At 46.2% G+C, this 58,353-nt stretch overlaps 3 protein-coding genes across 4 annotated transcripts; 2 read left to right on the top strand and 1 right to left on the bottom strand.

Annotated features, from left to right (window-relative positions):
- The first annotated feature begins 23,934 nt into the window (after window positions 1-23,934).
- Window positions 23,935-40,164, top strand: CLDN15 (claudin 15). The gene is made up of 5 exons (XM_079951634.1): window positions 23,935-24,245; window positions 33,970-34,134; window positions 35,797-35,878; window positions 36,590-36,700; window positions 37,881-40,164. Exons 1-5 carry the CDS (start codon window positions 24,029-24,031, stop codon window positions 38,002-38,004), a joined length of 699 nt encoding a protein of 232 aa, XP_079807760.1. The 5' UTR covers window positions 23,935-24,028; the 3' UTR covers window positions 38,005-40,164.
- Window positions 40,165-41,375: 1,211 nt separating this feature from the next.
- LOC307201987 (dnaJ homolog subfamily C member 3-like) lies at window positions 41,376-53,174 on the bottom strand. Its single transcript, XM_079951586.1, has 12 exons — window positions 52,961-53,174; window positions 51,299-51,409; window positions 50,772-50,896; window positions 49,899-49,973; window positions 49,031-49,174; window positions 47,632-47,813; window positions 47,297-47,416; window positions 46,006-46,111; window positions 45,242-45,362; window positions 44,594-44,726; window positions 43,532-43,680; window positions 41,376-42,804 (listed from the first exon to the last, which is right to left on the bottom strand). The coding sequence occupies exons 1-12, from the start codon at window positions 53,157-53,159 to the stop codon at window positions 42,662-42,664; spliced, it is 1,608 nt and encodes a 535-aa protein (XP_079807712.1). The 5' UTR covers window positions 53,160-53,174; the 3' UTR covers window positions 41,376-42,661.
- A 65-nt stretch (window positions 53,175-53,239) lies between these two features.
- On the top strand, window positions 53,240-55,286 carry ADAT3 (adenosine deaminase tRNA specific 3). Of its 2 annotated transcripts, none has more exons than XM_079951604.1 (2): window positions 53,240-53,413; window positions 54,157-55,286. In XM_079951604.1, exons 1-2 carry the CDS (start codon window positions 53,379-53,381, stop codon window positions 55,235-55,237), a joined length of 1,116 nt encoding a protein of 371 aa, XP_079807730.1. In that variant the 5' UTR covers window positions 53,240-53,378; the 3' UTR covers window positions 55,238-55,286. The 2 variants fall into 2 exon arrangements, with proteins under 2 accessions (XP_079807730.1, XP_079807731.1); XM_079951605.1 differs by having other exon boundaries at window positions 53,381-53,465.
- Window positions 55,287-58,353: the final 3,067 nt, after the last annotated feature.

The following is a 58,353-nucleotide window of genomic DNA, read 5'->3' as shown; positions in this document are numbered from 1 at the left end:
AACTTTCCAGCCAAATGGTGCTGGCTTCCGCCTATGGCTGTAGTGAAAGCGCTCAGCTCCTCCACTGGATTAGGCCTCTGAAACAGGAGCCAGGAAATCAGCACGGATACTAGAAGGGCATTAAATTTCTAAGTAGCGTAGGAGGGGTGTAACAAGACACTTCCTTCCCTGTGCTCTGCTGCCAACTTGGAAGGATTTCTCGTGAATATTTGCTGTTCATTTTAGTTGCTTTCCCTCACTTATGTAACTGCTTGTAGCATAGGAGGTGAGCGCAGACATATTTCCCTGTGTTTTCAACAATTTCTCTCTTTCCCCTTCCCTCTCTCTTATAGGCTGACTGCTCTGATGTAAGAGGGACTCCGGCGAGGGATGAGAGCCCCACCCCACTCTGGCTGCTATTGGCCTAGCTGCTCTGATCTCAGAGCGCGCCAGAAAAGCATATGCGTCCTGGAGCCTCCCTGAGCTGCCATTGGCACCGCTATTCCAATACCAGGAGTCGTGATTGGCCAGCATTGGTCAGGTGCCTATTCCGCTCAGAATCTCTTTCCAGCCACTTATGTGAAACCTCATGTAAAGTTTAAGATCAGTGTCTCGGAACCAGCGCTGTATTTAGCATATGCGCCGCAGGGGTGCAAAGATCCGCCCAGCGCCCCAAAATTTAGTTTAGCCCCCAAATTAACTTTCATTATGCTTATGTCAAACACCACGCTTACGCCTTATCTCTTGTTTACGAAAGAAGGGAAGGAAAAGAAACAAACTTTTTTATTTGCTCATTTATTTGCAGTACACTTATACCCAAGTATACACCACCACCACACTTAAACTTATAAGTATTGTTTAGACACCTACTTAGGAGAAACATCAGTCATGTCAAAGGTGCCGCTGCCTTCGCTGCCGCATAGCAGCTCAATACAATTCGTAACATAATATTTTGATGTAAGAGTTAATTTCATGTGCACGGTGCTGTTGTGAATGACAAGCGCAATGCAGCTTTGGTAAATGAGCGCACAAAGTCGAAAGTCCTTTAGTGAAACAGTGTTGTTGTTGTTTAGTCGTTTAGTCGTGTCCGACTCTTCGTGACCCCATGGAACAGAGAACGCCAGGCACTCCTGTCCTCCACTGCCCCCCGCAGCTTGGTCAGACTCATGCTGGTAACCTCAAAAACACTATCCAACCATCTCGTCCTCTGTCGCCCCCTTCTCCTTGTGCCCTCCATCTTTCCCAACATCAGGGTCTTCTCCAGGGAGTCTTCTCTTCTCATGAGGTGGCCAAAGTACTGGAGCCTCAGCTTCACAATCTGTCCTTCCAGTGAGCACTCAGGGCTGATTTCCTTCAGAATGGAGAGGTTTGATCTTCTTGCAGTCCATGGGACTCTTAAGAGTCTCCTCCAGCACCATAATTCAAAAGCATCAATTCTTCGGCGATCAGCCTTCTTTATGGTCCAGCTCTCACTTCCATACATCACTACTGGGAAAACCATAGCTTTAACTATATGGACCTTTGTTGGCAAGGTGATGTCTCTACTTCTCAAGATGCTGTCTAGGCCTGTCATTGCCCTTCTCCCAAGAAGCAGGCGTCTTTTAATTTCGTGGCTGCTGTCACCATCTGCAGTGATCATGGAGCCCAAGAAAGTAAAATCTCTCACTGCCTCCATTTCTTCCCCTTCTATTTGCCAGGAGGTGATGGGACCAGTAGCCATGATCTTCGTTTTTTTGATGTTGAGCTTCAGACCATATTTTGCACTCTCCTCTTTCACCCTCAATAAAAGGTTCTTTAATTCCTCCTCACTTTCTGCCATCAAGGTTGTGTCATCTGCATATCTGAGGTTGTTGATATTTCTTCCGGCAATCTTAATTCCGGCTAGGGATTCATCCAGCCCAGCCTTTCGCATGATGAATTCTGCATATAAGTTAAATAAGCAGGGAGACAAAATGCAGCCTTGTCGTACTCCTTTCCCAATTTTGAACCAGTCAGTTGTTCCATATCCAGTTCTAACTGTAGCTTCTTGTCCCACATAGAGATTTCTCAGGAGACAGATGAGGTGATCAGGCACTCCCATTTCTTTAAGAACTTGCCATAGTTTGCCATGGTCGACACAGTCAAAGGCTTTTGCATAGTCAATGAAGCAGAAGTAAATGTCTTTCTGGAACTCTCTAGCTTTCTCCATAATCCAGCGCATGTTTGCAATTTGGTCTCTGGTTCCTCTGCCTCTTCTAAATCCAGCTTGCACTTCTGAAACAGTAGGTATACATTTTGGTAATACCTAGGTATATATGTACAGTGGTACCTCAGGTTAAGTACTTAATTCGTCCCGGAGGTCCGTTCTTAACCTGAAACTGTTCTTAACCTGAAGCACCACTTTAGCTAATGGGGCCTCCTGCTGCTGCCATGCTGCCGGAGCATGATTTCTGTTCTCATCCTGAAGCAAAGTTCTTAACCTGAAGCACTATTTCTGGGTTAGCGGAGTCCGTAACCTGAAGCGTATGTAACCTGAAGTGTATGTAACCTGAGGTACCACTGTATTTTGTTTTTCTAGCTTGATCAAATTTATTTATTATTTCATAACAGGTAGATAGTTAAGAGCTTAAGCGGTTTCAGCGGCGGGCGCCCGGCGCTCCCCAGAATTTGGCACCTGGGTGCCCCACACCCCTTGCACTCCCGGGTAAAGACTGTCCTGCTTGGAACAGAGCTGACTGACACCATGCCTTATTCTTTGTTATAAGGAAGCTATTGCCACCGAATGCCTGGTGAGATGGGAATCACATCAGTTCCTCTGGACTTTGCTACGTCAAGTCACTGTGATCGAACGGTAACACCGCACCGTCCTTTAGAAGAAACACAGAAATTAGAGGGATGGGCCTTTTGTTTATCCTCCTGCTGCCTTTGCAGGGAGTGTATGTGGGGACTTCTGGAAAACTCAACAGCTGAGGAAAAGATGTCTGCGTCACTCAAGGCCTAGAGAGTTAATAATTAGTTGCTTCCGCCAAGGCCAGAGAGAAAGCCTTTGTCGGAATCCCTTCTCCAAGAAGGGCATTTGCCAAGCAACAGGTTTTGGGCATATACCCAGGTGAGAGTAACCTTGGGCCTCAACCTCAGATGCTGAGGAAGGCTCAGGCATCAAGAGATACGCCTCTTTACTCTGGCCTTTGACACCTGAGCAGTGTGTTTTCAAGACCCACCCTACTCTGTGACTGTAACTGTTTTTCAGACTGGATTTTAAACTGTAACCCACCCTGGACCAGCGAAGGACGAGTAATATTGTTACCATAAGGTTCCAGGTAATCACCCAGGGTCTGTGTTCCTTTGGAGAATTGAGACACGGTGGAGACTATTGTAGATATAAGAAAAATGGTTTATTCACCTATTTACACCTTTGGTCTGCATGTAGGAAGTCCAGATCGTGCAGCATGGTCATTTCAAGACGGCCCTGGAATCTAAGAAATCTCTCCCAGTCAGCCAGATGGATCCCAGTTTTTCTTCTTCCTCCTTCTTCCCAGAACACCTTGCTAAAAACTCTCTTTTCCTGTCACCTCACGCCCAGTTATCCTGGCAACCTTTCAAACCCCCAGTCTCTGTTCACACCTCAGGGCAAGGGGGAAGGAGAGTTCTCTAGCATTGCCAGTGGACCTCAGTGACCCCGCATTGTTCCTGAATAACCCTAGCTTAGCCAGGCTGTTTTTGCACAGGCTAGCTCAAGAATTCCTCTGCAGCTTGTATTTCTCCCTTCACATCCCAAATAATCAAAATCATACCATTGATTAATTTCTAGGGTTTGAATATATTTCACAATGGGAACAGATTTAATCATGAGAATAAGCTTTGGTGTGTCAGTGCAAAAGCCAAAGGGAGTAATGGCGCGAAAGTGGGACCGGCTCTTTCACAAGGCAGAGGGAGGCAGTGGCCTCAGGCAGCAGGAACTATGGGATGGCAGCAAGTATACATGTGTCACATGCCTCTCCCTATATTCCTGCTGCCTCAGGGACAATGGAGAATGTTGCCTTGTCATGAGCGGTGAAATAAGATTCTGGGCCCATTTCAAAGTGCTGGTTTTCACCTATAAAGCCTTAAATGGCTCAGGACTGCAATACCTCTTTCCATATGAACCTACCCAGACCCTGAGATCATCTTCTGAGGCCCTCCTTTGTGTGCCTCCTCCTCAAGAGGTCTGGAGGGTGGTAACACGAGAACGGGGACTTCTCTGCAGTGGCTCCCCGTCTGTGGAATGCTGTCCCCAGGGTACTTCGCCTGGTGCCTTCATTATACACCTTTAGGTGCCAGGCAAAAACGTTCCTTTTTATCTGATTTACATGCTATGCCCTTTTAAAATGTGTTCTTTTGTGGCTATTAGGTTGTTGTTTTTATTTTTATTATGTATTTTATATATTTTGATTTTATTCTGTGAACCGCCCTGAGAACCCTGGGTCTAGGGCGGTATATTAAATAAATAAATAAATAAATAAATAAATAAATAAATGTTTCAACAACCAACCCAGTCAACCCTTGAGCCTCACTTAGGTAGATAGGTTTGCAGTCTATTTCTGAGGGAACGCACCAAACAGCATTAGTTTAGAAAGAACAAGAGCTCCAACTCCGGTAGCCATAGACTGGGCTTTTCCCCAGGGCTGGCCTAAGGAATTTTTATTGTTGTTGTTTTTTGCCTGAGGTCCCTCTTCCAACTCTACAATTCTATGCTTTTATGATGAATGAATGAGAGGAAGATACAGAGCTGTGTTCTGCCTCCCCTTTCAGGCAGTATGCTTCTGAATACCAGTTGCTGGAAACCGCAGGAGCGGAGAGTGTTGTTGCACTCAGATCTTTCTTGAGGGATTCGCACAGCCATTGCAAGAACAGGGTGCTGGACTAAATGGGCCATTTAGACTTTTCTTAGGAATGGAAACTGAACATTTATATGGGTCCAAAAGGGACACCACTGGGTAGCAGCTGAGTAAGTTCTACTGCAAGTAGTCTCATCAGAATTAAAGGACAAAGTCCTCTCCATTAATTTCGGTAGGTCTACTCTTGAGTAATGTTGCCCAATGGGCAGAGAGAGCTAAATCTGTTTCAGGGGCAGCGTGGGGAAGTGGCTAGAATGTCAGACAAGTTCCTTGGAAGAACCCGGTTCAGATATTGCTGTTGTTTATTTAGCCAGACGGGCTTAAAGTTTTGCCCTTGTATTGATATTATATATTAACCAAATACAGTGTATACGTCTTTAAACCATTATTTGGCTTCAGAACACCGAAAATCAGGGGTTGGGTAGAACACAGTAAGCAGGCACATTTTTTCCTTTAAAAAGAAAACCAAAAGTTCAGCGGTAGGGGTTGGAATACCTTGGAAGGCAGGCATGGCTACAGCCTTTGAAAGCTGTGTGACAGAAGAACTGTACAGATATTATATACACAGGAGCCTGTCATGTGTTGCCCTAAAATCCACTTTAAAGAGCACATGCCCCCAGATGCACACAAACAATTTTAAGTACAAATGTAAAGCATTAAAATAGAAACAGCCATGTTCTAAACTGTGATTGGTTGCCAACTTTTTCTGCCCAACCCTGCTCCTGTGCTTTTAATGGCAGTTTGTTCTACAGACTTGAGGTTGGGGTAATATTTGTCCCAAGTCCTGTTAAAGGAAGAGGTGCAGGCAAGTTTGAGGGACTCCTGTCTGAAGCCTTGGAAAGTTGCTGCCCCTGTAGAGAAGATTGATCAAGATAGACCCAATGGCCTGGCTCTGCACAAGACAGGTTCCTGTCATCGTCCCCCATCAGTTGGCAACTTTTTGAATCAGCCAGTGAAGCAATTGCTTACTCAAGAGGTTTGGAGGAAATCTTTTCCCCAAAGGTTACACTGGCACGCAGGGTCATATTTAGGTTTGATGAGGCCGTAAACTACTGAAGGTAATGGGGCCCTTTTTATGTCCAGCTGTCCTTTGCCAACAACAAATTGTCACTGTTTTTTGTGTTGAATATATGCTATATGGTAATTTATGGACCTAACAGAAGCCTACACAACACAAAACACTGTTGCTGTATGTGGGTTTTATTTCATTTGTTTTTTATCTTATCTTTTGGAAATGTGCATCCAGTTTTTTCCCCCTTTAAATTTTTTTGGGGGCCCCCAAGAGAGTGGGGCCCTAAGTTATAGCTTGTTTAGCTTATACGTAAATCCGGCACTGTTGGCACGCACAATGTTTAGCTGAATTTTCTCCCCTGCATGTGCCAAATCCAGGCTGTGCCAACATCAAACGCATTATTACCTGGGGACAAATAAAAAGTCTTGTTGTTTATCCAGCCAGTTTTTCAAACTTTTCTACTTTAGAAAGCTGCTCCAAACACTGAAGTTTTGTTTCCCTGCACATTTCCCAACATTTGCTTCCCTCCTGAATCAGGAGGTGGGGGCGGGGGGGAGACAACCAGAGAAAAATTGGATCCTCTTTTTGATTAACCTTGGGATATTTTGCCATTAAATGCAATCCATCATTAACTTCATTGGGATGTCTTGATAATAGTAAACATGTTAAAAAGCAAAGAAAGCATCCTTTTGAAGGGTGAAGTATTCCCTTGATGAAAATAGACGCCAGTGTGATGCAGTGGTTAGATGGTTGGACGAAGCTCTGTGAGATTTGGGTTCAAATTCCCACTCAGCCACAAAACTCATTGAGTGTCGTTGAGGGATAATGTGTCAGGATAAACTAGGGCAGTAGTGTATGGGGAAATTCAGAAGGACGTGGTCCCTTCATGGCCACCACAGCCACACCCCTTCTTAGATTATATAACCTCCTAAGATTATACAATATAATTATACAATAATATTATAATGATAGAATAATAATAATAATTAGGGATGCATTGCAACCATCAGTGAAGGTCTCCAACATGTTTGCTTGCAGCTAGATCTACCATTTTCTCTGCGTGTTCTTGGGCAAATGATTTGGAGTGCTCTGATATTTTATTTGTGACTTAAGTTGTGTCTTCTGTGATGTTCCATTGCAGGCAACAGAAAGTGCTCTTGGGACTGAAGCACCTCCTGTTTTCATTGTCCCCAAATGCTTAGCTTTGGAGCATGTTGTTGTTGTTGTTGTTTAGTCGTTTAGTGGTGTCCAACTCTTTGTGACCCCATGGACCAGAGCACGCCAGGCACTTCTGTCTTCCACTGCCTCCCGCAGTTTCGTCAAATTCATGTTGGTAGTTTCGAGAACATTGTCCAACCATCTCGTCCTCTTCTCCTTGTGCCCTCAATCTTTTTCAACATCAGGGTCTTTTCCAGGGAGTCTTCTCTTCTCATGAGGTGGCCAAAGTATTGGAGCCTCAGCTTCAGGATCTGTCCTTCCAGTGAGCACTCAGGGCTGATTTCCTTAAGAATGGAGAGGTTTGATCTTCTTGCAGTCCATGGGACTCTCAAGAGTCTCCTCCAGCACCATAATTCAAAAGCATCAATTCTTTGGCAATCAGCCTTTTTTATGGTCCAGCTCTCACTTCCATACATCAGTATCCCTGCCAAGAAAACTCCATGGACAAGAACAACAGGCTTTAGAGCATACAGTTCCTGAATAGCCCTCCTTTCGTGCTGACTGGGCAGCTGCATGGTGCTGAAGAGAGAGACCCCTGAAGGGGACCCTGCTGTAGAAATAATAATGTGTCTTTGTTCCCGTTGAATCACTTGGAAGGTTGACTGGCATTCGGAAAAGAAAACGGCTGGGAGGAGAACAGAATAGCCTGGGGGAGGATGGCATGCATGGGTTGTTGGGTAACTTAAACTCTGAGCAGGAGGATGTCAGAATGTACTGCAACATTTTGTTGCAGGCCTTACTTGTTGAAATCTACAAGCCATCATGTTGTACTGAATGATTCTAAGTAGAGGCAAGGGAGAAGCTGACTACACCAATGAGTGTATATATCACAGTAAATTATTTGATGCAGCATTAGCTCAGTTGGTTAGAGCATGGTGCTGATGACACCAAGATTGCAGGTTCGATCCCCGTATGGGACAGCTGCATATTGCAGAGGGTTGGACTAGACGCTCCTCCAGGCCCCTTCCAACTCTACAATTCTATGATTCTATGAAGTAGGTTGTTTCCTATATATGAATGCAATGCATTGGGTCTGCTGTTTGCCTTATTCATGCTCCTGACCATGAAGATGGGCTCATATACAGAGGAATTAAATAAAAGGTAAAGGTAAAGGTACCCCTGCCCGTACGGGCCAGTCTTGACAGACTCTGGGGTTGTGCGCCCATCTCACTTAAGAGGCCGAGGGCCAGCGCTGTCCGGAGACACTTCCGGGTCACGTGGCCAGCGTGACATCGCTGCTCTGGCCAGAGCCAGAGCCAGAGCCAGAGCCGCACACGGAAACGCCGTTTACCTTCCCGCTGGTAAGCAGTCCCTATTTATCTACTTGCACCCGGAGGTGCTTTCGAACTGCTAGGTTGGCAGGCGCTGGGACCGAGCAGCGGGAGCGCACCCCACCGCAGGGATTCGAACCGCCGACCTTTCGATCGGCAAGCCCTAGGCGCTGAGGCTTTAACCCACAGCGCCACCTGCGTCCCTAGGAATTAAATAAATACCCCTAATTTCTGTAAACCTTTTCTGGTTGGCATGCTAATGTTTTGCTTGCACGGTATCCAGAAATGCATTTTAGGAAGAGGTTGTGGGAGAGAGTTCAATGCAGTTCAGTTTTAAAGGGGAACCTACCTAATTCCTACTTTGTGAAAGAACATGTAGGCTGAAGCTCAGACCATCCTCTGAAATCCACGCTTTTTCAAATCTTGCCGTGCAGTTCACCAGCCAAGTCATGTGTACAAAAATGCATATACTAGGATAAAGTGTGCATATAAAGGCACAGGCCAGAAACTAAAGCATACAAAAATAGAGATGCAAAAGTGTGTGCAGTGGTACCTCGGGTTAAGTACTTAATTCGTTTCGGAGGTCCGTTCTTAACCTGAAACTGTTCTTAACCACTTTAGCTAATGGGGCCTCCTGCTGCCGCTGTGCCACCAGAGCACGATTTCTGTTCTTATCCTGAAGCAAAGTTCTTAACCTGAAGTACTATTTCTGGGTTAGCGGAGTCTGTAACCTGAAGCATATGTAACCTGAAGCGTATGTAACCCGAGGTACCACTGTAAATGAGACAAAGCTTTGTACAAAAGCATGTACTTTAGGGAAAATGTGTTATAATAATAATAATAATAATAATAATAATAATAATAATAATAATAATAAATGGCAGCAAACTGATATGCAGACGTGGAGAACTGAACCCTAGATTGCAATAATGAGAAATGGAGAGAAACCAAAACTGACAGAATCGCCCATCCCCATTCAGGAATGAGATGCATTTAACCCCTGTGCTCCGTGTATTGACTTACATATTAGAAAAATTAAGAGCCCATGGGAAGTTGTCCTTGCTGTCTAACAGCTCTCTTGGCCTCATGGTCCTTCTAATACTGAACTCAGATGGTGGGTGCCAAGAGGACTGGATCCAGAACAGGGTCACTGTGAAACAAGAGGGAGGTTATCAGCGTGCTCCCAAGGGACAACGCGACAACTGCACACACACACACACACACACACACACACGTGGACAACATACAAGTCTTGTGGCGCTTGAACAGCTCCCTTATTGTTCGAAACCCACTTCCTGCCCAGGCCCTCCTCCTCCTCCTCAAGCCCTTTCTTCCTCTTCTCTTAAAATAAACATTGCAAGTAATGCCCTTTAGGTTGTGCAATGCTCTTCCAGCCCTCCCAATGCCTTCCTGCAGAGAAGGCGGATGTCTGGGCAGAAGTCTGGCATCGGCACCCACCGTTCATCTGCCACATCCCGAGAGGAGAGGGGAACAAAGCCAATAATCTCTCCAGGGGTGGCATCCAGCCTTCTGCTCGTGGATTGTCGGCAGGAAATGATGTGTTTGCAGAGCGTGATCAGTGCCAACTTGAAAAGGCAGGTGATCCCATCTTCAGGGTTTGAGAGATCGATGTGTGCATAGCAAGGCAGCCAAAAAAATAAATGTGGAGGTGAAATGACGGAAGATGGCTTTTTCCTATCTCCACTCTGCTGTCACACACCAAGGGTACCTCCAGTCTGCCGGTATTTTCCATGAGTGATTCAAGTGCATCAGGAGAGGTGGTGTGGCAATAGTGGCCAGGCTAGGAGGATCTGGGAGAAGAGGACTCAAACCCCAGTCAGCCAAGAAGCTCACTGGACTTAGGCCAGTCCATTCTCTCTCAGCCTAATCTCCCTTGCAGGGTTGTTGTGAAGATAAACTGGGGGGGAACTAAGTATGCCACCTCCTTGAGCTCCTTGGAGGAAAGATGGAATATAAATGCAAGAACAGCAACAACAGTTAAGTTCATGAGTTTAAAGTGGATTAAAGGGCTATGCCAGCCTAGCTCAAGAAATGCTCTTGGGAGCAGGGGGAAATACGCCAGACTTTTTGAGGTTTGGAACGTGACCGGGAAATGCATTGAAAAGTATGAGATCAAAAAATCTTAGAATGGTAGAACTGGAAGGGATCTCATCTAGTCCAAACCCCCCGCAATGCAGGAATCCTGCCCACCTGGGATGAATGAATGAATGAGGAATGGGAAGATGTGTAAGCTGGGTTGAATTAGATGGCTCAGTTGGTAGAGCACGAGGCTCTTAATCTCAGGGTTATGGGTTTGAGCCCAACATTGAGAAACAGATTCCTTCCCTTCAAGGGGTTGGGCTAGATGACTCTGTGTCAGCTTTGCGCAAACAAATCCAGATGCGTGCTCAGTAAATAGATCATAAGGAGGAGCCCCTGGTAATGTCACCATGGCCCTCCCTTGTGCATCTCCATAATGTAGGGCTGCCATACGTCCTGATTTTCCAGGACATGTCCTGGAATTCACCTCCGAAAATGGTGTCCTGGAGTATTTTTCGCAAATGTCCTGGAAAACCAGGAATGGGGGTTAAATCGTGCCGAAAATGCCTAAGAAAAGCTCCCAAACTCAGAAATTCTTTTAGCTTTTGCTAAACAAAGCTCAATAACTTTGGTTCCCATAAAAAACAAAACAAAAACAAAAAGAACTCAACAACTTTGGGCAAAAAAATAAATAAAAGCTCAACAACTCTGTCCTGATTTTCACTTTTGAGCTATGGCAAACCTACCATAATTCTCACTTCAGATACTCCTGGCCTCTTTCCAAACAGAATCTTCTTTATGTACTGAGCTGGATGCTAGAACAATAGGATCCAGAATGCAGCAGTCTGATTGGACCGCAGGAGCCACCCAATCCAGCTCCAGGTGGAAGTGAACCAGCGACCTGATTGGACTGCAGGAGCAGCCAATCAGGCTTCTGGAGGAAGTGAATCCACAACCTGATTGGCCTACAGGAGCAGCCCGTAATTAGCCAATCACGCAGGGCCCATTGTGTAAATAATGTATATATAGCTAGACATTTTGGGGAAAGTTTCATTCGTTGCTACTACGAGCTTTATAAAGAATATGAAATTCACACTCAACTCCCAGTATATTTCAGTCTTCCTTACAGTCTCTCCTCCCATTTGACTTCTGTTAATGTTTCGATTCAACATCCCTTTCTATCCCCCATTAAATTCTTGTAAATAGGGACAAGGCTGCAGCAGTGAGCCACTAGGGACTCTTCCTGATTAAGCCCCATAGTTCCCCATTCTGAGACATGGGTGGGGAATAAGTGGTCCTCTTAGATGTGACTGGACTCTTCTCTCTCATCAGATGCCACCAGCATGGCCAATGATCAGGGATGATGGGAGGTGGAGTTTATCAGCATCTGAAGGGCCACAAATTCCTCACTCCTGTTCTGAGATATGCAGCATGAATTAATTACTGGCCGGCTACGGCTTCAGTGTCAGGCCAGCATTTTCCTCTTTCTCACCTGCCCCCATCTTGCTTTGCTGAAGAGTTCTGTTGGATGCAAAAGCTTGCACACTATTTTATTACATTTTGGTTTAGTTCTATAAAGGGGCTTTGGGGAGGGGGTTCAAACTAAAGTGGCTGTTTAGCCCTTAGCCCACCTCTTCCTCTGCTTGGGTCACTTCTGCATCTTACATTCAGTGCACTATTATACCACGCTAAACCAAATAACCCTGGGAAATGTAGCTTGTTTATGGTGCTGAGAGTGGTTAGGAGTCCCTTATTCCCCTCACAGAGTCACAGTTTTCCAGAGCTCTCTCTTAGGAGGGAGAGACTGTTAATGTTATATGTCAGGGATGTGTATACCTGTGAAGAGATCCAAGATTTAGAACCTCAAAGCCAAAGTGAGAGCATTTGGGTCAAAATTAAGGAAGAGAAGAATAACAGTGACCTCATTGTGGGAGTTTACTATAGATCCCCAAGCCAAACGGAGGACATAGATGATTCCTTCCTGGAACAGATGGCCAAGCATGCAAAAGGAAGGGAGATAGTAGTAATGGGGGACTTCAATTACCCGGATATTTGTTGGATGTCAAACTCAGCCAAGAGCATAAGGTCAAACAGATTCCTCACTGGCCTTGCAGACAACTTCATTGTCCAGAAAGTGGGAGAAGCAACAAGAGGAACAGCCATTTTAGATCTGGTCCTAACCAATGTTGATGACCTGGTTAGTGGGGTAGAAGTGGAAGGATCATTAGGCGCGAGTGATCATGCACTTCTGAAGTTTACTATACAGTGGAAAGGAGGAGCCAAGCATACTAGGACTCAATTTCTTGACTTTAAGAAAGCTGACTTCATAAAACTTAGGGAAGTGCTGGGTGAGATCCCATGGACAGTAATACTAAAAGGAAAGAGATGGCTGGGAGTTTGTTAAGAGGGAGATAGTAAAAGCACAACTTCAGGCAATACCAATGAGATGGAAACATGGAAGGTGCCTAAAGAAGCCAGGGTGGCTATCTAAAGAACTTTTAACTGAGTTAAGATTAAAAAAGGATGTGTACAAAAAATGGAAAGGGGGGGGGGGAACCACTAAAGAGGAATTCAAACAAATAGCCAGCACGTGTAGACACAAAGTCAGAAAAGCTAAAGCACAGAATGAACTCAGGCTTGCTAGAGAGGTTAAAAGCAACAAAAAAGGCTTTTATGGGTATGTTCGTAGCAAAAGGAAGAACAAAGAAACAGTGGGGTCACTCAGAGGAGAAGATGGTGAAATGCAAACAGGGGACACAGAAAGGGCTGAACACCTCAATACCTTCTTTGCCTCAGTCTTCTCCAATAAAGAAAACAATGCCCGACCTGAAGAATTTGGAGCAAATAATTCAACAGAGGAAACACAGCCCAGAATAACTAAGGAGATAGTACAAGAATACTTGGCTAGTTTAGATGTATTCAAGTCTCCAGGGCCAGATGAACTGCATCCAAGAGTATTAAAAGAACCGGCAGATGTGATCTCAGAACCACTGGCAGTCATCTTTGAGAATTCCTGGAGAACAGGCGAAGTCCCGGCAGACTGGAGGAGGGCAAATGTTGTCCCTATTTTCAAAAAGGGGAAAAGAGAGGACCCAAATAATTACCTCCCAGTCAGTCTGACATCAATACCAGGGAAGATTCTGGAGCAGATCGTTAAGCAAACAGTCTCTGAGCACCTAGAAAGGAATGCTGTGATCACCAATAGTCAGCATGGATTTCTGAAAAATAAGTCATGTCAGGCTAACCTGATCTCGTTTTTTGACAGAATTACAACCCTGGTAGATGAAGGGAATGCAGTGGATGTAGCCTACCTTGATTTCAGCAAGGCATTTGACAAGGTGCCCCATGATATTCTTGTAAAGAAGCTGGTAAAATGCGGTCTTGACTATGCTACCACTCAGTGGATTTGTAACTGGCTGACTGACCGAACCCAAAGGGTGCTCATCAATGGTTCCTCTTCATCCCGGAGAAGAGTGACTAGTGGGGTGCCACAGGGTTCTGTCTTGGGCCCGGTCTTATTCAACATCTTTATCAACGACTTGGATGATGGACTCAAGGGCATCTTGATCAAATTTGCAGATTACACCAAACTGGGAGGGGTGGCTAACACCCCAGAGGACAGGATCACACTTCAAAATGACCTTGACAGATTAGAGAACTGGGCCAAAACAAACAAGATGAATTTTAACAGGGAGAAATGTAAAGTATTGCACTTGGGCAAAAAAAATGAGAGGCACAAATACAAGATGGGTGACACTTGGCTTGAGAGCAGTACATGTGAAAAGGATCTAGGAGTCTTGGTTGACCACAAACTTGACATGAGCCAACAGTGCGGCAGCTAAAAAAGCCAATGCAATTCTGGGCTGCATCAATAGGAGTATAGCATCTAGATCAAAGTAATAGTGCCACTGTATTCTGCTCTGGTCAGACCTCACCTGGAGTACTGTGACCAGTTCTGGGCACCACAGTTCAAGAAGGACATTGACAAACTGGAACGTGTCCAGGGGAGGGCAACCAAAATGGTCAAAGGCCTGGAAACGATGCCTTATGAGGAACGGCTAAGGGAGCTGGGCATGTTTAGCCTGGAGAAGAGGAGGTTAAGGGGTGATATGATAGCCATGTTCAAATATATTAAAGGATGTCACATAGAGGAGGGAGAAAGGTTGTTTTCTGCTGCTCCAGAGAAGCGGACACGGAGCAATGGCTCCAAACTACAAGAAAGAAGATTCCACCTAAACATTAGGAAGAACTTCCTGACAGTAAGAGCTGTTCGACAGTGGAATTTGCTGCCAAGGAGTGTGGTGGAGTCTCCTTCTTCTTCTTTGGAGGTCTTTAAGCAGAGGCTTGACAACCATATGTCAGGAGTGCTCTGATGGTGTTTCCTGCTTGGCAGGGGGTTGGACTCGATGGCCCTTGTGGTCTCTTCCAATTCTATGATTCTATGATTCTATGATTCTATGATTCTATGAAACCACTCTGAACTGTGTCACTGCCAGGGGAATATGGGTCTCCTAAGCCCTCTCATTTCCCAGTAGTGATGTATGGAAGTGAGAGTTGGACCATAAAAAAAAGCTGATCGCTGAAGAATTGATGCTTTTGAATTATGGTGCTGGAGGAGACTCTTGAGAGTCCCATGGACTGCAAGAAGATCAGAGCATTAGTTCCTGCCTGCATTAACAGAGAGGATATTTCACTCTGCACATGCTCAGAAGCACCCCCGTGCCCTTCAGCCAGCATGGAGGGACATGATGTAGCACCCTGCTTGTGGTTAACACTTAGCTGGAATGAAATATTCAACGCAGCAATAGAGAAATTAAAATAATAATTTATTTGTCAGACAAATAAATATGAGGCACAGTGGTATATGGTTACCAGGCTCTGGCCTGGCCTCTTGCCATTCTGGCCAGCACTTATATTTCCTTAATCCAGCCCCCTTGCTCCTCCTGTGGCTGCCTCTGTCCAATCAGCCTGGTTGAAATTCCTATTGGCTGTTTGCTAGAACCAATCACAAAAGATACACCCATTTCCTTCTGTCCTTTTATGGGAATCAAAAAGCTATATATTCTTCTATCTATAAATGACAAATAAGTAGTAATATATCTTACATGTGTCTCAACAAGGAATCTTAATTACCAGCTCACCTCTTGCCCTCCTTGCCCTATTGCCTTCCAAAACAGATAGTTAATCTTGAATTTTTATCTTAAACATATGTCAAGGATTTTGAGTTCACATCAACATTGAGAGATCTCCTTCATTTGAAGGTTTCTAAACAAAAGGCCTGACAACCATATATCAGGAGTGCTTGATGGCGTCTCCTGTCTGGCAGGAGGTTGGTGGCTGATGGCTCCTGTGATCTCTTCCAACTATATGAAATAAGAATCTAGCATTTCTTAAATCCTTTGCATAATTATATTTAAACTAATATATTTAATACATAAATAACCTTTTAAAAGGAAAAGAAATCTTAAAAGGATCTTAGTTTAAGAAAGAAACAGCTTTAGAAAAGACTTCCCAAAAATGCTCTCTTTCTCCAGCCAAGCCAGTTGTCTTTTTCACTGCTCTTGACCTTCTTAACCTTAGGAAGAAGATATGGCTCATTTTACTATTTATCCACCCTTAATTTGTAGGGTCAGTGTAACCTTGGCTCTCAGCCTGTAATTCCCTTTTTACGACTTTGAGGATTGTTTTCTGCTATAAATCAGGGGGCCCCTTTGTCTAGGAGAAAAACATTGCCAAGGTTCTTAGGCAGCTGGTCTTCTGCCTGGCATGAAACATTTGAAGATCTTTAAGCTTTTTAAAATACAAGCCCTGATTAAACATATAAGCTTTAATAAAAATGCAAGCTTATGATTAGATGCCTCAATGATATGAGCAAAGTGTCACCTGGAGAGCAAGGAGATGACACAATCCCATTGATGATGCTTCCCCATGGATGGCACCATGGAATCCTGGTATTGTAATATGGTTCAATGGGGTACAGGATCCCGGCCTGTAAAACATCAAGCTCCGGGAAGCTGACATTTTAAATAACAACAACAATCTTTATTACGGTCCAGAGACCCAACAAATCATTACAAATCAATACACAGTTCATACAGCCTACCTCCAGGTTAATCAAGCATTTTGTTTAGAATATAGGGCTCATTTGTTATTTCAACCACTGATAAAAACTTTGCCACTGCTAACGTTCTAGCTTTTGTCCAGTCTTCCAGTAGGAACCTGACATATAGTGAGCCTCTGATTTTCCCGGGAAAGGTACCAGCAAGGGTAGTATCAGTTCAGCCCTGGCCTGCTCATATTTTGCACAATACAACAAAATATGATTTATGGAATCGATGTCTTGAGCACACGAGCAAAGTCTGTCCTGGTAGGGAACTCCTCTCAACCTGCCATCCAACACTGCAGAGGGAAAGACATTTAGCCTGGCTTTGGTGAAAAGCCTTCAGTAGTTTGGTACTGTCAGGTTTTTGATGTAAGATGTTAACTTAAAGACATACCCATATTGAACTCCTGCTGCCAGCGGACTACAGACTGCGTGTGATCGAGATCGCAAGTCACTGTGTGCATTGTCTCATAATCTTTGCTTTAAAACCTTTTGGGCGCCTTCATAGCCCAGGTAATACAGTTGGGGGGGGGGGACAGACCAATAGAGGTGGCTTTTCTAGCCATGGTTTTCTGCCATTTGCTGACAAATTCCTCATTGGTCAGATGTTGGTACAGACCCTTCCCTAGATTAAACACTGAAATCCTGAGCCAATGTTTTAGGGCAGCCCACCACACTCTAGCTGAAATTGGGCATTCACCAGCTTCCAACAGAAGTACGGAGTTGGGGACGCAGTTAGGTACCTGCAGCAGAGATCGTATAAATTTTGCCTGAAAGCCATCTAGCTTTGGCAGGTCCCCATTATGCCAGACATTTGCTGCATACAGGAGTTGGGAAACGGGCTTTGTGTTGAAAATCCTTAAGGCTGCTGGAACATATTTGCCGCCCTTTGTGAAGAAGAATCTATGTATGGCTAGCTTTGTAATCTCCGCCTTTTGAAGGGAGGTTTGCCAATGGTGCTTCCAAGATCCTGTATCATGGAATGTGAGCCCTAGGTAACTGAAGTATTTTACCTGTTCAAGGTTATGGCCATCCAGCACCCATTTAGATTGGGAGAATCTTCTTTCGAAGACTAAAATTTTAGATTTTTCACAATTAATGGATAAACCATTTCCAGAACAGTCATCAGAAAATTTCCTCAACAGATAATTCAAACCCGGTCTGGAACATGAGATGATGGCCACGTGATCAGCATATGACAACAGAGGGTTCCTTCTCATTCCTATTTTTGGAATGTGTCCATCTGGGTCCATTAAGTTCTCTTCTAGGTCATTTAAGAATAGACAAAACAATGTGGGGGCCAAAATACAACCCTGTCTTACCCCTCTAGTCATCTCGATGCTGTTCGATAGCTGTCCCTGTCGACCGCATCGGACCTGCAGTTTGGTTCCATTGTACAGGGCTTTTATGAGAAAGAGAAGTAGTTTGTCCTGCAAAATCAGACTTAATTTGGACCATAGCTGGAATCTGGGGATGGAGTCAAATGCTGATTTCAGATCCATAAAGGCCACGAAGAGTTTACCCTGTAGAGGCCTGGTATACTTCTCAGCTAGGAAGGACAGCATTAGACAGTGGTCTGTTGTTGAATGGTTCTCACGAAAAGCTGCCTGGGCTTCAGATAGTATATTATGTTCATTTAGAAAAGTTGTCAGTTTGCTACTGAGGAAATGGGCATACAGCTTCCCAATTATTGAGAGCAGGCTAATTGGCCTATAATTGGAAGGTACATTTGGGTGGCCTCTCTTAAAGATTGGAACTACTATAGCATGTTTCCAGCTATATGGTACCTTACCCGAGTTATTTACTACCGTAAAGAGTGCTGCCAGAAGTGGAGCCCACCAGTGCTGGTTTGATGTAATCAACTCTGCTGGGATAAAGTCTTTCCCCGGAGCCTTTCCACTCTTCAGATTCCCAATTAATGTATGGACTTCCTCCACAGTAACCGGCCCTCAATTAGGGAGCAGTGACAATTCTGCCCTGTCATCCTCCTGTAAGCTGGAAGGGAGGTTTGAATTTTCCATAAATATATTTCTGAAGTGATTCTCCTAAACCTGAGCTGGAATGACACAGCTGGGGGCTGAGGAACTATTTTTCATTGAGTCAGAGACCAGTTGCCAAAAGAGTTTAGTTTCATTGTTTAGTGAGGCATTCAGTAGCAGGGACCAGGAATTTTGTTTGGACTGCCTTTTTTTTGAGGCCAAAAGGGCTTTATACTCTTTTTTATTCTGAAATAAGATGGAGGTACGTAGTTTAATCCAGCATTTCTATAGGCCAAATAAGCGTTCCTTAAGGCTTCCTTCTTTGTGCGGCACTCTTGGTCAAACCAACCGCGCCCTTTTGCAGTACGTGGCTTGCCAGCTGAGTTTAAGTTAACCGAAACTGAGGCATCTAATCATAAGCCTCCATTTTTATCAAAGCTTATATTTTTGATTAAGGCCTGTATTTTAAAATGAGCTTAAAGATTTTCAAATGTTTATGCCAGGCAGAAGACCAGCTGCCTAAGAACCTTGGCAAGATGTTTATTCTCCTGGACAAGGGGCCCCCCTGATTTATAGCAGAAAACAATTCTCAAAGTTGTAAAAAGGGAATTACAGGCTGACAGCCAAGGTTACACTGACCCTACATATTACAGAAGATAAAAAAGAGATAAACATAATTAAGAGTTGATAAATAGTAAAATAAAACCATGTGCCTCCCATTAAACTTGAGCCATATTTTCCTAAGGTTGAAAGGTCAAGAGCAGTGAAAAAGGCAACTGGCTTGGCTGGAGAAGATAGGTTTCTTCCTATCTTATTTTGAGGCTGGAAACTGTTCCTTCCTTTTTTACTTTGAAAAGGTTTATTCTTCTAAAAAGCTATCTATGTTATGTATTAAATATATTGGCTTAAATGTAATTATGCAAAGGATTTAGAAAGAAAGAAATGTTAAATCCTTATGCTAGATTCTTATTTCATATAGTTGGAAGAGATCACAGGGGCCATCAGCCATCAGCCCAGCCCCCCTGCCAAGCAGGAAACATCATTAGAGCACACATATGGTTGTCAGGCCTTTGTTTTAAAGACCTCCAAGAGAAGGAGATCTTTCAATGATGATGTGAACTCAAGATCCTTGACATCTGTTTAAGATAAAAATTTAAGATTAACCATTTGTTTTGGAGGGCAATAGGGCAAGGAGGGCAAGAGGTGAGCTGGTAATTAAGGTTCCTTGTTGAGACACATGTAAGATATATTACTACTTATTTGTCATTTATAGATAGAAGAATATATAGCTTTTTGTTTCCCATAAAAGGGCAAAAGGAAATGGGTGTATCTTTTGTGATTGGTTCTAGCAAACAGCCAATAGGAATTTCAACCAGGCTGATTGGACAGAGGCAGCCACAGGAGGAGCAAGGGGGCTGGATTAAGGAAATATAAGTGCTGGCCAGAATGGCAGGAGGGCAGGCCAGAGCTTGGTAACCATATACCACTGTGCCTCTCATTTATTTGCCTGACAAATAAATTATTATTTTAATTTCTCTATTGCTGCATTGAATATTTCATTCCAGCTAAGCGTTAACCACAAGCAGGGTGCTACAAAACCACATCCTGCAATGACTCAATGAGATTTTCATAAGCCGTCAGGGAGGAGCCTATTGATAGATTGTTTATTATAATTGATCTTAACTTAATTGCAGTTTGTGAATTCAATCTATTCTCAACTTCAATTGCTATCTCAGGTGTCCATTTTTTCCTACGCAATGCTGGATAATTTGCTTTATCTATGACCTCATGTTCTATGTGAGAGCGCTGAATTGAATTTTGGCCAGTAGTGGAGATGATTAGAGGTAGGTGGTCGCTTTCAGTCCTATTATCTATGGTGAATTTTTTAATTGATTCGAAGGCCTCTCTGTTAGTGAGGCAGTAGTCTACTGTGCTGGCTCCATTTGTATTTATGAATGTGTACTCGCCTTCTCTGTCCCTGGGGAATGCCCAATTAGCAATGATGAGGTCAAGGCTTATTTGTAAAAAAGCCAGGCAGAATCCGGCATAGTTGATTTGGCAATCTTTTGAATGTCTACGTGGGGGTGGGTTTAGAAAGAGGGCGCTATTTTCCTTTATATCTTTTAATATTGGGAATTTTATTTCCAGGCTATCATCATTTGAGCCTATTCTGGCATTCATATCTCCCATTAGGTAAAAAGGCGATCCAGGGTGCCTAATTTGTAGGGAATAAAGGAAACTATGGAATTTACGCCACATACTCTCTATCTGTGTTTGCACTGTATATGGTGGGATATAAGCTGAAACAAGAATGTTACTCTTGGATTCCAGATGCAAAGTGATCCCCAGTGCCAGCTGCTCGAAAACTGAGCACTCAGTAACTTGTGACGCCAATTGAGTGGAAACCAGAGTTACTAGGCCCCCCCCTCGGTCGTCCCCTTCCGAGCGGTTTTGAGGCCTTGATTTCATAGGCGTCGTAACTGTCGAAAACTATGTTGTCAGTTGCCCAAGTTTCCTGCAGCATTATTATGTCAAACCCCGTTATATATTCACGAAATGGCTCGTCCCCTCATTTGTTGGCCCAACCTGCTATGTTCCATGAGATGAAGGACTATATATTAAATAAATAAATAAATGGGAGGAAGGTGGGGGACCATATGGCAAATAGGAAATGTTCTAGGAAGCACATATGGAAAGCAAACACAGGATGGAAAGCTAGGAAGCAGATGGTAACACACACACACAGCCTCTAATACCAGGGTCACCCAACAACATGTGTAGCTAAGGCTTATTATGAGAGGAGTGGGGAGGGAGAGAGATTCCAATTCAGCAAATGTGGGCCTTGATCCAGCCAAAGTTAAGATGATAAAGACTTCATAAAGAGCCCTGCTGAATTGAAATCAGCACGGGGGAGAAACGGAAGAGGATGCCTTCGCTCCAGTGTGGCTCCCCTTTATTGCACACATAACCCCGCCAGCAGCATACGAATCGATATGGCTAATTTGACCCTACAACCCCTCCCCCCTCTCACGCAAACAAAACTCACTGCAGTCAACCCAACGCAACCGACCAGGCCCTGGGCTCCCCAATCTCGCTTACCGCCAATGAATACTGACAAATGGATAGATGAAGAACCTTTTCATGTGACGCTGGCAAAAAAGCCCTACACACACACTATGTAAAAGAAGGAAAATTTAGGGGGTTGGACTAGGTGACCCTTAGGTCCCTTCTGACTCTAAGATTCTACAATCCCCCCCTTGGGCATAGCCAAGGGGGACAGGGGGGCAGCTGCTTTCCTAAAGCAAGTAAATCAATAAAAATACTTAACTAACTGAGGTTCTGCCCCCCCCCCCCAACATAAAGCCTGTCTATGACCATGATCCCCTTCTTTCTCCCCAGTCTCTCTCCCCACCTATTTCCCCCCCCTACTTCATATTGTCTATAACATTAGTATCTCATTTAATGTAATTGATCTGTAGAAAGGATTCTATGAATTGAAAACAGAGACGCTGTATGTACTTTTGCTCCCCAATAAAATATTTTAATAAAAACATTTTTTTAAAAAATAAAATAAATAGTCCTGCTGGATCAGCTACAGTAAGCCCACAATTTATTTGGGAATTATGTTTCGGGATCACGCCAAAAGCCAAAATCACATATAGTGAAAACACATTGGGTTCAATGGCAGGCGGGATTGCCAAACTCCCTTTTTCCTGGACACACCCACCCTCTTTCTGCCCTCTTTTAACTGTTTTAAATTTTTATTTTGCCAAGTGCACACAATCTGAATGCGCACATGTTAAGTCGTGGTCTTCCTGCATCTCAGGAGCAGGGCACCATTTCCAACCTGAGGGACACATATACAGGTACGTACTCATGTGCAACCATTCTGGGGACACGTGTCAGTGGCGAACAGGATGAGAGGTAAAAAAAAGTGGGCAGACCCAGAGGCAAAGCGTGACTCTCACCCAGTGGCGTAGCGTGGGGGGTGCAGGGGGGCCGGCCGCACCGGGCGCAACATCTGGGGGTTATGGTTAGGGGGCGCAAATCCACGGGTTAGGGGGTGCAAATTACTTGCCTTGCCCCGGGTGCTGACAACCCACGCTACGCCACTGCTCTCACCTTTGTACCGTAGGCTATACATGCAAGGACACATCTCGCCTCCATTCTCTTCACCGGAGTTCGAGGATGCGCTCCAGAATTTAATGACTCCCCCTCAACAAAGTGGAGGGACGCAGGTGGCGCTGTGGGTTAAAGCCTCAGCGCCTAGGACTTGCTGATCAAAAAGGTCGGCGGTTCGAATCCCTGCGGCGGGGTGCGCTCCCGTTGCTCGGTCCCAGCGCCTGCCAACCTAGCAGTTCGAAAGCACCTCCGGGTGCAAGTAGATAAATAGGGACCGCTTACCAGCGGGAAGGTAAACGGCGTTTCCGTGTGCGACTCTGGCTAGCCAGAGCAGCGATGTCACGCTGGCCACGTGACCCGGAAGTGTCTCCGGACAGCGCTGGCCCCTGGCCTCTTAAGTGAGATGGGCGCACAACCCCAGAGTCTGTCAAGACTGGCCCGTACGGGCAGGGGTACCTTTACCTTTACCTTTACCTCAACAAAGAATCCTGGGAATTGTAGATCGCGGCTCCCAGCACCCTTAAAAATACTGTTCCCAGGATGCTTTTGAGACCCCCCCCAAGGGCTTTAAATGTGCGTTCAGCGTTATCAGTAAGCATCGTGCCGCAATCCTGCGCGCCCTAACCAAGGAGGAACCTCCGTGGAATACAATGCAATTCGATTGTCCAATATATTGTGCAACCGGCACAGCGGACTCTGCGTGTGGCCGGATCCAGGAGCGTTGACTCATCCCAGTGTCTCTCTCACACAAAAGACCGTCTCATGTCCGTCTCGGGTTGTTAAATTTAGCAGGACAGGTAGCGAAACTGTCCAATATTAACGGGACTCTCGCGTCCAAGGGGTCGCTCCGCTCCGCGCGCCGGATCTTCCTCACCCTCCCACGCCTTTCCCGGACCTGAAAGAAGACTGGGGGCGTTCTTGGGTGCCTGTGCAAGTCTGTGACACACACGTAGCGTCTTACACCTCCCGCCTCTCCCCCCCCCCATTACAAAAAGGAGCGTTGCCCGAGCAGATACGCGATCGTCGTGCCCGATCCTGCGAGCGCATTCGAACATCTGGAGAGAAAGTGTGTGGGAGGGAGGGAGGGAGGGAGGGGGAAAACTTTCACTGCGGCTCCACCCCCGCTATTCTCCCCACCCGAAAAGCACCTGCCTTCTTGATCCCTCCTCCCCATGCCTCTTAGAGGGGGGTGGACTTTGGTCCAGATCCTGACGTCAATTGGAGGGGGGGCTGCTTCTGCCTTTACCTGCCAGCCCGCGCAGTTTCCGAGTCCAAAGGAAACCTCGACGAAGGGTGTCACTGCTGCAGCCGCGCGTCTTCGCCGTCTCTTTTGCCTGCCTGCTTGCCAGACCACCCACCCCTCTCCTCCCGGTTCTCGCCATCCCATAATCTGCCTTTGCCATCGCCATCCTCCTCTCGTCGTCCTCCTCCTCCTCCTCTCCATCACCATGTCTGTGATGCTGGAGACCGTCGGTTTTTTCATGGCGACCATCGGCTGCGGGATGTTGGGGATCACGCTCTTCAACAGCTACTGGAGGGTCTCCACCATCTCCGGCAACGTCATTACCACCTCCACCATCTTCGAGAACCTGTGGCAGAGCTGCGCCACCGACTCCACGGGCGTCTACAACTGCTGGGAGTTTCAATCTCTGCTGGAGCTGCCAGGTGAGCGGCAGGGGAGGGAAAGCGGCGGGGGGGGGGTCCTCGGATCTCGCAGGACAGGAGGGCAGGTTGGCATCCATGCATCAGGGAAGTGGGAAGGCGAGGGGCAGCTGGGTGACATTGATTGGACATGGGAATGAGAGCGAATGCCCATGGGAGTAGATCAGGTGGCCATGGGAAGGGCAGTGAATGCTCATGGGAATGACACCAGGTGGCCATGGGAATGGCAGTGAATGCCCATGGGAATGACACCAGGTGGCTATGGGAATGACACCAGGTGGCCATGGGAAAGACACCAGGTGGCCATGGGAATGACAGTGAATGCCCATGGGAATGATGCCAGGTGGCCATGGGAAAGACACCAGGTGGCCATGGGAATGACAGTGAATGCCCATGGGAATGACACCAGGTGGCCATGGGAAAGACAGTGAATGCCCATGGGAATGATGCCAGGTGGCCATGGGAAAGACACCAGGTGGCCATGGGAAAGACAGTGAATGCCCATGGGAATGACATCAGGTGGCCATGGAAAAGAGTGAATGCCCATGGGAATGACACCAGGTGGCCATGGGAAAGACAGTGAACGCCCATGGGAATGACACCAGGTGGCCATGGGAAAGACAGTGAACGCCCATGGGAATGACACCAGGTGGCCATGGGAAAGACAGTGAATGCCCATGGGAGTAGATCAGGTGACCATGGGAAAGACAGTGAATGCCCATGGGAATGACACCAGGTGGCCATGGGAATGACACCAGGTGGCTATGGGAATGACACCAGGTGGCCATGGGAAAGACACCAGGTGGCCATGGAAATGACAGTGAATGTCCATGGGAATGACAGTGAATGCCCATGGGAATGACATCAGGTGGCCATGGGAAAGACAGTGAATGCCCATGGGAATGATGCCAGGTGGCAATGGGAAAGACACCAGGTGGCCATGGGAATGACAGTGAATGCCCATGGGAATGACGCCAGGTGGCCATGGGAAAGACACCAGGTGGCCATGGGAAAGACAGTGAATGCCCATGGGAATGATGCCAGGTGGCCATGGGAAAGACACCAGGTGGCCATGGGAAAGACAGTGAATGCCCATGGGAATGACGCCAGGTGGCTATGGGAATGACAGTGAATGCCCATGGGAATGACACCAGGTGGCCATGGGAATGACAGTGAATGCCCATGGGAATGACGCCAGGTGGCTATGGGAATGACAGTGAATGCCCATGGGAATGACACCAGGTGGCCATGGGAATGACAGTGAATGCCCATGGGAATGGCACTGGGTGGCCATGGGAATGCCCATGGGAATGACACCAGGTGGCCATGGGAATGGCAGTGAATGCCCATGGGAATGACACCAGGTGGCCATGGGAAAGACACCAGGTGGCCATGGGAATGACACCAGGTGGCCATGGGAATGACAGTGAATGCCCATGGGAATGGCACTGGGTGGCCATGGGAATGCCCATGGGAATGACACCAGGTGGCCATGGGAAAGACACCAGGTGGCCATGGGAATGACACCAGGTAGCCATGGGAGTGAATCAGGTGGCCATGGGAATGACATGTGTTGTCTATGGGAAGGACACTATATGACATACGAACCCAAGAAGAGCTTGCTGCAGGCATAGGCAGACTCGACCCTCCAGATGTTTTGGGACTACAACTCCCATCATCCCTGACCACTGGTCTTGTTAGCTAGGGATGATGGGAGTTGTAGTCCCAAAACATCTGGAGGGTCGAGTTTGCCTATGCCTGGCTTGCTGGATTAAGCCAATGGCCTGTCTAGCCCAGCATCCTGTTCTCCCAGTGGCCAACCGGATGCCTGTGGTAAACCAGCAAACAGGATTCAAGCACAGCAACATTCTCTCCCCCTATAGTGTCTGGTGACTGGTCCTCAGAAGCATTCTTGCCTGCAGCTGTAGAGGAGGCAGAGCTTACCATCCTGGCTAGGAGCCATTGACAGCCCTCTCCTCCATGTTTTCTGTCGAATCCTCTTTTTACACCACCTTGGTTGGCCATCGCTGCCTCCTGTGGCAAGGAGTTCCTTAGATTAACAAAGTGCAAAGTGCTTTCACGGTGGCCAGTGGTAGCCATGGAGAATGATTCCGAGTGGCCATGGGAATGGCACCAAGGGGTCATGGAAATGGCTCCGAATGGCAGCTGCATTTGCTCCTGTTTGGGCATCCCAGAATAGTTTCTTCTCTACCCGCTTCCACCCACGCACAGGCTCCAGTCTATTTTCCTACTGGGCAGCTCTTGGTAGGCTCTTAGTAGGCATTTCTGGGCAAAACCCACCCAGGCAGAGTCCCTTCCCATTGAACCTGTTGCAGCAAATTCCTAAGAGATCCCGTCTCTTTACCCCTTTCCTCCAGGCTGGATCTCTCGCCTTTACATTCATTTCTGGAAAAGTGGGGTAAAGGGGAACCACACTTGTTACACCACCTGCCTGCCTGCGGCAGCTGGGATACCACCCCAAAGGAGTGCTAGCTGGGTATATTGAAGTCCTTTGCCCATGCTCAGAGGCGCTTTGTTATGAGTTTGCATATTGTATGGCGAATCTAGAGAAGAGCTCGCTGAAGGATGCCAGAAAGGGTGATCCAGAATTTTAAACTCTGCCCCGGGATAAACTGCCAAGTCAGCATGCCCTATGTATTACACTAGCTTATATAACCAACAGCCAGCCGGGCCTTTCAGCCGGCATGCAAAAGCCATGACAGAAGTTTTCCTCTGAGCATGTGCAGAACAATCTCCTTTCCCCATCTGGCTTCGATGCAGGCTTGAACCCTTCTGTTACATCTTTCTGACAAGATTCTCCCGGATCTTGAATAGTTGCACGACAGGCAGAAATCCAACAGATGTAGCTTCCATCAGCATCGAGCTAAGGCAGCGCTACAAAGAGTTTCCCTCGTGGAATTTCTATGGAAGAGACAATCTGGGATTGTCCCTTTCCCTTTCCCTTTCCCAACTAAGCACTGTTGGGCGGTTGGGGGGCTGCGATATGGGTACAGTACCTGTTCGTTGACCATGATGGAATTAGACTTCTGCATCAAAAAAACCACACAGTCCTGAAGCGTGCGACATTTTGACGCAGTGTTCTGGGGCATGTGCAGAGTGATTTTCTCACTCCGCACCCCTACACATCTGGGGTTTGGGGGAAGCGCTTCCGTCTTAGAGGGCGTGGGAAAAAAAAGATGCCGACTGTGAGCGTTTCTCCTAAGGCCCTGCAGGGGGCAGCGATGAGCAATGAAATGATCTCCGATTAGGAAAATGTAACCTATAAAGAGAATAAACCGCCTTTTGGCTGCAACTGTCACCTCATACGCCAAACGGGCTTGTTGTGTTAGTCTGCATCCTGGAAGGTTATTTGCAGAACGGTTCTGCTAGCTGCAAACGTTCAGAACAGCTGTGTATCTGCTGGCACGTGGGGAAGGTAACATCATGGAAAAAAACCAAAACAAAAGCCGTCCTTTCCAGGGGGCAAGAAGGGGGCTGGCGACTGTGTGCAAACCGAGGTTGCCAACTGCTCGCGCAGCTGTGCTTTTAACCGCAGCTCGATGCAGGGCATGGCGCGTAAAGGTAAAGGTAAAGGTACCCCTGCCCGTACGGGCCAGTCTTGACAGACTCTGGGGTTGTGCACCCATCTCACTTAAGAGGCCAGGGGCCAGCGCTGTCCGGAGACACTTCCGGGTCACGTGGCCAGCGTGACATCGCTGCTCTGGCCAGAGCCAGAGCCAGAGCCACACACGGAAACGCCGTTTACCTTCCCGCTGGTAAGCGGTCCCTATTTATCTACTTGCACCCGGAGGTGCTTTCGAACTGCTAGGTTGGCAGGCGCTGGGACCGAGCAGCGGGAGCGCACCCCGCCGCAGGGATTCGAACCGCCGACCTTTCGATCGGCAAGCCCTAGGCGCTGAGGCTTTAACCCACAGCGCCACCTGCGCGAATTGCCACTGATGCTTGCGATCTCTCCAAACCGCTGCAGGCTGCTGTCTGCTAGGTGTATTCAGTTGCTCTGCCTGTGACCATTCCCTCTGTTTCCGATGTCCAGGCTTTGAGTGCCGTCGGTTATGTAGCCGAAATGGAACTTCCCTGCGCAAGGCGAATCCATCAGGGGCAGCCTTAGAAGAACCCTAAAGTTTGCAGATATGTGGAACGCTTTAGGAGGGGGGCGGGACTAAGGGAGAGAACTCCCCGCCCCCAAAAAGAGCTTCTGCCCAATAAGAACCCATCAAACCTGGTGGCCGCAGAGAGGGATGGAATGGAGTAACTTGGGAAAGGGCATGGCTGGCTGGCTGGCTGGCTTGCATCATGAACAGGAGCGTTTCAACAGGCACCGCTTTGTTGTGCTTTACTAATATAAAAGCAACTTTGAGAGGAGGCAGTTGGTAGTACAGTGGTACCTTGGGTTAAGAACTTAATTCGTTCCGGAGGTCCGTACTTAACCTGAAACTGTTCTTAACCTGAAGCACCACTTTAACTAATGGGGCCTCCTGCTGCTGCCGCGCCGCCAGAACACGATTTCTGTTCTCAACCTGAAGCAAAGTTCTTAACCTGAAGCACTATTTCTGGGTTAGCGGAGTATGTAACCTGAAGAGTATGTAACCTGAGGTACCACTGTAGATGGTCCTGTGCAGGTAGGAATGGAACAATCTGGCCATGTTGCTTTCTCTCAGCATCTCGGTTTCCCCCCCTTTCTAATCTTTACGCTGAGACACAGAGTGGTGTAGTGGCTGGGCAACCTTATGCCAGTCACCCACTCTCAACCTACCTTACAGGGTTGTTGTAAATGATAGAGTGGAAAGGTCCTGTTACACCACCCTGAGTTCCTTGAGAAAAGACAAGATCTAAATGTAATAATAATAATAATATTTTAAAATCAGTTATTTACACCAGCTTGTGATTTGTTTATTTTTAAAGAACTCATGAAAATTCACTAGCATTCTTAGTGTGAATTTATCCTAACACTTTTTTTGCATGCAATTTCGCTTAACATACCCCCCAAAAAATTAAAAAAAAATCTGTCATTTTTGCAAAGCAATTCTCTAGCAGAATGCATTTGTATATGTTAGGCTCACAAATACATTTGAATAGGTTGTTTTCACTTATAAATGAATTCTCGTGCACACTTCACTCTGGTGTTTGCATTATTGTACACATTGCCAAGCTGAAGATCTGCAATGCCAAACTCACAGAAGTGTGAATTTTGAAGGATGGCTCACGGCTGTGTTTTGGTTCGCTTTTTCTTTTTAAAAATGTGAATTAGGTAGGTTCCCCTTTAAATGCCAATGGGATCAAATTTCCCTTCCCATCTTTAGATGCAGGTCAGTGGGAGGGGGACAATCAATTGGAGGCGGCTTTGAGGTCTTCTTTGCCAGAATCCCTCCTTCTCCTGGGATCTGTTCCCGCTGGGTCATCAATCACCCCAGGAACAGGCTCAGCCGGAAGACATTTTGCTGCCTTGGGCAAAGGACAAGCTGGTCCTCCTCGTGCCTCCAACATCCTCCATGTCACATAAAGATGATGAGTAGCCTGGTACCTGAATATTGGTTCATCACTGGCAAGAGGACAGCATCCTTCAGGGCACCTGAGGACAGCAGGACAGTTTTTAGGGAGTGCAGGACAGGCTGTGCGGCACACTTATCTCTCACCCTCCTTGCTAGGGAACAGCTAATCTGTCAATTTTGTTCTCTCCCAATGTTTCATTTTTCCAGTCTTCAAGTTCAGCTCTCTACATTTTGACATCAGCTGCCAATTTTTAACTCTGCGAATAAATAAGTAAACTTAAATTCAATCCAACTTCTTTTTAAAAGGTCTCATGAAAAAAATCACCAGTGATTCCCACCCAATATACCGTACACATTTTTGTATGTGGTTTTGCCTACTACAGTGGTACCTTAGTTCTCAAACTTAATCCGTTCCAGAAGTCCGTTCCAAAATCAAAGCATTCCAAAACCAAGGCGTGCTTTCCCATAGAAAGTAAAGCAAAACAGATTAATCCTTCCAGACTTTTAAAAGCAACCCCAAAACAGCAATTTAACATGAATTTACTATCTAACGAGACTATTGACCCATAAAATGAAAGCAATAAACAATGTACTGTACTATAAAATAAATAAGGCAGTATTGTAGATGATAAAAATTAAAATTATTTTTTCTTCTTACCTGCACTGATGATAGTCATTGTTTGGGAGGGGGCGCTCCCAAAATCAATAACAAAAACAAAAACACCAAACTTAATCCGTTCCGGAAGTCTGTTTGACTTCTGAAATGTTTGAAACCCAAGGTGCAGCTTGTGATTGGTGCAGGTGCCCTGGAAACAATAGCCAACAGTTGCATCAAACGTTCAGCTTCAAAAAAACGTTCGAAAACTGGAACACTTACTTCTAGGTTTTCGGTGTTTGAGAACCAAGGTGTTTGAGAACCAAGGCGTTTGAGAACCAAGGTACCACTGTATATACATTTTTGCCAGCACTTTCCACTAATAATAAACTTTTTTTTTTTGCATGCTATTTTCATGAATACAACATGCCTTTTTTTCATGCATACATCACCCTGGTGCATTTTGTACACATTACTGGGATGGAGAACGGCACTGCAAAATTCAGAGAGGTGCAAACGGAAAGTTTGGCTTCCCTCTTCAGCTCAGCTGGAGTTTATTGAGCTGCGGGAGCCATTGGTACTTGGCCTATGTGTGAGTCAGCGTGTTTGCCACAGGAAAGAAGGGTGGGTGGAGGTGGGAAGAAAGAGATTTCAACACCTGGACAATGAACTGAGGCAAGACTGATGACCACAGAGCTGTCCTCAGATTGGCAGACAGGAGAGTCTGGGCCAAAAAGGATGTGAACGGGGAATGGCAGAACCTGTTTCTGACTTCCCTGTTTATTCTCTGAGACACACCTCCTCTGGCACAATCGTCTCCCCTACCACCTTTCAGCAAAGATCTAGAATTGAAGCAGAAAGTGTGATGGATGAAGAGGAGTGCAGATCTCCTATAGCGACAGAGTGAGATGTGTGACAACGCTGGACAAGGATTCAAATAATAATAATAATAATAATAATAATAATAATAATAATATATTTATACCCCACCCATCTGGCTGGGTTTCTCCAGCCACTCTGGGAGGCTTCCAACAAAATATTAAAATACAATAGTCCGTTAAACATTAAAAGCTTCCCTAAACAGGGCTGCCTTCAGATGTCTTCTAAAAGTCTGGTAGTTGTTCTTCTCTTTGACATCTGGTGGGAGGGTGTTCCACAGGGCGGGTGCCACTACCGAGAAGGCCCTCTGCCTGGTTCCCTGTAACTTGGCTTCTTGCAGTGAGAGAACTGCTAGAAGGCCCTCAGCGCTGGACCTCAGAGTGATGGGGGTGGAAACACTCCTTCAGGTATACTGGACCGAGGCCGTTTGGGTAGTGGACAATCCACATGTTCCAGCTCTTCCTTTCTTACCAGGGAGAGTCTGTGTTGTTCCTGGGGGGCTTTTCAGCAGGGAACTTGTCTGCTGCAAATTATTGCCCACATTTTAAAAAGTCATTGCCTTCATAGGCGTAGTAGCCAGGATTTATGTTGTGCGGAGCAGGGGGTGGGACACCCTCCTGTCGCCATCCTCTGTCTGGTTCTGTCTAGCAGATTCAGAATGAAATGTCTCAGCAGCAGTTGTTTCAAATTACTTTCTTTTGAACCCAAGGGCTCAGAAAAAGCTGTCAAAATCTTTGTACCATTTCTACTTTTAATTTTTCTTGAATTTTTTTAAAAATTAATTTTCAATTACAATAATCCAATAAAAGGCTAATTATAACAATGCCAGATTATAATACCATTAATAATGCCAATCATTCCAAAGCCAAATTATACAATTTAGGTGGCCCCCTGCATGCTAGAGTTGATGATTTGATGATTTGCTATATTTTTGCATTCCAAAATCTTATAAATTTCCATTATACTCCAGTCAGAATAACAAACCCTTATACCACAACTGCAGTTTTAATGACTTCTATCCGCATTAACACATTAAATGATTTATAGTCCCACAGGTGAAGCATTCAAACTCTCTCTTTGTTCTTCTTGTGTGTGGCAGTTATTCTGTCCATGATGTTTCTGCCTCAATTTCTACTTTTAGTTAAGTATTTTTATTTATTTACTTGATTTCACCTGCCTCCCCCCACCCCCACCCCGGCTACACCCATGTTTGCCTTCTTAAAATGTAAACGTTAGTTCCTTTTGGATAAACCTGACTTTATTCTTTTTAAAAAGGAACTTTCCAAGTTCTGCTCTGGGGGTGGTTTGAGATGATATCAGGCGGCCATCTTGTTTGAAACTAAAGCGAACCTGGGTCTGGTCTGTGCCCAGGGAACTCCACAATGTATCACCTTGGTTTTCCTGATGGAAGAAAGGCAGGATCAAAAAGCAAGAAGATCAATGGATAATTAAACCAAGGCTGGCTTTAACATGGAGCAAAACGAAGCAGTAGCATAGGGCAACAACTTCATGCACCCGGCCGCTATCTCTGTGTACCTTAAAAACACACACACAAAAAAAAGTGATATGCGGAAGGTCAAATGGTTAAAATGGCATTTTAAAGAGCCATTGATTTGGCTTATTTGCTTGTGGGAAGCATTATCAACAGAGTTCAAACAGTCACACCTCCCCCAAAGAAAAGGTAAAGGGATTTGTGGTTTTGGCATGCACACCTCGGTTTCATTGTTTGTATGACAATAGCCCTCAGTGTGTGTATAGTGTGTCTGTGTGTGAGAGAGAGCTATACTACTGAGCAGAACCACAGGTGTGAAAAACTCTTCAAATGACACCTTTGCTTTACTCCAAAAGCTACCTTTCCGGAGCTTGAGGTTAATACCATGTCCAGGGGGTGGGGGGAGGCAGAAAAAAATATAACGGGATTGTTTTGTCATGTTTTGTGTTACAAATTTCAATTACTGATGTTTTCCTATGTTCCAAAGGAATTGCTTTATTGCGTATTTTAGTTACCTATAGGTTTTTATAATTGATTCTATACTTGCAAACTGCTAGAGCAATACTTGGAGGTGTTGATGATGTGGGTCAGTCAACTAACGCTGAATCCCAAACAGACAGAGGGGTTAGGCGACCTGAATTCTCACATCCAGGAGGTGGGAAGATGGCTCTTTTTGGACTGAGATGACTTGGCCACTGAACTCCACGCTCTGGTAACTTCCAGATCGGATTATTGCAATGCACTCTGCGTGGGTCCGCCTTTGAAGAGCTCTTCAATTGCTCCAAAGTGCAGCAGCCAGATTACTGTGTTTAGGGCTTGCATGTTTAGAACTCATTCCTGTTTAAAAACAGCTGCACTTTGAGCAATTGTGAGGCCCGATTCAAGGTGCTCACATTAGTATTTAAAGCCCTAAATGACTCAGGCCCACAATAACCTAGAGACTACCTCCTTCCCTACAGAACCTAAGATCGGAGGAGCATGAGGCTCTCAATCTCTGGGTTGTGGGTTCGAGCCCGATGTTGGGCAAAAGATTCCTGCATTGATGACCCCGCTGTCCCTTCCAACTCTATGATTCTGTGACCCTCTCATTTGTTCCACCACCCTCAGAAGTTCGGGTGGTGGCTGTGGCCCTGGAGTGTGCGCTCTCTGTGGCAGCTCCTGAGTTGGGAAACTCGAACCCAAATTTCAGGGTTGTGTTGGAAAGTTCTGCCTGGGTCAACACTGACCAGCTTTTTCGCTATTCCTCTCCAGCTTACCTGCAGGCATCCCGAGCTCTCATGATCAGTGCGTTGGTGCTGGGCTTCTTGGGGATCCTGTGCGGCATGTTGGGTCTGCAGTGCACCAAGGTGGCAGAGGGGAACCCCAACGTCAAGGCAAAGATGGCTGCTCTCGCGGGCTGCATGTTCATCTTGGCTGGTAAGTGGAGTGAAAAGAGGGAGCCTTACGACTGTTGACCAAGACGGAAATTACTTGCTGAGCAATGTTTCTGGATTCAAAGCTGGAGATTGTTCATAAGCCTTTTGGTTGGAGTGGGGAACCTCTTTTATCTGGCACTGGGCATTCTGCCCCCTGGACATACCCCTCTCTTCAGGCCACACCTACTTACTATCAGGATGCTGTCAGCGGCTCCTAGCTGGTTGCCCAGGAAAGTATAAATACAAGGAACAGTTTTTTACCATCCTTTTTTATTTCAGTCTTCAGAGAGAGAGGCTATATCCTGTTGGATAATGACATTGTCCTGAATTAATCTCTCTCATTTCCTCGTTCGTCATTCTCATCATCTTCTCTATGGGTGCCTCTGTCTTTGAGCTCTTTGCTCTCCTACTTTTAAGGCTCGCCGGGTTCTGGGCGATGGAGGGTCTGGAATGCTTTCTAATAACAACATGTCAGCCAGGTGTTGCTCTGGCTCCCCCATGATTTCCCAGCTTTCCTCCTCATCTGCCTCTGAGCTGTGACCTCCCTCAAACCCCTGTTGTAAATCTATGCTGTCTTCCTCTTCCTCCTCCCTGGAAAGGTCGGGATGGGGAGGTGGTCTTCACCATTCCTCCTCTGCCCAGTCCCAGACACTTACATATCCTTCCCAGAGTGTATTTGCTTGGGTGCAATGGTCATTGAATTCTGACAAGGCCTCTCGCTTGCTTGGATGGAGAAAAAGGAAGGGGAGGGTATGAACATTATGTACAGATATTATTTATTTGTGTAGCTGAAGCCATTGCAAAAAAACAACAACAAAAAAACACAAAACAGAATTAAATGCATTACGCAGCCAAACTATTTCTTAAAACCAGGTATTCTGTCATAAGATTCTGCTGCTCGGAAGCATTTTAACTATGAACCCTACAAACTTTTCTCCCTAAAATTGCTGCTCTAAAGGCAAAAGAAGTGCTGTGTGCACAGAGGGGTGTGTGGAGGAACTAGCCAACTGTAAGAAGCTAGATGCAAAATTGACATCAGCTGCTCATGCCCATTTTTTCCTTTGGCTCCACCCAACATTGCCATGTGTCTCTTGGAAGGTCTGACAGATGGGAACCTGGCCCTCCGTCTGCTTGGGGTCTCCCAGCGGCACAGGAGACACAGAACAAGCAGGGAAGGTTGTCGTTATTTTATCTTCTGCCACATCGGGAGATTTAATAAAACTGGGGAAGGAACCTTTCTCAGCCTGAGGGCCTCACCTCATTAATAAACAATGTTGTGGGGACCACATGCCCAGCCACACAAACACCAGAAGTTTCTACATACATGGATGTGTTTACACACCCACACCCACACACCTCCATCTGGGCATCATCACAGTTCAGGGACACATTCCAGCCTTGCAAAAACATTAAAGGAGGGTGCACAGCAAGGCTGTGACTTGTGGAGGATCTCAAGGGCCAGACTGAAGAAACTTAAGGGCCAGACTGAAGAAACTTAAGGGCCGCGTTTGACCCCTGGTTCTTTCCCAAGTAAGTCTTGTCCTCCTCTGCTGGCGATTGTTGACAGTCTGCTTGAGCTACCAAAAGCATCCCTCTTTAGTACGCAGAGATGTGCCAGGGCTTCGTCCTGCCCTAAACAACCTTTCTTTTTCTCCTTGCTCAGGTATCTGTGGGATGGTCACCATCTCCTGGTATGCCTTCAATATTACCCGGGATTTCTTTAACCCCCTCTTCGTCGGCACAAAGTAAGTCTGCCAAGCGGCAGGAGGGGGTGGGGTGGGGTGTCAGATCAAAGGACCCCGAACAACAATGAAACAGGGGAAGAGAAGCAGGGCTTCTTTCTAGACTGTCTTAATGACTGGGTCTTTCTTTACAATGACTTTACTGTCATATATAAAATATTTAAATAAATTAGCATTAGCATTAGCAGACTTCAAGGACACATTTCACCCAGGCAAAAGCATTTAGGGTGCCTTGCGGGACCAGGGAGGGTGTGTGGCCTGAAGAGAGGAGGCGTTCCCTGGGGAGACAGGGAGTGGCCTGGGGAGAGTCTCATGGGCCAATTAGAGAGGACTGGGTGGGCTGCATTTGGCCCCTGGGCCTGCAGTTCCTGACCCCTGTTTTACAGGACATGCCCTTGACTGCTTTTGCGTATTGTAAGAGTTGAGGGTAAAGAGTTTTATTATCCACATAGTTTAGTTGACCTCAGCACAGGGTGCCTCTTGCCCTGCAGATGGCGATGGACTACAACTCCCAACATCCCTGACCCTTGGGCTTGCTGGCTGCAGGGGCTGATGGGATTGGGAGTCCAACCGCATCATCACTGGCATGCCATGTTTTTTGCAAACATGTTTTTTCCCCCATGTTTGCTTTTGCAAACTGAATTCCTTTTGGATGACAAAATGTGATGAAAGGATTTTAACCAAGATTCCTTTGGGATGGTTTCCAACGTGCAGGTATGAAATTGGACCTGCCCTCTACCTGGGCTGGAGCGCCTCGCTGCTTGTGATAATTGGAGGAGGATGCCTGTTCAGTTCGTGTAAGACCCATTTGTCCCAGGACAAAAGGTGAGAGCAGTGCTGGCTCCAAACTTTTTGTGGGGTGGGTAAAGGGACTTGTGCCTTCCTCCCTTTCCCCCTCTGGGTCCTAGCTGAAGGACCAGGTGCGCAGCCTGGGAGTCATTTTGGACTCACAGCTGTCCATGGAGGCGCAGGTCAATTCTGTGTACAAGGCAGCTGTCTACCAGCTCCATCTGGTACGTAGGCTGAGACCCTACTTGCCCGCAAACTGTCTCGCCAGAGTAGTGCATGCTCTAGTTATCTCCCACTTGGACTACTGCAATGCGCTCTACGTGGGGCTACCTTTGAAGGTGACCTGGAAACTGCATCTAATTCAGAATGCGGCAGCTAGACTGGTGACTGGGAGTGGTCGCTGAGACTATATAACACTGGTCCTAAAAGACCTACATTGGCTCTCAGTACATTTCCGAGCACAATTCAAAGTGTTGGTGTTGACCTTTAAAGCCCTAAACGGCCTTGGCCTGGTACACCTGAAGGAGCGTCTCCACCCCCATTGTTCTGCCCGGACAATGAGGTCCAGCTCGGAGGGCCTTTTGGCGGTTGCCTCACTATGTGAAGTGAGGTTACAGGGAATCAGGCAGAGGGCCTTCTCGGTGGTGGCGCCCACCCATCAGATGTCAAGGAAATAAACAACTACCTGATTTTTGGAAGACATCTGAAGGCAGCCCTGTTTAGGGAAGCTTTTAATGTTTGATGTTTTATTGTGTTTTTAATATCCTGTTGGGAGCCACCCAGAGTGGTTGCGAAGGCCTGGCCAGATAGATGGGGTATAAGTAATAAATTATTATTATTATTATTATTATTATTATTATTATTATTATCCAGAAAGAAAATGGAAGGCAATGAGAAGTTGTCATGACTTCCTGCCTTATGGCTATTTGTCCATCTAGCTTAGAATTGTCTTCTCCAGGGACAGGGAGCCTGGAGTCCAGAGGTTGCTGGACTCCAACTCCCATCAGCTCCAGCCAGCATGACCTATGGTCAGGGATGATGGCAGTTGTAGTCTCGCAAATCAATGGAAGGCCACAGGTTCCCTTATAAAGTGGGATGGTTTTGAAAGCAGCAAGAAAAGGGGTGGGGGCAATTCTGAGAGGAAGCAACAAGGCCGAAGCCAAGTCAAAATTTACCGAATCGTAACCCCCCAACATCTGTTTTTGTGTCTTCACAGCTACACTTATCCATACAAGGCCCCCAAGAGTGTCTTGTCGGCCCCCACCAACACAGCCCCTCGCCCCCGCAGGGAGTCTAACGCCAGCAGCAACGGAAAGTATGGGAAGAACGCTTACGTCTAAGCCTTTGCAGTGGGGTGACCACTCCTTTCTGTTTGCATTTTTCCAAGAGACGTTTTCAGATGCTTTCCTGGTTGCACAGGAACCCAAAGGCTTTTTTTACGGAGCTTGCAAACCTTGGTAGGAAGGGCTCTCTTTCTCTCTCATATCCCACTCTCTGCTCCAATTCCTTTGGACATTTCTGGTGATGATGATGGTAATAGGAACTGGACAAAGACAGTGAATCCACAACGACCCTGGAAAATGCTGCATGGTGTTCAGTTCTTCAATGCGGAGGAGAGCTGTCCACATATAATGATTTTGCCTTCCTTCTCCTCTGAATGGAGACGGTTCCCTGTTGGTCAGTTAATACTGGCTTGCTCGGTTTTTGCTAGCGTGTCGTTGGGAGTAGATAGCTTCTTAAAACGACAGAGGCAGGGGATGAAATCAGACCATTTCTCTTGGGAGAAATAACTTCTCGTCTGTTCCAGACATTTGCACAGGTCATATGCGCTTGGTGATGGGGAGAAAGGCCAAAAAAGATTTTGAACATGCTCAGAGGAACTGGTTTTTATCATTACTTCCTACAGCCCAAAGCGCCAAATACTTGGATTGGATTCTCTATGGGGAAAGAAGTAGTCTGAACTTAAATTCACTTGTTAATAGCAACAAAATAGTATTTTCTGTAGGTTTTGTACCCCCTACCTCCACACACCCCGACAACACCCAGTTGAGTTTGCTGGATGGTGGGTGGGAAATGGTATTGAATCAGGATGACAGTACTGAATAAGGCTTGCGGAAACAGAATAGGATTGCTTCGAGGATTCGTAAGACAAACTTTTAAGATGTGGCTTTTTAAAGGTGCCCTTCCCATTGGACATCCACTCCCATCAGCCCCAGCCAGCTTGGTCTGGGATAATGGGAAGTCCAACCATAGACAGAAGACCTCAGATTCCCACTCCCTGAAGTAGCAAAGTGGCTTCAAATGTCAAAAAACCTAGACATCCTGTAGAAATTTAAGCTTTTGCAAGAACTATCAGGTCTTGTGTTGTAAAGCAAACCAGGGTTGCTTCTGTATCCCATCCCTCTCTTACTAGCCTTAGGGTTTTTTGATTGCCCTTTTGTATTTGAAGATTGGGATCAGTTAGATCAAAAGATCCAGTGCTTTGTCATCATTCATCAAGCATGGCATTGGATGTATATATTATCTCCAGCAATTCACAGCTGAAAATACAGTTTTGGGTACTTTCTGGTTCCGCTAGGAGTCTCCCCCCCCCCCCAATTACTACCTACTGCTTAGAGCACACCTCTGCCACCTATCAGATTAGCGCTAGCTGCTATGCCCTGGTTTATTCCACAGCAGCCTCTCCCACTCTGGTGCTCTCCAGATGTGGTTGAACTACAACTCCCATCTTCCCTGATTGCTGGCCATGATGGCTGGAGCTGACCAGCATCATTTGAAGGCCATCAGGTTAGGGAAAGTGGCTCCACAGCAGGGGTCAATGTTATAATCTCTGCAGAGTTACAAATCACCCTGTGAAAGGCACAGCAACATGGTCTGGTTGAAAAGTTGGCACCAAAGGTAAGCCTTTGTTCTGCAATAACACCTCCTGGCTTGGCTCCTGAAACAGGGTGTGTAAGAAAATTGAGGTCACCCTTTCATGCAGTGTTGCTGGTTTGGAAATTTCTGCTGAAAGGGCCGTGTCAGCCTTCCTCCCGGTGGGCAGGAAGTTCAAATGCAGCTGGAGGTGCATATTGAAAAGTTTTGCATTTCAGGATATGACACACCTAGCTGGTGACTTGAAAGCCCTCCAAAAGCTCTGGTTGAAAGGGATCTCTACTTCTGACAGTCACACATAAGGAGGTTAACAATAGCACCTGGACTCTGGACCTGTACAGAACGTTCAACAGCTCCTCTTTGTGATAAGTATTACTCAAAGATACTCAATGTGGAGACACGGCAGCCTGGGGTAACTTGGCCTCCCTCCATCTGAGAAGAGGAGCAACTGGACTCCTATAGATAAGAAAACACGAATTTTGCTTTGACTTTGAACCAAGCCTTTGCTCACTCAATGCTGAGAAAAACAACTCTGGGAGCACATGACCTGTGCACTAGAAGCACTACCTTGTACATTTCAGATTTATATATTATATATATAAAATGAACATTGTTTTCAATGACAATTGACTGGTGTCTGCTGTTTACAACCAGCTGCAGGAACCCAACTAAAATAAAAGCATGATTCTTAATCAGAACTAAAGTAGGGCAACCTAGCCAGGACTGATGGCAACGTCCTACAACCAAGTGCTGTGAAATGACTTCGGACCAGACTTCACTGGCAATGCTCCATGTTCCGATCTTTTCATTCAGGAGCTGCTCATCACAACCCCAACTCTTACCACACTGACACACACACACACACACACACAAACCAAAAAAGGCCCTTAGCATTTAGGCACAATGGCACAGGGAGCTCCATAATCATCACAACAACCTTGCGAGGTCCTATCACTCCTCTCCCCATCCCTAATTGCAGAAGGGATGAAAAAACCCTCTATTTTTCCTCTTGCAAAAGACTCCTGTGCCCCAGTCCTGATACTGCCTGGGGGCTCCGGAAAGAAGTCCTTTCAGCAGCGCGAATCCACTTCTGTTTGCTCCCAAGGCGTAACATACTGGATTTGGCAAAGCCTTGCAAGTTGTTCTGGGTTCGTTGATACACAAAAGAGACCAGAGAAAGGCATGGTTAAACTACCTTGCTCTCCCTAACATGGAACACACTCAAGGCAAAGGTGAAGAACCTGTGGGTGTCCCTATGTTGGACTACAACTCCCATCATCCCTCACCACGGGTGATGCTGGATGAGTCTTGTCTGGCACCTAGAGGGCCACAGGTCCGCATCCTGCCATGCATGCCCCACCAAGTTCTAGGGAACCGTATAGGCTTGTACCTGCAACTCACCTCTCCTTGCAAACCTGTGCAGAAGGCATTAGTAAATCATTTTCGGGAGGGGTGTGTGGGTGTCACAAAGGATTCCTCCCTTAATAGGCCAGGTCAGCTCGATAATGCCAGATAAAGGTCTTCGTTGCAGAAAGCCTTGCTTTCGTAGGACTTAAAATGCCCCCCCCCCCAGCAAAGTGGGAATGGCTTCAAAAGATGAAACATTTAGGGAAGAATGAAGTCATGCTTGCAGGCTTCCTACAGGCAGCTGATTGGCCACAGTGAAAAGAGGACGATGGGATTAGATGGGTCTTTGATCTGATAAACCAGGGCTCTTTTTGTGCCCTTTTTTTGCTTCCAAGTACAAGAGAATTTGTGGGGCTGTGATGAGACAGATCCTCCAGACGTGGCCAACCCTCGTTTCTTGAAGCAGCAAGACAGAAAGACAAGCGAGAGCTTTGCAATACAAACGTTTAATCTTGACACTTTTGGTAATAGGTGGCGGTTTAACACCCCCTCCTTAATGTTCCTTCCCTTGGCCCCTGGGCAACGGCTAGAGCAGGTTCAGGCTTTATAGAAATACTGTGCTGTCTTGGGGTGGGTGGGTGGGGTAAGGAGACAGCAGTGCCTCCCCTTTTTGCCCTGGAGCAGGAGGAAGAAAAGTTAAAAATTCGCCTAACTGGAGTAAATTGAGGGAGGCAAGAATCCCTCCTTTGGGTGGTAGAATATCAGACTCGCAATTCACACACTGTAACAGTCAAACGGTGGCAAGGAAGGAGGGGGATTTCACAGGGTTTAACTTTAGGGCAAGGTGTATGACCTAAGCTCCTCTCCCCCAAATCCAGACTGGGTTCTTGACCATTATTCCCTTTGTATTTGGGGGAAGGGATAAGTCAAATGTGCAATACCGGAATCCACCCCACCAAAAGAAGAGATGAATTTTGCCACTTCATAGGGTGGCCCAAACCACCGCAAAACCTGGTGGGTGTTGATAAAGAGGCGTTTCTCACTGCCTTTTCAAGATGAATAGCTGCATCAACAAAATTAAGGGAGGAAGGCCGTTGCAGGACTCAGCGGTGCTTTCTGCCATCAGAAGAGATCACCCAACACTTCACATTAAGCAAATATTTTCTCAGGTAGGCAAACTCAAATGCATGCCAACAGGTATAATTTCCTGCCTACTTTTCTTTTCTTTTTACAATTTAAACGGGTTGGTAGTTATATGGCAGTGAAGGATTTTTTTAAGGATAGATGGGAGTGGGGGCAGGGAAGGAGGAATCAGTTTCCTTACCACCAGCTTAAAAAAAGATGAATCTCAGCAGACACGAGAGGTACAGCCCATCGGCCAACTAAGTCAGGCCGCGTACATAAATCCAGAGTTGCAAGGACTCCCATGAAAAGCAGGATTTTCAGAAAGGTATGCAAGGCCCTGCATGCATGGTTACATCTCACCTTGCAGCCCCCCATTGCTTGGGAACCACAACCAGAGACAAGACACCATCTTTCTTCAGGCCTCAGCTCTAGTCAGAAAGAGCATCCAGACATCTGGGCCGGGGATGTCTGGATGCAGTGGGGAGGCCACCTCCACCCACCCCCATTGCATAGCAGTTGTTTTCTGATGGGGGCTGGTAACTTTTGCAGTGTCTGCATGGACAAAGCACAGCCCAGAGGTCCAGGCACCTGCTTGCTAGCCACAGGGTCTTTTTTTTTTTTTGCCTTCCTGTTCCAAGGCTCGGTTCCAAGTTAATTGAAGTGGAATTTGAAGTGGAAGTTCCCAGAACCAAAAGGGTTGAATTCGAAGGGCCACTGGTGCTGGTGTCCTGCCCCTCCCTGCTGGTTCTCTGGGTCCAGGGGGTCCTCGCCAGAGTCAAACTTCTGCCGCATTTCTGGAAGGGGGAAGAAAACAGAGAACAAAAACGTAGGGTGGGAAAGAGGTTGAAGAGACGACCCCTGGATCAAAGGAGGTGCAAGGCATATCTGGGTGGACACACGTGGGTGGGAGAAAAGGAGGGAGCCAGCTCTGGTCTTCGTATCTCTCAAGCACTCCTTGTTAGCTTCAAATCTGAAAGATCTCACCCCCTCCATATGTGGATGCTTCTAGATCCATTTAAATACTTATTGTATGCTAGATGGTGTACACACACACACACACACACACACACACACACACACAACCCTACGTGGTGCCTGTCTGCGTGAATCAGTGAGATGCAGAGGTTAGACTAGGAGAGAGTCACGGATTCAAATCGCACCCATTCACCAAGGTTACAAAGGTGATGATGGGACTATCACCAAGTCACAGCTTGATCTGCCCACACAGGACTGATGCAAGGTTAAAGGGGAAGAAGTACCATGCACAGCATCCTGAGCTCCTTGGAGGAAATTTGGAGTTTAAATGCTAGGAAGTACAGGGAAATTAGATGCAATCAGCATTCTACTGGTACAGTTGTAACCCATTGCATACTCCCAAAATTCTAGCGGTTAAGGGGCAGGCTATCTTAGCAAAGAAGAACACATGCCAAATATGTATTCTTGCACTCGTTGTGCAAAACAACCAATTTATTGCTTACAGTGAAGCACACGCAAACCTGAATTTAATCAGGCAGGCCTTACCTGGATCTGTCAGGACCTCTTTAGCAGCTGCAATGTCAATGAATTTCTTCTCAGCCTCTTTTTTCTCATCTTCAGACTGGAAATTGTCAGGGTGCCATTGCTGAGCTAGCTTCCGGTAGGCTTTGATGATTTCCTGTTTATTTGCATTCCTAGAGTGGGGGACGGGGGACAGGGGGAACAGAAACTAAGTTTTTTCCTGCATTTTCTTCAGTGATGTGAATGATAACAAATTTAAGCATAAAAGTTTCCACAGACTGTACAGCTCGGACATGGGTTCCAGTGCCATGGGTTTCAGAAGAATAGGAGAACAAAGTAGGTAAGTAAAAAGACCTCGCTATGTTTGGCCAACTGAGCTCAGCATTCAGTGTATGTAAGCTATGGAGATATACAGAAATCTTTCATGTCTACCAGAGATTCCTGTGCAAACCCAAAGGCTTGCATATTCCTGCAGCAACCTAATTAGAGCTACAAGAGAGTTGTTTTTCCCCATTGCCACCTCATAAATACACTCTGCCAACCAACCAGTACATCTACCTTGCCGCATCAAATATTTACCCGAAACCTGGCCAGGCTGACTTTGTCTTTAAAACTATTGAAGTCGTTCCAATATTTATATCCTTTTGTGAGCGCCGGGTGGCTGGGTGGGGAGGGCAAGAGTTGAAAAGTTTAAAACTATGCTCTGGCAAAGCTATGACTTAAGGTCTGATTCAGTCAAAGTCAAGTCCCATTGAATTCAAGAATAGACAGGTGCTGGCTGTGGTCAGAAACACTTCTGCCTGGCTTGGGCTGGTGTGTCTTAATTGCAGCCTTCTGTGATGAAGGCTGAACTTACCACAGTTATACATAGAGATCACATTTGGATTAGACTACTGCAGTGTATACTACATGGGGCTGCCTTTGAAAACTGTCCACAAGTATCAATGGGTTCAAAAGAAATGAGGAGATTGTGAGCTCAGTTTCTTGACTCTATAAAACCGATTTTGTATCAGCTGTATTGTCTCTCAATTTGTTTCCAGGTCCAATTCTGGACTAGGAAAGAGTTATAGAAAGTGCATGCCATACCTCCGGATCCCAAGGATTTTGTAATAGTCCCGTTTCTTCGATTGCTTCAGCAGTTTCTGCGCCCTCTCCAACCCTTCTTTTAATTCCTCGTTTTCACCATCAAACTCTTTGGCCTCTTGATAGTCTTCAATGGCTACAAGGCAAGAGTTGGATTTAATTCAGGGGGGAAAGTGACTTTTTTGCAACCACTTTTTTCAACTTTTGTCTCTTGATGTCATTATCTGGCAGGTCTGCACACCCGAAATCTGACAGAAGTGCATGAAATCCAGAGAAAATAAAATATTCCTTTAAAAAAACAGCCACATGCCTAATCCTTTATTACTGTAATAAAATGAAAATTTTGAAGCAATGACCCTGTGCTTGGTCCAGTGAGCAGGGGGGGGGGGGCTGGACTAGCTCAAGGCCTCTTAACTTGGGTCTCCTTCTGTTTTTGAACTACAAACTCCCATCATCCCTAGCTGGCAGGACCAGTGGTCAAGGATGATAGGAACTGCAGTCCCAAGACAGCTGGAGACCCAAGTATGGGAAAACCCTGAACCAGATAATCCTCAGCATACCTTCCAGCTCTATGATTCTGCAGGCAAAGCAGATGCTCTACCACTGAGCCGCAGTCCTGACATGGTCCTCCTGCATCACCAACGCTTTTACCTTTTTCAAACTCCTCGTTCAGGATATAGGCTTCAGCTCTGTCACGCAAGATGAAGATGTTCCTGGGGTCGAGTTGGTGGGCTTCTGTGCAGATGTCTATAGCTTCATGAGGCCGTTTGCTCTGTGGCACACAAAAACGGGAAGGGTTGTTTTTTTTTTTTGCTACTGGTTTCCCAGCAATCATGTCCCCCCACCATATCTGCCCCGTTATCTATTCTGATCCAGTGGATCACTGTTATAGAGTAGAGAGATGGCAGTTCAAATCTTTCCTGAGATACAGGACAGTTGCAGCTAACAGGGTGTCCTCTAGATGCTTGATGGATGATTCCGGTCAACCCTGTCCATTAGCCGTGCTGGCGGGGGGGACGGGGACTGATGGCTGTTAGGGAGTCCAACACCAACTGGAGGTCACCCTGCTGGCTACTCTGATTGTAGGCCAACAAGTTTCATTTCTACAGGAAGGAAGAAGCATGAGAAGGCTGAGAACATGACCAGGCACAGATAGGATACCAGCAGCAGATCAGGAAACCAAATGCAGATCCCTAGATTTCAAAACTGACATCTCTCTTACGTCTAATGCTGTCAGAGTTCATTCTAAAATGGACAAAATTGCAATACAAGTGTTATATATTTTCATTCATTTATGACAAATACTCTTGTAGTTGTATTTGACTGTTTACTCCTTTAATTAAAGAACAAAACAAAGCCAAGTTTGTTTCAGTTCCTATTCATCTCCTCAGACAGGCTGGACCACACTGCCTTACCTTGGATAAACAGTGGCAGATGCGTCCTTTTGCCTTACTGGTATAGATCTCCACGTTGGGCTCAGTTTTCATGGCTGCTTTATACTTCTCAATGGCATCTTCGTACCTGTCCCCGGGCAACGACAGAGAAGACAACCGTATATGGAAAGGAAAGGAGCATGCGAACCTCGAGGCTGCACAATGCTCTCATCGACAAAGGGATAACGAGCAGCCAAAGAACTGAATGTGATTTGTCTGATTTCGTGGTCCATGTAACAGAAAGGCTGTGATTATCCTGCTATCACTCTACTCAAGTGCAGAGATCGCTACTGGGCCCCGGAGTGCAGAAACATTGTGTTTTCACAAACAAAACCACACGATAGACATCTATTAAATTATGAATAGTACGGAAGGGAGGAGAGGTTTCTTTTCTCACAGCACTGGAGCTCCGGGATGTCCAATGAAACAAACAAGATGGACAATAGGTGCAGGAGCACTTCACAACACATGATTATCTTACAAAACTCACTACTACAAGAAATGGAGGTGGTGACCAACTTAGATGGCTCCATGGGTAGCTGCTAAGACCCGTTTGCCACAAAGTTGTCTGATAGTTCCCCTTTTAAAGTCACATGAATCTGCCTTGTTAGAGAGCCAGATGTTCTCAGCAGGCAAAGCACCATTTTCAGTTCTGTCTATCTCCAGTTAAAACGAACATGGGCTTCACAGCTGGGAAAAGACCCTCTGACCTGACCTCAGAGAACCAGTTCTGGGCTAGCGGTCTGACTCAGGATAAAAGGCAGCTTCATGTGACTTTAAAAAAAGGGAGCAGACAAATTCATGAAGGATACCTATGGCTTGGGAGTGAACGTCCCAGAAACACGTTTTGTGTGGGATGCCTGCCTAGATGAATCCTTGGTCTGAACCCGCAACTTGGTTCTTATTTTCTTATCTCAAGAATATCAGTTTACATTTTCTAGACTTGATGTACTGTAAATATGCCGCCTGTTGAAGTCTCAGAAACTGTTTATGTACTTAACAGTCTTGCACAGGTGTCCTCCCCTCTCTGTGAACAGCAGAAACAGAAGCGATGATACACACTGAACAAATATATGCATATTGGTTCAACCCGCAAGCTCATAAACTGCTACAGAACAGAGCATTCCTCTTTGCACCCTTTGCACATGCTTAGAGCATAACGATGTGCACAGAAGGCACTCGATGTGCCCTGCCGACTTCTAGCCAGCCACCCATGCCAACAAGTAACCCAGGAAGGTTAAGGCGGGTGGACATAGGGAGGTACTCAGCGCACCTCTGAGATCTGATGTGCTCCTCGGCAGATTCCAGCTGCTTGGCAAGCTTCTTCACTTGCTTGTAGTGGGAGAAGCAGTCCTTGTCGTCCTGATCCAGCTTCAAGCACTCCCGCACTTGGCTGTGGAGGAAAAGAGACCAGGTCTAGATGCAACATGAGGGATCCAAGACACTGGAAAGGCCAGAGGGGTGCAGAAACTCCCTTCCTGTGCAATGCTGCTCCCCAGCTGCTTTATTATTAAATCCAGACACAGTGCCTGGGATAAGAAATATAGAATGGCCCCCTGCACGTGTCTGTAACACACCGCACAACATATGCATGCACACACCACTCACTTTAAGGACTCCTCGTGTTCCCCCAAGTTGTAATAGAGTTTGCTGAGCTTCAGGAAGGCCGCCCTGTTATCGTTACGCAGCTTGGTGGTGGGTTTCAGGTCCATGATGGCCTTGTTGTAGTCGCCGAGGTACAGGTAGCACTCAGCACGCAGCTCTTTTGCTTCTGGGTCCCAGGGGGAGATCTGGGGCACAGAGGAGAGGAAGTTAATATCCTCAAAGCCTACTGCTGTTTTTACTTTAGAACCTTGGTTGGTAGCAGAGGAAGTTGTCTTACACAGAGTTGGGTGGCTGATCCATCTAGCTCAGGATAGTCCACCCTGACTTGTCCACTCTGGCTCTCAAGGGTTTCAGCCAGGGAGTCTCTATCCACCCTAGCTGGAAATGCCTGGAATTGCACCTGGGCCTCATTGCATGGAGATGCTCTAATGCTCAGCTATGGCCCTCCCAACCCCAAAACTCATTTCTGCTATATTTATTCAGAGTTGTGTGTGTGTGTATAAATAAAATTTATTTATTATTCCCCTCCCCAGGACTTGATAGTGTGCCAAGCCCATTAGATTTCCACTGCTCTTTTCCAGCTTCAGGTGACCGGGGTGGGTGGAGATGAGGAAAGAGACAGAGGTAAAAGGTAAAAAGGCAAAGGACCTCTGGATAGTTAAGTCCACATACAGCTTTCCAGATCCATGTGGCCAGCATGACTAAACTGCTTCTGGCGCAATGGAACACTGTGACAGAAACCAGAGCGCACGGAAATGCCATTTACTTTCCCACCGCAATGGTGCCTATTTATCTACTTGCGCTGGTGTGCTTTTGAACTACTAGGTTGGCAGGAGCTGGGACATAGCAACGGGAGCTCATCCCATCAAACCGCTGACCTTCCGATCAGCAAGGTTAAGAGGCTCAGTGGTTTAGACCACAGCACCATCTGCTCCCTTTGGAAGAGACAGAAGGCGACAAGGACCATGCTATTTATTCCACTTCCATTTTTCCTCCAAGGTGGTGTACATGGATTTCTCCTCCTCCACTTCATCCTCACAACAACCTTATGAGGTGTGTGAGGGTGAGAAAGAGTGCCTGGCCCAAGGTCACGAAATGAGCTTCACAGCTGAATGGGGTCTGGAACCCTGGTCTTCCAGGTTCTGGTCTCAATGTTCTAACAACGCAGGTTAAAAAGACACCACTTCTCCCCAGCCATTCCAAACAATGGACGAGTTGGCCCAAGAGGTGTTGCTGTGTGACTACTTCAACACAGCTGAATGACTTTTTTAGACTTCATAGCACTCTCATACCAACTACCACATTATAAGGACCGGAAGGCAAGTTCCTGAGACCCGTTAACCTGACCCATGGTGCTGCTTAAATAAGAATATAAAGCTAGGAGGAGTTGAAGACAACATACCTCAATTGCTTGATCCAAAATACTGATTGCTCCCAGGTAGTTCTTCCTCTGGAAGGCAGTACGGGCTTCTTGCATGGAAAATTCGAGCTCAGAGATGCGCGCAAGCTGCCTTTGGGCCTCTGTATTTTCTGGATTACTTTGGAGCTGATGAGATCATTTTTTCAAAAAATAAAACAGAACGCATGGATTAGGTCACTGAATATTTTAAGGAGTTGATCCAAATCTCTGAGCAGGTCTGAAAATGTCCATGTAGCTGACACAGGGAGAAAAGATGGGGGCCAATACAGAAAGAACAAAGGTGTTGCTATATATTTGGGGATTTGAAATTATGAGAAAGGTTATTTCCCAAGGTGCTCAGCTGGGCAGATATCCCACCGTTCCTGGACCATTCCTGCTTGTTACAAAGCAAACTTTCCCAAAGAACTACACTCCCCCATATTTCCCACCAATGCATCATACTAGGTATTATTTGCACACCACAGTGAACGCAATATTTTGCATAACTGCAAGGTTTGAATCCAATGTGTGCTGCTGCAACTTCCTAACTGGCTAGAACGTGCAAGCCCAAAGAATCCTGAGAACTGTAGTTCACCCCCACAGAACTAAACTAGACTCTTAAACTACAATTCCCAGGAATCTTTGTGGGAAGATTTTAATGGATGGTGTGTACGCAGCCAGTGTTGAGCGGAGACTGGTGCTGCAGGCTACCGCTGCTGAGCTATACAGCCTTTCTGATGGCCCTGAAATGGAATTCTAAGGAGGCAAGAGAATATATTTTACCAGCGGTCCATTGCCAGACATGAAAATGAATGTGCATCGCTAGCTGAGGCTCCTGCACCTGTGATGTGGATGTGGGCAGGTTGCTTACCACAGCTTCAAAGTCCTGCTTGGCTTCCTGCGTGCTGCCTTGTTTCAGGAGGATGTTGCCTCGCTGTAATCGGGCCTGTGGGACAGAAAACCCCCCAGATCCTTTAAGACAAGTGTGACAGGGAAGTAGGTTTGGGTGACAGCAATCATTTCCTGCTTGGAAACAGGAAGCTTATCCGTTGGGTTGCACAAACTGCTTGTGCACAAACCATTCGTGCTTGTACACATTTGCAAACACACGCAAGGAAGGATAGAGTAAGAATCTGCAGGGCCCCGATTATATAGCAAAATGGGAAACTTCACAAATACCCACTGCACAAAGCTGCTCATGCATCCTGGTTCCTTAGAAGGACACCATGGCAAAGGGAAGACCAGCCTGGCCTCAGACATCAGTACAAGGTGAGCAGCTGCAGGGACCTTACTATCTCCCTGCAGCTCGCCACCCCACACCTCCAAAAAAAAGGGAACTTGCTCTGTGCCACTTGCCTTGGGACAGCAGTATTGAGGGGAAGGCACACAAGGGCTGCTAGGCAATTTAAAATAACAAAACCATATGGATCTTAAAATAACAAAACCATATGGATCTGAAATCAGCTGATCAGAAGACAGGATAGAACATCTTTAAAAATAAAACAAACAATGGCTGTGGATTAGCTATAACCTGTATCAACGGCATCTGCCAGCATGCCCATGCTATTCAGAATCATTCTCCACCCATGCAAGAGGCACCGAAAAAGGAAGCAGGGGGCTGATTTGAATCATTCAAACTGGTTCTCTGAGCCGGAAACAAGCCCTTCTCCCTGCACCCTTTCCCATTAAGAAGGTCTTGGGGAAAGGGGGAGAAGACACACACACACACACATATATTACTTACAGCCATGAAATCTGGCTTGAGCTCAATAGCCTTTGAGAGATCAGGGAGCGCCGATTTGAACTTGCCCATGGCTAAGTAGATAGTTGCCCGTTTGTAGTAGGTAAGGTAGTTTTTGGGATCACTTTCTAGGAGAGTTGAGGGGGGGGGGAACCAAACAGAAATAAATGTCAGTATGCTTAACAGAACGTATACTATGTGAAGATGCGTACAGTTCTGCATCTGCACCGTCCCCCTCATGAGTAGCAACATAAACTAATAATTATAGGGACAGGCTGGATTTGCTGTGGTTTAGCTCTTTCACATGCATTTCTCTGAACCAGCTGCAGCTATATTTATGATTTACAATTATACAAAAAACAACAGATCAGGTAGTGGAACCATTACCTTCCAAGGGCCCTCTAACTTATACCTTGAGAGAGCTCAGAAGTCGAGTGACACACCGACACTGAGAGGGCAGCATAAGCCCGTAAGACACCTGTCAGTTAGATGCCTCAGGGATGACAGTCAAAACAGGCTATATTACTCACCCACCGCAGAGTGGTAGTGTGATAGTGCCTCAGCCAGCTGCCCAGCGGCCAATAGCTTCCGCCCCATTTCCAGGTGGTTTTCTATCTCAGCTTGCCCAGCAGCCAGCAAACCTGCAAGGTATAAAATGGTTTGTGAGACCAATAGCCATTGTAACAGAGCAGGAGAAAGAGAGGTGTCAGTAGAGGACATATGCATGTTTTAAGGAAAGGGGGGGGCAAGCAAAATGGCAGGACACCTGCTTAGGGTCAAGCCTGTTGGAAGTACAACAGCAGGGATAATTAAGTTAGCAACCTAAGGGTTAATTCTATTTACAGTTAGCCAGCTAACCAAGTTAATTGTGAAGGTGTTGCCTAGCACCCAGTCAGAAGGGCATGGTGCTTGCTGAGGTAACTCACGCTCTGACTGGCTATGTAGTTCTGAGAGAGTTTCCCCTTATATGTGCAGTTGTACATCTTACTGCTGTGAACAAGGCTTTAATTACGAAACACAAAAACCTGTTTATTTCTCCTCATATTTATGTACTGCTTTTGTTCAGGTCGCACATTAAATCATTATTAGTTTCTTTTCTCTCTGGACTCTCTGCTATTGAAGTGACTCTGTTAAAAACTCCTTAGCATTTCCAGGGGGGAGGGGGATGAGATGTGAAAGATCACTTCTGGAAACGCCATTCAGTTACTGGTTCCAGAACCAGGTATCCTGCCAATCTCAGTTTTGTTCACACTGCATAGCTTTCTGCAAACCCAGGAGGTGTGTACTGCAGAAGTAAGCTTGAAGGGCAAGTAGCTCTAGAACTGGTGTGCTGTTTTTATAAATTCAACAGACAATGAAACTATTTTTAAAACTAAATCCATTGTGCTCAAAAACAGCTGCCTCCTGTTATTTATCTTTGTCTCCCATATGAGATGCAAAGATCAATCAACACAATCTCCCCAGACCCGTGGAAACATCTGGAGCGATCTGTTGGACTAGAGACTTTAATATGCATCACAAACTTGTTCCAAGTGGGGGTTCCAACTTCAAACTACTGTACCGTTACGCCTTTCCGACATACTAGCTGCTATCGTTGCTTATGTATGGCACGTGAAGAAATATTAAAGATACATTAGGAAATCATGCGTATGGTTTTATAATCAAGGGATGTTCCTTTCAATTAGGTTATCCGACAGGTCCTGTACATTCCTGCCTCTGTTTGGGTAAATAATAAGTGTACTCTTTGTGGAGACAGCTGGGTGTCGGGCAGAGGGAGCGACTACTTAAGGCGCAAGATATTGACCGGTAGCCGGCAGGAACCTTCCACCGGATGCATAAGATCAGAAGTGCAAGGCATGAGTTGCAGAAGATGGAGAACACTAAGGACTAGAAACATGCTAAGTGAGGAATGGCTAAGAGAGAGTGGCAATGAAATGGGGCGGGGCTATAAACATGTGGGCGGGGCTACAAGGCGCGTCAACGTGAGAGGGCGGGGCCCGTGGCGGGCGGGGCTTAGAAGGTGGGTTGGGGGCGTCAGAACGAACCCTGACGCGGAGGAGCCGGCAACACAGGAGGAGGGGGGGGAGAGAAAGGGGCGGGGCGACCGCCTACGCAGGGGGCGGGGCCAGCAAAAGCCCTGTCGCTGAGGGCGAAGAGGGAACGGCCCCGCGCCTCCCGGTTACCATGGTTACCTGGCAACTGCAGGTCCAGCAAAACGCACAGCAAGGACGCGACCCACAGCAGCCGCCTCTCGCAGCCCCCAGGGCCCAGCCCGGGGTTGTCCCCGCCTCTGCCGAGCAGCCCCAGGCCGCGCCACACCGGCTGCCGCCCGGACTCCATGTCCCAGCTCCGGACCCAACTCACTTCCGCTTCCTCGGCGGCGAAAACCATTTCCGGCCGCTCTAGCCTCTTACTTGTCTCTTCTTCTAGGCTACGTCAACGTGCCGACTCGGCCTCCCTACTCCTCCAATCGCGTCAAGGAAAGGGAAGAAGGACAGGGGAAAGGGGGAAGAAAGGAGCTGCTGGCCAATCAGCTTCCACATCGTGGATGCCGTGGATCTTAGGTAGCCAATCAGCGCCACGTGAAGTCCCGGCGCACCACGTGGGCGGATGCGTTTCGTGGTCTTTGCAGAGCCAAGTCGGGGGTGAGATTCCGATGCACGTGTGGATATGATAATAGGGGGATACTTTTGCAGGGTGGGATAATGAAAATTCTAATGATGATCGATCGTCATCGTCCTAATAATAATACTTGCTAGTCATATATGTAATAATTAGGAATTATTAAATTCAGCACTTGTGAATTTCTTATGTGGGTGAACTGGACTTGTGCACGTGGGCTCATCGCCCCCCCCTCTGGCTCATGCGGTTCAATACTAAAGAGTACCTCTGAGCATGTGCAGAGCGACTTACTTCCTTGGCTGAATCATCACAATCCCTCCCACCACATTTGAGAACCTGAAGTCCTAGTATCAGCCTGGTTATAAAATAAAACACTGCATGTGTGTTTGCCTGTGTGTTGAAATGGGCAGAACTTGTTCTGCTTATAGTTATTTTAGCAGGTTTGACTAAGAGAGCCTGTGCCAGCGTTTGGTAACTCGATGAGCTCTAGCGATGCATTGATATTTCCCAATGTTTATCTTTCAAGAACAATAGCTTCAGACTCATTTTCAGTAATCTAGTTATTTGATTGTGAGCCTGCAGGCATAGTCAGGTCAGGATTCCCACTTACAGCCCTTTAGAAGTCATACATAATAATGATCATGACATGCAGCCTCTTAATGCAAAGAGGGAGAGAGAGACTGCAGCAAATGTGCAGGTGGTATAGATTTCTTGTGTCATGCATTTTTGATAACCGGCTCTCTTCTTCCTTCAGCCCGTCATCCAGAGAGCATGCCAGGGATGCGCCCATCCTAATGGAGCCAGGCTGCAAGCGCCGGAAAACAGTGGAGCTGAATGGGGCCTCCACATGGGATGTGATTCCTGTCCTTTCTGAGAGGGAATCCCAGAGTGTGGTTCTAATCGCCGCCTTCGCCGCACCCGTCCTGGACAAGAAAGAGGCCTGCCGCCTGGTGAGGGAGGTCTCTGCTGCCTACCCACTGGGGGACCACCCGCACTTGAAACGCGTCCGTTCCTGCGTCTCCGCGGAGAGCGCCCACCCACTGGAGATGATCCTGTGCCTGGCCAGCCCCAGACGAGAGCAGGATGGCTCGCAGTCCCTTGCTGGCCTTTTCCCCGATGGCCAGGTCGACCCGCGTGGCTTGGGGGAGCCTTTTTTGACCCTGGTGCCAGCCTTCCCGCCCTTGACCCGCCCCCAGTATGAGGAAGCCTCCTCGCACTGGCCTGTCTCTTTCCATGAGAACAAGCGCATCACCCGGGCTCTCAGCGGCTGCCTCTTCACCCCCTCGGAAAAGGCCGCCATGCAAAGCCATATGGAGCTGGCTATCCGAGCGGCGCGAGAAGGTGCACGGCTCAGCATGGAGCCGGTGGGGGCCGTGGTGGTTGACCAAGCTTCTGGGAGAGTTCTGGCGGTGGCGCATGACTGCAGGAAAGGCTTCAACCCATTGCTGCATGCCGCTATGGTTTGCATTGACCTGGTGGCCTGCGGCCAGGGAGGTGGGGCGTACAGTTATAAAGATTTTCCTGCCTGCAGCTTCCTTCAGCCAGATGGTGACTCAGGCCATTCTTTCTCGTCGGGCGACGGGCTCCCGTACATCTGCACTGGCTACGATATGTACTTGACGCGGGAGCCGTGTGTGATGTGCGCCATGGCTCTGGTGCACTCGCGCATCGGACGGGTTTTCTACGGCGTGCCATCCCCACACGGCGCCCTGGGGACCAAATACCACATCCACTGCCGCAAGGACCTGAACCACCGCTTTGAGGTGTTCCGCGGCGTTCTGGAAGACCAGTGCCACAGCTTGGCACATATTTCGGTGCCCGGGGAATCAGGGAAAGACAGTCCTTGAGGAGGATATTTCTTGTTATGCTTCCTTTTTAACTTTTTATAATATATATTATGTAACATGATATATGTAATATATATTATGTTATAATATTATGTAATATTCTCTTATTTTAAGAGAAGTAGTGTGTCTGCGGAGCTTTGGAATGTGTACAGTGGTACCTCAGGTCAAGTACTTAATTTGTTCCGGAGGTCCGTTCTTAACCTGAAACTGTTCTTAACCTGAAGCACTACTTTAGCTAATGGGGCCTTATGCTGCCGCCGCGCCGCAGGACCACGATTTCTGTTCTCATCCTGAAGCAAAGTTCTTATCCTGAGGTACTATTTCTGGGTTAGTGGAGTCTGTAACCTGAAGCGTATGTAACCTGAAGCGTGTGTAACCCGAGGTACCACTGTATTTGTGTGTGGGGAGTTGTCTCTCATTTTTACCCTTTTTACTGTTCTTTTTTCTTTTCTTTTTCTAAATACATTATTTAAAAAACAGTCATGTGTCTGTGGTAACTGGGAATTTGGATTACCTGAAACTGAGCAGTGACCCTCTACAGATTTTTGGCACTTGTGAGAATTTTTTTGTGCATTGTGAGAAATGATGACTAGGGAAAACCTCTACTTATAAATGGTCCTATGTGCAGTTTTGAGGTTCATGAGTTGGACCTGCAAGAAAAAGTTACAGTGCGGAAAGCCCTTGTTCAGGATATTAGGTAGCCAGAACCTCCTTTCCCTTGGCCTGCAGCAGTTGGTCAACTTTCCACAGCTACTGAGCATGTCCAGTCCTCATCGGTGTTTTGTGGTCCCCTCAGTTTTTCTTTCTAATAATAATAATAAATTTTTATTTGTATCCCGCCCTCCCCGGCCGAGGCCAGGCTCAGAGCGGCTAACACCATAAAAACAACACAAAATAAGCAACCTACACCACAAAAGTAACATTCAACAATCACTGGGATAATATAAAATAATAATAATATCAACATATAAAAGCTAAACAAATCCACTCAACAGTTACAATAAATAATTTTTAAACTATAATCAATAAAACAATGGCAAGCCACAGAATATGAAATAATACAATGCAAATTGAGCAGCAGAGATTAGAAGGTGAGAATTCTCTCCCCTCTCCCCTAAAGTTGTTTTGTACATCTATGTACCTGGGATTTCACTTGAGCCTGCTGATACCTCCTTTGTGGATTATTATTATTATTGCTACATAGGGATTCGTGTTTGAAAAATTCAGGCACCACCATGTTGGTGACCCCAATGTACATTTCATGTGGGGAATACTACACATATTTCATTGTATTCCTGACTAGCATCCTACCAGTCAGCATGAAAAGGGATCTTTTTAGCCACTATATGCTCCAAAGCTAAGCATTTGGGAACACACAAGGTGCTTCAGTTTCAGAAGAAGGTACTTCAAAATCTGTTACGTACAGTGGAGATTTACGGAAAACAACTTAAAGTCACTCCAAAATAAGATATTGGAGCACTCCAAATCATGTATGCGCACAGAAAATAGCTGAAGGGCAACACGTGGAGATCTGCCTTGATTGTTGCAACACCCCCCTAATTTTTATTAAATGTATAATTAGAAGATTATTGTATGATCTTAGAACAGCTGTGGCTGCAACTCTCATGAAGGGATCCAACACTTTTGAGTTTGCGACTGTGCTGTTGCCTTGTATGGATACAGAAAACCAGCACTGGCAGTGACAGGCGGCTGCATTCAAGAGTGGCGCCAATGGACTGTGAGCCTAGGCCATGCCATTTTTGGGGCTGAACCTTAATTTTCGCAAGTTTCATCAGTGAGAGGGGGTCTTAAAAATATGTTTTTGCTTGTGAAGAACTCAGATCTGCTATTGGGCAGCATTTAGTTTGGTAAATGATGAGGAAGCATATAAACTGCTTTTGGAGAACCAAAAAATTTTAATTTTAACTTCTGAAAATGTCAGGTAATGCTAAATAATAATAATATAAATAAAATAAAATAAATAAAATAAATATATATATTGATATATAATATAACTGCATAGTTTAGGCAATAATTTTTAAATATTTCTATGCAATTCTATATGCATTTTACTTACCAAGAAAAAATCCCCTAAATTATATTAATATAACCAAAATATCTTTTGTATTGCCAAGTCACGTTTCAACTTTTTAGCACCTCTCATTTTGGGAATTTGCAAATTGAAAAATTCAATTTGAAGCCAACCTTCCCCTTCCCAATGCCCATCAGTATGCAAAGGTGAGGAAGTCAGTATGTTTTAGACCCAGAATTGCTCGTCAAAATTCGCTGGCTCTAAAATGCACCGCATCATCTCAAATCCATGGTACATTTCAATCGATAGACTTTCATTGCTTTGTATAATACGCAGCAGCGACTATTTAGGAATGTAATGCAACACACAGCCTCGTGGAGCAGAGTGGCGCAGCGGAAGCGTGCTGGGCCCATAACCCAGAGGTCGATGGATCGAAACCATCCTCTGCTAAGTTTGATTTTATTTTTTTTTTTAGGGTGACATTTTAATTTGGTAGCAATGTGGAAGAAGACAAATCCCTCCTTTAAATTCATATGCAGGCAATTCGAGTCTCAAATAGCTGCAATACCTTCCAGTTTAGATGTCTGGAGACAGAAGTAATTTGTTAAAATAACTCTGTTTCCCCTTCAGGGAAAGGAAGACGCCAATCAATGGGTTATATCAGGGTCCACTTGTGCAGTGCAAACTTAACTATGATTACTCATAAAAGGTATTGAAAAATATGTCTTTCTGTAATAGCCGTTGATTTGTGTGGGTTTTATTTAAATTGTATATATAATTCTGGTAAAGCGCTTTGTGTTGTTTTTTGAATGAAATTGCGGTATATAAGCATTTTTAAAAATAAATTTAAAAATCTATTGCATTCAACGGGGCTCGCTCCCACGTAAATGGGGGTGAAGCAGCCCCACTTAATTAAATAGGACTTACTTCTGAGCAGTAAATATGGTTGAGGCTTGCACTGTGAGTGGGATATCACCCAAATGTCATTTTATATATACAGCATAGCAGAAAAAGACTTTGTGGCTCAAATCCTGACACTTACGTATCCTCACTGAAAGCCAGATCTACTTCTGAGTAAGCTTGC

This window comes from Podarcis cretensis (assembly GCF_951804945.1).
Source record: "Podarcis cretensis genome assembly, chromosome: 13".
Classification (NCBI taxonomy): Eukaryota; Metazoa; Chordata; class Lepidosauria; order Squamata; family Lacertidae; genus Podarcis; species Podarcis cretensis.
The sequence above is the reverse complement of the archived record's forward strand: the minus strand, read 5'-3'. Positions and strand labels throughout refer to the sequence as shown.

Bases quoted from the DNA above. Each gene is read 5' to 3' on its own strand.
- CLDN15 (XM_079951634.1), top strand. From the start codon at position 24,029: ATGTCTGTGATGCTGGAGACCGTCGGTTTTTTCATGGCGACCATCGGC. The intron at 24,246-33,969 runs GTGAGCGGCAGG...ATTCCTCTCCAG, and splicing joins ATCTCTGCTGGAGCTGCCAG to CTTACCTGCAGGCATCCCGA. The intron at 36,701-37,880 runs GTGAGAGCAGTG...GTGTCTTCACAG, and splicing joins CATTTGTCCCAGGACAAAAG to CTACACTTATCCATACAAGG.
- LOC307201987 (XM_079951586.1), bottom strand. From the start codon at position 53,159: ATGGTTTTCGCCGCCGAGGAAGCGGAAGTGAGTTGGGTCCGGAGCTGG. The intron at 47,417-47,631 runs GTGAGTGGTGTG...TTTCCTCCACAG, and splicing joins GAACACGAGGAGTCCTTAAA to CCAAGTGCGGGAGTGCTTGA. The intron at 45,363-46,005 runs GTAAGGCAGTGT...TGTGTGCCACAG, and splicing joins TCTGCCACTGTTTATCCAAG to AGCAAACGGCCTCATGAAGC.
- ADAT3 (XM_079951604.1), top strand. From the start codon at position 53,379: ATGCGTTTCGTGGTCTTTGCAGAGCCAAGTCGGGG. The intron at 53,414-54,156 runs GTGAGATTCCGA...CCCGTCATCCAG, and splicing joins TTTGCAGAGCCAAGTCGGGG to AGAGCATGCCAGGGATGCGC.